The sequence below is a fragment of the Urocitellus parryii genome, chromosome 12, assembly GCF_045843805.1.
Source record: "Urocitellus parryii isolate mUroPar1 chromosome 12, mUroPar1.hap1, whole genome shotgun sequence".
NCBI lineage: Eukaryota > Metazoa > Chordata > Mammalia > Rodentia > Sciuridae > Urocitellus > Urocitellus parryii.
The window spans coordinates 50,759,555-50,820,502 of NC_135542.1; the positions used below are offsets into that span (position 1 = coordinate 50,759,555).

At 44.9% G+C, this 60,948-nt stretch overlaps 1 protein-coding gene across 1 annotated transcript; it reads right to left on the reverse strand.

The window, feature by feature from the left end:
* Positions 1-3,208: 3,208 nt before the first annotated feature.
* Positions 3,209-42,869, reverse strand: Kif3c (kinesin family member 3C). The gene is made up of 8 exons (XM_026392972.2): positions 40,829-42,869; positions 21,401-21,502; positions 20,592-20,714; positions 19,186-19,304; positions 18,419-18,535; positions 5,239-5,347; positions 4,901-5,073; positions 3,209-4,720 (listed from the first exon to the last, which is right to left on the reverse strand). Exons 1-8 carry the CDS (start codon positions 42,371-42,373, stop codon positions 4,627-4,629), a joined length of 2,382 nt encoding a protein of 793 aa, XP_026248757.2. The 5' UTR covers positions 42,374-42,869; the 3' UTR covers positions 3,209-4,626.
* Between the last annotated feature and the right edge of the window lie 18,079 nt (positions 42,870-60,948).

Sequence of the window (60,948 nt, forward strand, 5' to 3'; positions counted from 1 at the left end):
GCAAAAAATATGGACCCTGGGGTCCAGAAGTCTAGCTTCATCACTGTGTCTTTAGCCAAATTTGTTAGTTTCCTTAATTCTTTGCTGGTAACTAGTGACTTTAATTCCCACCTGGGAGGATTAAATAAGCTGTGTATGTCAAGTACCAAACACAAAATACCTGGCAGATGCCTCCTAAGCAGCAGAATTGCCCCAGTCCTGGAACTGTTGCAGCTTGGGCTCCCGCCTGGGCAGAGGCAGGAAGTCCCTCCAAGAAAGCATCAGAGCAAAACAACTGGCTCACTGTTTTGTGTTTTGCACCAGGTGAACCTCCATGCTCCCCTGGAAGTCAGGGATCAAGGCTTTGGGTTTGTTTTCTAGCGGCAACTATTTTTTCATTTCCTATAAGACCAAACTATTACAGGGAGCCACTTATTTTAGTTTTTTGTTTTACAGGCTACAGGTGGAACTCAGGGTCTCACACATGGAAAGTAAGGGCTCTACCACTGAGCTACACCCTCAACCTGGACTTTTAAGTTATTTGAATTCAGCATCTACCATAATAAACCAGGCAAAGCTGTGTATTTCCTGCTTTAATCCCTCTTGGCTGATAAACAGAGGAGCAGGGGGAGATGACATTAACAGCTAAACTGGACAAAACCTAGGTAGTTCTGAAATCTGCTAATAGTTCAAAATTAACTGGTTAGGGACTGCTAGAACGTGAATGGCTGCTGCCACAGCCCTGGTACAGACTTCCCATGAGAGCCTGGCATCCCCTCAGCTCTACTTGGCAGAAAGGTATCTTTTTTTTTTTTTTTTTTTTGATACTGGGGATTGAACCCAGGAGTGCTTTATCACTGAGTTACATCCCCAGTATCTTTTATTTTGGGGAATAGGGTCTCACTAAGTTGTTGAGGCTGGCCTCAAACTTGTGATCCTCCTGCATGCGTCACCTTCCAAGTCACTGGGATTACAGATGTGCCAATGCACCAGGCCAGATGTCCCCTCATTTAGTAGTCAGTGCTTTTCCAAGATGCTGATAACTGCAGCTGGGTTCCAAATACTCTTCAACACTCACAGGAAGAGAGGGAAGGAAGGAAATGAACAAGGATTAAAAGAAAAAAAAAAAACAAACAAACAAAGGAAAGAGAAGCAGGCAGGCATCTCCGCAACGATACTCATTCCTTTATTGTCAACTGTTGATTTGAACAGGGCTGGGACCTGCAGGCTGCTGGCAGCACCAAGCTGCAGTGCATTTCTGCTCAACCAAGAGGCCTCCATCCTGAGCCAAGGGGACAGAGGGTAATGTTTTATATATATATTTATATATTACATATGTCCCATATAGTCATATGTATAGAGTGACAGAATTGGTCACTGCATTAACTGTTGTCCTAAATAAAGACCATAGCAACAGACATGGAAATTTGGTCCTAATCAAGTCCCTTACTTTGTCAATCAAATATTTGATACATCAAAAGGAAAAGGAGAAAGAGAGACAGAGACTGAGATATAGCCACCCCAGTGGCCCTGTTCCCAGCGTATCTTACGTTGAGTGTAGTCTCCTGTACAACACACACACACACACATACACACACAAACACACACATACACATGTACACAAAACTGCAGGCAGGAGCTCCTCCTCCAACTACACCTTGGGCCCAGCCCACAGACTGGGGGTGGTGAGTGGGTAAATTGTGCTATAAGACTGTGAGGGACAAGTGACCAGACAATGCAGAGTCAGTGTGTCCAAGTGATGAATGGGGTGACACGTGCTGTTTCATCCACAAACAAGAAAGAGGTCAGTGGGGGAGGTCCCCTGGAAGTCCCTCGTTGCGCAGGCCACCTGGGGATATCTACACATAGCTTCTGTCCCAGCCATAGCCAGATCTCTGATCTGAATCCTGAGTCTCAAATCATCTTGGGCTCTGATGAAACTGTGATTTCCTTGAAGGACAGGAACAAATGGTAATTGAGTGGCTCAACTATCTAGTCCAGTAAATACAGCAGAAAAGACAACAATTGAGTTAAATTAAACCAAATCATCATTCAGAGAACTTGAATGGCACAAGAAGGGCTTACTTCCTGAAGGGAAGAGAATAGACCCCACTGCCACCTGCCGCAGCACATCTGTCAGCCTCATGCTTGACTCCAGTGATGGAACTGCTCATGGTTAAGAGACAGGAGACTCGCACTGCAAGACTGCCTGAAATCCTAAGTTACTTGTCTGCTCTCATGATTTCCTCGTCACCCTTCCACCAATATACCAACTTCAAAGATAAATCAATGGTAGCCAGGCGTGGCAGTGCATGCCTGTAATCCCAGCAGCTAGGGAGGCTGAGACAGGAGGATCATGAGTTCAAAGCCAGCCTCAGCAAAGGCAAGGCAATGGCAAGTAACTCAGTGAGACCCTGTCTATTAAAAAAAGTCAATGTACGTGTGTTATGATCCTTAGTATTAGAGAATTTTCTATTTTTTAAACCAACATATAATTAAATAGTAAACTATTAAATGTTTACAGAAAAATTACAATTTCTTCTGTAAGAAATCTTTGCATTTATCAGCATCTTTTGAGTAGATCCAAGGCTTGGAAAAAGATAGACATAGGATCATGGACATATTCCTAGAGGCATATCAGGGAAGCATAGGGAATCCAGTGACCTTTATGGAGTAGAACTTTGCAATTTTAACTCAAATGTAATTTCTCATGTAAAGTAACTTTATGCAAGCAGGGCATGGTGGCAAATGCCTTTAATCCCAGCAGCTGGGGAGGCTGAGACAGGAGGAATTCAAAGCCAGCCTCAGCAAAATCGAGGTCTAAGCAACTCAGTGAGAACCTGTCTTTAAATAAAATACAAAATAGGGCTGGGTATGTGGCTCAGTGGTCGAGTGCCCCTGAGTTCAATCCCCAGTACCAAAACAAAAAGAAAAGAAAAGAAAAAAAAAAAAAGTAACTCTATACAATTTTGTGGCATTGAGTATGTGCAAGGACTTTTTAAAAAATAATGAAAGTTTTATATGATTAAAAAAAGTCAATAAAAATTAACTCTTGGGCTGGGGATGTGGCTCAAGCGGTAGGGCGCTTGCCTGGCGTGCGTGCAGCCCGGGTTCAATCCTCAGCACCACATACCAACAAAGATGTTGTGTCCGCCGAGAACTAAAAAATAAATATTAAAAATTCTCTCTCTCTCTCTCTCTCTCTCCTCTCTCACTGTCTCTAAAAAAAAAAAAAAAAAAAAAATTAACTCTTTTTTTGGGGGGTGGGGGTAGAAATTTAGTTATGACTTGTGATACTTGGGGTCATTTTGGGCTGTCACAATGGAAGATTCCTGAGGAGGGACCAACTTGCACACACGGTAATGGACAGATCAGTTTTCAACAAAATCGTGCCATCAAAATATGATTGAGAAACAGAAGTATTAAGCAAGGCTAGCAATGATTGTGCCTGGGTCTCCATCTCCTGGGCCAAATACAGGAGGAAAACCACAGATTTGGATAACCTTCATTTAGCCAGGAGCAGATCCCTCCCACTAAGAACTGAGATGTGGCAGGGAAAAATGATGGAAGCAGGAAGAAGCCATGGTAGTTGCACCAGGCACAATGGTGCACACCTATAATCCAGTGATTCCAGAGGGTGAGGCAGGATTGCAAGATCGAGGTCAGCCCAGGCAAATTAGATCCTGTCTTAAAATAAAAATAAATAAATAAATAAACGGACTGGGTGTGTGGCACACTGGTGGAGTGTCCCTGGGCTCAATCCCCAGTACTGACTACAAACAAGAAAAAGGCAGGGAGTTGGTTGGAGAGTTCCTCAATCATAGGAACTTCTAGAGGGAAAGAAACAAAGGGACTCAGAGGAGGAACTTCCCTTGATGACAGTCCACGATGTCTCAATACTATTCCATTTCCAGCAGGTCCTGAGTTGGCTACAACTGGTTGGTTCATAATTCCCATCCAAGGGCTGGGAAGGTGGTCAGGAAGCAGAGTTTGGGAAGCTGTGAGTTCTTGACAAAGCCGAAGAGCACAGGCTAAGTTTTGGTGAAGTCGTTTAAGTCTTTGAAAAAGAGACCAAGAGGCCAGAAGAGGTTGTCAGAGGCCCAGAAAGTGGAGAGCAGGCTCTGTCCACCAGGAACACAGGCCCAACACTGTCAGGATGTCTCTTGTCCTCAGTGGACACCCTGTAGTTTTCTAGTCCCAGAAAGTGCTTAGGGACTGCTCACCATCAGGGTAGGAGGAGATGGAGATTATGGAATGAGGTGGATAGAAAAAGTACTGTCTTCTCAGGCACTAGCCATCTTCCTCTCTGAGGGTGGGAGACACAGGGAGGAGCTTGAGGTCTGACCAGGGGTCTCCAGGCAGAAGAAAAGGAGACTATGCAGTGATGGCCACAGGCCCAAGATGCTCAGGTGAGGGCACCTCCCCCACATAACTGAACTCCACGAATAAATAACATGAATTAAATAAAGGAGGCGCAGAATAGCAGGCAGAGGCAGCATCTGCCAGATCCTCACCCCTTCACACATACACACACGCACATGCACGCACACCTTACACGCACACGCACCAAGCGGCAGATGAGATGAGCCCAGGTTGGCTGCCCCATCCTAAAAGTCTGTTGGATGGGCAGTCTGACTGTGAAGGCTGTCACTCATGGTCCACCACTGTTGCAGGGTGCAGAGAAGCAGAGGCCAGGGAGGCATGTGTGGTGGAAGGTGGAGGCCGCTGAGGACTCTGGCACCTGCAGGGGTGGGAATGAGACAGGCAGAGTGGGAGGTTAGGGACACAGGAGACGGAACAGCAAGGCCTTTCCTTTCCTTCCCTCAACCCATTAGAGTGCAAACAAAACCCTCTTCAGCCTCAACCAGCCCATGCTGTTCCCCTGCCTCCCAGTGCTCAGTCTGACCATGGTGGTACTGACCAGGATCGGGACTTTCGGACTTTAGATGTGGAAGGTCTTTCTAGAAAGCTGTCCAGCCTCATGAGCCGCTCCATGTGTAGTGCACGAGGGTCTTGTTCTTGGTCATGAGAGAATTCCATCTCAAAGACAGCTGGAGGGGACACGTCCAACTCCAAAAACATGATGTTTTCAGCCTGTGGTGAATCATGTCAGATGAGAACAGCAGCCTCAGTGACCAGCACTTAGTCAATCTTGAGAATTGCAAGAGTGATGGGTACTTTGAGGGAGTAGAGGTGGTCAGTGTCCCCTCTCCTTGGGTTCTCCCCCACATCCCCCATTTCTATTTCCCAGCTTCTTACCCTATACCTGGGGTGGGACCCCATTGCCATGGCAACCCGAGCATACTGGCTGATAGGCCTCTTGTAGCCCACTGCAGATGTTGGCCGCTTCTTCATTTGGCTGTTATTCCTGCAGGGAAGAGGCGATATCAGAATGAATTTCCTTTTAACACAAAGGGCAAATATAATGAGGAACTAATTATCATTCTTGGTAGCCAGGAGACCCTGCAATTGCAGGTTTTGGAATATTCTGCTCCTACTTCTATTACAACCTGATAACTTACAATTATTATAATTTTTTTTTGGTGGGGTGGGCGGGTGAGTGGGATACTGTGGTTAGAACCCAGAGGCATTTACCACTGAACCACATCCTCAGGCCATTTCATTTTTTATTTTGAGACAGGTTCTCACTAAGTTGCTGAGGCTAGCTACGCACTGTGATCCTCCTGCTTCAGCCTCCTGAGTAAGTGGAAATACAGGAGTGTGCCACCATACCTGGTATACACAAGCACATATTTCTTCAATATTGTTGCTCTAATTTTTTTTCCACAGTAAAAAGGGCCATCCAGGTGCAGTGGTACAAGCCTTGGCAACTTTGCAAGACCCTGTCTCAAAATAAAAAATAAGAAGGGACTGAGGAGCTGGGTTGTAGCTCAGTGGTAGAGAGCTTGCCTTGTACATGTGAGGCACTGGGTTCGATCCTCAGCACCACATAAAACTAAATAAGTAAAATAAAGTATTCTGTCCATCTACAACTAAAAATATTCTTTATTTTATTTTTTTTAATATTTATTTTTTAGTTTTCGGCGGACACAACATCTTTGTTTGTATGTGGTGCTGAGGATCGAACCCGGGCCGCATGCATGCTAGCATGCTAGCATGCTAGGCGAGAGCGCTAGCGCTTGAGCCACATCCCCAGCCCCTAAAAATATTCTTTAAAAAAAGAAGGAACTGGGGATGTAGCTCAGTGGGAGAACACCCCTGAGTTCAATCCCCAGTACTGCAGCAAAAAAAAAAAAAAAAAAAAGGTTGAGGGCTGGAATGAAGAGGAAAATCCAGTCTCATTTTAGTTTTCAGATTTATACACTAATTTCATACACTACACAAAATTGTTGATGACTGATAGCTCTGCTTTCATTTTCCTTCACAGGATATACATAATAAAATGGTTAAAAACTAGCCAGCTGGGTAGTACACACCTATAATCCCAGCTACTTGGGAGGCTGAGGCAGGAGAATGCGCACTCACGGCCAGACTGGGCAATTTAGTGAAACCCTGCCTCAAAATAAAATAAAAAAGGGCTGGGGTGTGGCTTGGTGGGTAGAACACTTGCCTAGCATGTTGGAGGCCCTGGGTTCAAGTCCTAGTACCACCACCAAAACACACACACACACACACACACAAATATATGATGAGTACATGAAAAGAAGTTCAACATCATTAGTCACTAGCAAAATGTAAATCAAAACCAAATGAGATGCCATGAGGATGACTATAATTTAAAAAGAGGCAATAACATGTGTTGGTGGAAATTTAACAGTTTGGTAGTTTCTCAAAAAGTTAAAACATGTGCTGGGTGCAGTAGCACAAATAATCCCAGTGATGTGGGAGGAGCAAAAATTTGAGGCCAGCCTCAGCAATTTAGCAAGGCCCTAAGCAACTTAGTGAGGTTGTGTCTCAAATTTAAAAAGGGCTGGGGAGGTAGCTCAGTGGTTTAGCACTCTTGGGTTTAATCCCAATACCAAAAAAAAAAAAAAAAAAGTTAAACACATAATCTAGAACTTCCACTACTAAGCATATACTCCAAAGAACTGAAAACATGTAGTCGGGCACGGTGCCACACGCCTATAATCCCAGCAGCTCAGGAGGCTGAGATAGGAGGATGGTGGGTTCAAAGCCAGCTTCAGCAATGGTGAGATACTAAGCAACTCGGTGAGACCCTGTCTCCAAATAAAATACAAAACAGGGTTTAGTGGTTGAGTGCCCCTGAGAGTTCAATCCCCAGCCCTCCCCCTCCCCAAAAAAACATGAACACAAATGATCATAGCAGCATTATTTCTAATAGTCCAAAAGTAAGTTTGGCACAGTGGTGCATACCTGTAATCCCAGTGACTTGGGAGGCTGATGCAGGAGACCTAGCAAGTTTGAGGCCAGCCTGGGCAACTTAGTGAGACCATGTCTTAAGTAAATAAAAAGGGTCGGGAGTGTCGTTCAGTGATAGAGCATGCCTGCGTTCAGTCCCCAGGACAACAAACATAAATACGCAAAGCAGAAATAACCCAAATACACATCAACTAATGAATGGACAAACAAAATATGGCATGCCCATAGAATGCTATATTACTCATTGGTAAAAAAGGAACAAAGTACCGACACATGGTAGGACATGGACAAAACTTGAAGAAAACACTTTGCCAAGTGAAAGACACCAGTCAAAGACCACCTATCATACAGTTCCACATCTGGAATAGGCATATCCATAGAGACAGAAGGTGGATTAGAAGTTTACTAGGACTGGGAAGGCTACATAGAATGAGTGACAGCTAATGGGTCTGGGGTTTCTTTTTGGAGTGATGAAAATGTTCTATAATTAGATAGTGGTGAGAATTGTACAATTCTGAATATACAAAAATCCACTCAATTGCATTTTTATTTATTTATTTGATATTGGTAATTGAACCCAGGGGTGCTCTAACACTGAGTTAAATCCCCAGCCCTTTAAAAATTTTTGTTTTTAATTTTGAGACAGGGTCTTGCTAAGTTGCTCGGGCTGGCCTTGAACCTCCTACTTTAGTCTTCTGAATTTCCAGGATTATAGGCATGTGCCACTATAGGCATGTGCCACTACACTGGGATCAAATGTATACTTTACTTATTATTATTATTTTGTGATGCTGGGGACTGAACCCAGGGCCTTGTGCATGAGAGACGAGCACTCTACCAACTAAGCTACATTCCTAACCTAACCATATACTTTAAAATGGTTATTTTTATTTTTTTATTTTTTTAAGAGAGAGTGAGAGAGAGAGAGAGAGAGAGAGAGAGAGAGAGAGAGAGAGAGAGAGAGAGAGAGAATTTTTTAATATTTATTTTTTAGTTCTCAGCGGACACAACATCTTTGTTGGTATGTGGTGCTGAGGATCAAACCTGGGCTGCACGCATGCCAGGCGAGCGCGCTACCGCTTGAGCCACATCCCCAGCCCCTAAAATGGTTATTTTTATGATGCATGAACTATACAAAGCATTTGTTTAAAAGCAAAACAAAACAGACTTACAGTTTTTAAGCTTTTATACTTTTAAAAAGTATACTTTCTTCGACCAAAATTCCCACTCCTAGGAATCTCCCTAAGGAAATAATCAGGAATAGGGGCAAAAATTTGTATGTAGGGTTTATTATTCATCTATATTAAGGAATATTATATAGTCTTTAAATTTTGTGTGTGTAGCCTGGTGTGGTGGTATATGCCTGTAATGTCATGCGTCAGGTGGCTGAGGCAGGATGGAGAGTCCAAGGCCAGCCTGGACAATTTATTGAGACCTATTGCAAAGCAGGAAAAAAAAAATAGCTCAATTTACCTAACATATGCAGGGCCCTGAGTTCAAACCCCAATACTACACACACTCAAAAAAAAATTTCTACAATATGTTAAGTAAAAAAGATTAAGTTTTTGTTTTATGTTTAGGGAATATTTAGTAGAATGTTAATGTACATTATCTTTGGATTGTGTTGTTATGGGTGATATTTATTTTCTTCATGGCTTTTTTTCCTTTGCTGTTCTGGGATCAAACTCAGAGCTACTAGTGAGCTATACTGCTAACACCTTCGTTATGCCCTTTGGCATACTTAAAAACCTTTGCAATGAATATGTATAACTTTATATCAATTAAATTATTTCAAACATTTAGAAAAATATAGGAAATAGTAGATATCTGTATGCCTACTATCCAGCTTTGTCCAATCTTAACATTCATTATATCAAATCTCTTTTAGAGAAATAAAATACAGCTATTTATTTATTTTGGTACTAAGGATTGAACCCAGGGTACTTAACCACTGAGCCACATCCCCAGCCCCCCCCCCCCCACTTTTTAATATATTTAGAGACAGGGTCTCACTGAGTTGCTTGGGGCCTCACTAAATTGGTGAGGCTGGATTTAAATTCAGAATCCTCCCTAGCTACTGAAATCACAGATATGAGCCACTGCACCCAGCTTAAAATACAGTTTTTAAGCTTCCCATTTCCCCGCCTCTCCCAGAGTTATCACTCTCTTGAGCTGGGTGCTTATCAATGTCATGCATGGTTTTACACTTATTTTTATATGTAAGTATTCATACACAATGTGTGTTACTTGTACACCTATTTCTAAATCTTGAGCTGTCTGGTGTATGAACTGCACCTTATTTGTTCTCAGTGTGCAGCTCTAGATTATCACTTTAACCACAATGCTATATTGTGCATTAAAGTTTCAGTATAGCATCTTGTGTGGGCACATATGTGTGTGTGCACCAACTCTTGTTGATGGGTATTGAGGTTGATTTTTTTTTCATCTATTAAATATGGCTTAAACACTATGCTCCATGTACACAGTCAACATCTTCCCTGGGACATATACCCAGGAATGGAGTTGTTGCATTGTAGAATATGTGCATTTTCAATTTTACTAGATATTGCCAAATTGCTTTTCAAGTTGTTATACCTATAAAACTTTCCATTACTCTATATTCTAACCAAGTTAGGGTATGTCAGGTATTTTACTTTCAGCAATATGATGAGTATAATGTATTACTTTTTGGGGGTTGGGGGGGTGCTAGGGATTGAACCAGGAGTGCTCTACCCCTTTTCAGGCAGGGTCTTGTTAAGTTGCCCAGGTTGGCCTTGAATTTGTAACCCTCCTGCCTCAGTGTCCTAAGTAACTGGAATTAAAGGTGTATACCACCATGCTACACCCAAGGCTCATGTATTACTTTTAATTATCCCAAGCAAACAAACACAAAAAGAAAACAAGAAAGTCATTTATTTCCTTTTTTAAAAAGAAAAGGAGCCAAGTGCAGTGGCACACGCCTATAATCCCAGCTACTTAGAAAGCTGAGGCAGGGAATCTCGAGTCTGAGGTCAGTCTGGGCAATAAAGCAAGACCCTGTCTCAAAAATAAAATAGATAGCCAGTGCATGCCTGTAACCCCAAGCAGCTCAGGAAGCTGAGACAGGAGGATTGTGAGTTCAAAGCCAGCTTCAGCAACAGAGAGGCACTAAGCAACTCTGTGAGACCGTGTCTCTAAATAAAATACAAAATAGGGCTAGCAGGGCTGGGGATATAGCTCAGTGGGTAGAATGCTCACCCTGAAGAAGGCCCAGGGTTCAATGCCCCCAGCACCACACACACACACACACAAAAAAATAGGGCTGGGAATGGGATGTGGCTCAGCAGCTGAGTGCCCAAGTTCAATACCTGGTACCAAAAAAAAAAAAAATAATAATAATAATAACAATAAATAAATAAATAAATTTTAAAACACAGGTTTTGGAATAAGACAGACACGGGTTTAAATGCTGGCTCTGCCAAATAAAGCTCTGTCACCATGGAAAGTGTGGAAAGGGGCTTATGATCTTTGAGTCTCTGATATGTCATCCTCATCATATAGAATTGCTGAGATTAAACAAGCACTTAGCACAGTTTAAGGGCAACACACACATGGTGTCTGTGACTGTTATTAATTCTCAATTCCACTTGCTAATTTCAAGTAGGGATACAAATGAAATGAAATGAGTAATAAAAAAATTCAAAAGGCAGCTGGGTGTGGTGGCACACATCTATAATCCCAGCAGTTCAGGAGGCTGAGACAGGTGGATGGCAAGTTCAAAGCCAGCGTCAGCAAAAGCGAGGCGCTAAGCAATTCAGTGAGACCCTGTCCCTAAATAAAATACAACATAGGGCTGTGGATGGGGCTCAGTGGTCGTGAGCCCCCGAGTTCAACATTCAGTACCAAAAAAAAAAAAAAAAATTCAAGACTACCAATTGGGAGGCAGGAGAGCAGATGGGCAGAGCAATTTAGATAGGACATTCTGTCCTTGCATAAAACAAGCTGTGCAGAGAGGCTACAGAACAGTGCCTCCCTTCTGCGCAGGGGCAAAAAGCAGCATCCTTCTTCTTTTTTTTTTTTCAGTAATAGATGGAAACATATATTTATTTTTATGTGGTGCTGAGGATCGAACCCAATGCCTCACACATGCTGGGCAAGTGCTCCACCGCTGAGCCACAACCCCAGCCCAAGAAGCAGCATTCTTGTGGTTCCATTTATAAGAGTGCTGGACCCCACTTAGGGTCCCTGCTGACCTTCTTTATAGATAAAAACAGGTAAGGGGGCTGGGGTTGTGGCTCAGTGGTAGAGCACTTGGCTGGCACGTGGGAGGCCCTGGGTTCGATCCTCAGCACCATATAAAAATAAATAAATAAGATGAAGGTATTGTGTCCATCTACAACCTCCAAAAAAATTAAAAAAAAAAAAAAAAGGTAAGGCAAGGTTCTAGAAGCCCCACTGCACTTTGCTGCTGGGATGCTACAGGATGTGCAGAGGCTAGGCATGTGGACAGAGGCAGCATCAGTGACAGTGGCAGCAAGAAGACAGTTTTGTGATGGGTGCAGGTGGTAAGTAAGCAGCACTGACTCCATGAGGAAGAGAGTGGGAAAGTCTGGAAAATAATTTTGTCTGTCTCAAAATAAAATTTAAAAAGGGCTAGAGGTATTAGCTTAGTGATAGGGTGCTTGCCTAGCATGTACTAAGCCCTGAATTCAATCTCCAGTATCTCTCTCTCTCTCTCTCTCTCTCTCTCTCTCTCTCTCTCTCTCTCACACACACACACACACACACACACACAAAGTTTTTTTTTAAATATTATTTTTAGTTGTAGTTGGACACAATACCTTTATTTTATTTATTTATTTTTATGTGGTGCTGAGGATCAAACCCAGGGCTTCACATGTGCTAGGTGAACACTCTACTGCTGAACCACAACCCCAGGTGTGTCTACTCATCTCATCTGAGCTTTACAACAAGTTCCTCGGTGTGCGTAGGGCAGGCAGTGAGACAGGCTCAAAAAGATAGTGTTTTGTGTCCAAGGTCATATAATTAAGGACCCTAGGAATCTGAACCTGCTGAAGTACCCTTTTTATGATGGTGTACTGTCTTTCCGGAGTGCATTCAGGACAGTCTGGGGCCAAAGAGGGCCTTTGCAAGCCCAGGCTCTGGGAACAGGACAGAGGCGCAGAGCTGGGCAAACATTGGGTCAGTGGGAATTGGCAGCCTGACCTAATAAACATGCCAGGGCTATTCTGGGTGGCACGCAAGGAAGGAAGAGTTGGGGGAAGGGATTCCGTAATTGGGACACCAAATTTCCCATCTACTCCCTCTTCTGCCCCAGGCCTGCTTTCATGATTGATCCCTCTAGTAGGAGGGTTGTGGCTGACAGCCCAGAGCTAGGGGCATTTATCCACCTTTCCCAACAGAGACCCACAACAGTTATCACCTGCTTGGCTGATCCCAAGAGTTCTCATAGGACCCCTCTTCATAGCCCTGCGATCACAATTTTTTTCCTTTAATATTAAAAAAAAAAAAAAAAAACCATCAAATCTCAGCTCCATTTCGTTTTGCTGACTCTGTCTGATCACCTTTTCTCCCCTGTTCAGAAAACAAGCGTCCAACATCATTGGGTGTTTTCTCTTGTAGGTCCTCCATGTGTACCCAACACAGCAAATTTGGTTTTCTGTGATCTGGTCACTCCGTCCCTGCAGCTTACCTTTCCACCTTGCTGCAGTGCCCTGTGAGTCTGAACTCTCAGTCTCCTCTTTCCCTTCTGCTCACTGTGCCAGCCCTGCCAGGGACAGGTGACTTCCCCTGTTTCAGATTCCTTTCAGTTCTCCCAGAAGTCTAGGAGACTCCACACAGAGCTAAGAATGTTCTTACTAGGGCAAATGTTGCCTCTATGATGAAACCAGTTTGACTTTCTTCCCTTCTAGAACAAGGACTGTTCTCTCTTTAACCCATTAAGTTCCAAGTTTTCAAGTCTGTGAATATGTCAATGAAATGTGACACAGGTGCATCAAAATAGGTTGGGAATCATAATTATTATATAACTTAAGATCATCAGTATTATTAATGACATCATTAATAATAGCATCAGTCATCATTCGATCATCACTTTAAAAAAAAAAAATAGAATCCTGTGGGCTAGGATTGTGGTTGAACAGTAGAGTGCTCACCTAGCACATGAGAAGCCCTGGGTTTGATCCTCAGCACCACATAAAAATAAAATAAAAGATGTTGTGTCTGCTGAAAACTAAAAAATAAATATTAAAAAATTCTCTATTTAAAAAAATATAAATAAATAAATAAAATAAAGGTATTGTGTCCAACTACAACTAAAAATAATATTTAAAAAAAAAACCTTTGTGTATGTATGTGTGTGTGATACTGGGGATTGAATTCAGGGCTTAGTACATGCTAGGCAAGCACCCTATCACTAAGCTAATACCTCCAGCCCTTTTTAAATTTTGAGACAGTTTCAATATATTGCCCAGACTGGCCTCATACTGGATATCCTCCTGTCTCAGTCTCCTGAGTTGTTGGGATTACAGGCAGGTGTCACATACTCAGCCTTAAACACTTTCTTAAGGCCATAAGTGGCAGAGCAGGGACTAGAATTCAGAATGTTCCAAATCCAAAGTCCAGTCCCATCCTGTACCATGGTGGATTTGTAAAGAACCTAGGCTGGGGGCTGGGGGTGCAGCTCAGTGGTAGAGTGCTTGTCTGTCATGCATGAGGCCCTGGGTTCAGCCCCCAGCACAAAAACAAAAACAAAACCCAGAATCTCGGGTGGATTTGGATACAGTGGCCAAAATACTCAAGTTACAATAAAATTTTGTGAACCCTAAATCATGGGCTATGGACATTATCAATTAAATATATAACTCTTAGAGGAGAACTTTATATAAATTCAATTCAAAATAAAGGCAATTATGAGAAAATAAAAATAAAAGATCATATTTGTAAAATAGCTATTGCTGGAGTTGGTTGCAAAAATGCTTTTTGAAAGCAACTTTAATACAAAATTGTGATTGTGCAAGGTACCTCACCTGTGATTATGTTATCAACCAATGGCTACAGAGAGATAGTGGAGAAAAAGGAGAAATGGATTAACTTCCAAAATAAATAGACTCGGGCGTGTCTCAAGGGTTGCCTAACACTGACTCCCTGTTCCCAAGTCATGGGTGGAGTCCATGCTTGTGGCTCCAGGAGGAGGAGGGAAAATGCTTTTCCAACAAAAGCTTTCTAAAGGGACAATACAACCTTAGGTAATTTCTTTCAAACAATGTCTTTTCTTCTCAGTTCAAGCAGATTTGGTGTTCTCATCCCTGGAATAGCACAGGCCCCAGGAAAGCAAAATATCCCACACTTATTGAGCAAATGGAACAATGCCCTGATTAGTTAAATATGCTTGGGGAGAAAGAGCTTTTCTGTTAGTTTTTTTTTTTTTTTTTTTTTTTTCTTGAGCCCTGATTTAGTTATGTTACAAATGGTGGGAGCCAACACTGAAGGAAAGCATCTTTTTCTCTGGAAGGGGATGTACTCAGATCCCAGAGCTCCCAGAAATGAGGAAAGCCATATTCAAGGACCTTCTCTACCTTCAACTTTCCACTGGGAAATGAGGGACTTGAGGCAGATATTTAGAGATCCAGGCTACCAACTCCCTGCTCCATCCCAGGCTGCCCCTCCGCCCCTCTGCTGAGTCACAATCTCAGTGGGATTGCAATTATGATGAATTGTTTTTACTTTATTCTAACCACCACTGCTTTAAAAAAAAGAGTAATTTAAAAAACTTGTTTCATATAAAAATCCCTAGCTCCATTTTTATTTGCCTTTTGATTTCATATTTTTGGTACTGGGGAATGAACCCAAGGGCACTTTACCACTGAGCCACATCCCCAGGTCTTTTTTTTTTTTTTTTTTTTTTTGAGAAAGGGTCTAAGTCGCTGAGGCTGGCTTCAAACTTGTGATCTTCCTGTCTCAGCCTCCTAATTCACTAGGATTATAGGCATGCATCACCAAGCCCAGCTTGATAAATGTTTTCAAAGTAATTTATTTCTTGAAGTTCTTTTTTAAAGTAATCTGTAATAACTATTCATATAATCTGTATTTAGCTGCAGTAGAGAACACTGCTTTATATATTTTATCCTTACCCAGATATATTTTGTATGTTTTCTGTACAAAACATATACTGTCTATTCTGAGCAAGTATATATTTGTTCTATATAAAATAGCATGGTTAGATTGTGAATATACTTATCCAGAATTATAAAAATTGTATAATTATATCTTTAAATTATCAATACAAAATTTTTCAGGAACACAGTCCAATTGGAATTCATCTAGAAGAGTTGCCAGCACAAACCTGTAAATATAGACAGGGGAGATATGCAGATTTAAATTAAAGGGCATCTGTTTGGTACTGGAAAACACTGTAGAGGTGAACTAAAGAAAGAAGTTTTTGAGGAATGACCAGAATTTGCAGGTTTCCCAATAGCAAAGAAAACTCCTTTCTTGCCAGGTGCTGGGTGCACACCTATAATTCCAGCAACTTGGGAGCATTGCAAGTTCAAGGCCAGCTTCAGCAACTTATCAAGGTCCTAATCAATATAGTAAGACCCTGTCTCAAAATAAAAAATAAAAAAGGCTGGGATGTAGAGCTGGGGATATGGCTCAAGCGGTAATGCGCTCGCCTGGCATGCTCGGGGCACTGGGTTTGATCCTCAGCACCACATAAAAATAAAATAAAGATGTTGTGTCCACCGAAAACTGAAAAATAAATATTAAAAAAAAATTCTCTCCTCTCTCTCTCTCTCTCTCTCTCTTAAGAAAAAAAAAAAAAGGCTGGGATGTAGCTCTGTGGTTAAGCACCCTGGGGGGCGGGGGAGGAAGAGGAGGAGGAGGAACAACTCCTCTGAAGCAAGAAACCAGAAAACAAAAATCAAGGGGCTGGGGATGTGGCTCAAGCGGTATCGCGCTCGCCTGGCATTCATGCAGCCCGGGTTCAATCCTCAGCACCACATACAGACAAAGATGTGTCCGCTGAAAAACTAAAAAATAAATAAATATTAAAAATTCTCTCTCTCTCTCTCTCTCTCTCTCTCTCTCTCTCGCTTTAAAAAAAAAAAAACTCAAATCAAAACCCTCAGTTCCAGATTAAAAGAAACTAACAAGGCATAATAATTAAACAAAATACATAACCTCAGGTGGAGATGGAGGAAAACCTGAAATTGGTGATTGTACTTTGGTTATGTAAGAGAATGTCCTTGTTCTTAGAAAATACAAGTAAAGGGTTAGAATGTTTGCAACTAAATCACAAATGACTAGGGTCCGGGGAGACAGAGGGAATTAAAATAAGATATGTCAAAGCGTTAAAAATTTGGTGCACAGTATAAGGGAATTCTTGGCACTCTTTTTCCAATTCTTATGTTCCAGAATAAGAAGTTAAAAAATATGCCTTCTAGGGCTTGGGTTGTGGCCTAGTGGTAGAGCACTTGCCCCTCACAGGTGAGGTACTGGGTTTGATCTTCAGCACTACATAAAAATAAATAAATAAAGATATTGTGTCCATCTACAACTAGAAAAAAAATATACATTTAAAAAAATTGTGTTCTCAAAGCTTCTCTCACCCCATCTGTAGTTGAGAACTTTGATAACATGACTACATCAAAATATTAAGAAATTCTTGCTGGACATGATGGTACAATTTGTAATCCCAGTGACTTGAGGGGCTGAGGCAAGAGGATTACAAATTTAAGGCCAGCTCAGCAACTTAGCAAGTTGCCTAAGCAACTTAGTGAGACCCTGTCTGAAAAAATCAAAAGGGCTGGGGCTGTGGCTCAGTGGTTAAATGCCCTTGGGTTGAATCCCTGATACCAGAACAAAAACAAAAACAAAAAAAACCTTCCATCTGCAAACCTTCGACTCAAGAACTTCTCTAAGTACAAAATAACCTTATAAAGCAGAAGCCTCATCAGCATCTGCCTCCAGAAAATAGTCCTAGAGTAATGATTTTTGAACCTGGCTTCATTGCAGAATCACCTGGAAACTTTAAAGGAGGGGGGCGGGAGGTGTCCTGTGATCTACCATGATCCTTTAAATTAAACTCTTTGGAGCCCAACTCACACATAATTCTATCTGTGGCCAGGGTGGAGAGCCTCTGTATTAGAGGGGTACATGATCTACTTAGCAACCCACTCATGACTTTGGCATTTACAACTGCACAAGTTGGACCAGCCCTTCAGAAAGCAGAGAAATCAAGTAGACATCAGATGCTCCAGTGTGAAGCTACAGACATTTGCTAACTTCCCACCAGCTCTAGGGAGATTCCTGCCCTTCCTGGAAGTAATATTCCTAGGATAGAGAGAGCAAATACAGGGAAGTGCTGTCCCTTCATTGCTTTACACAGATTTGCAAGGAAGGGAGGGCAGTCCAGCTTGGTCACCCTGTTAGGCTTTGATATTCAGCCTTGTTCTTCCCGGATACCAGCAGAGGGCGCTACATACCCAGCTAATGGACGCAGCTGCACCTAAGCACTAGGAGACGGAAACAGGTGGAAATGCTGAATCACCCAGCTGAGTGAGGCTGTGAAGACTGAATCATGCCTCTATCATGTCATGATCTGATTACTTCTCTATATTTCCCACTGGACTATGAGCTCAGACTGTGTCTGATTTATCTTCTGTCTGCAGTCTTGCAGGTGCAGGACACAGCAGGGATGGGCAAATATTAACTGTTGTTGCTATTTCTGGCACCTGACAAATGAGTATTCACCATAAGTGAACAGATGTTAGTTAGCCTCACTGGGACTCTCAAGAAGCCAGAGGTCCCTCTGCCCTCCCTGCCAGGCCTCTTGCAGGTGGCTTTTGCATTTTTGCATCTTGGGCCAGGCTCATGGCTAATAAGACTTTTTTTTTTTTTTTTTTAATACACTTCCTTCATGGAGGGAGACCCCAATAAATCAGGTTGTAAGAAATTCATGGTCCCTCTGCATCCCACTTATCCCTTCCCAAGTCCTAGAACATCTGTCACCAGCAGGTGGGGCCTCAAGCCTCTCACCACCCACAACCTAGAAGGAGCTTGCAAGGCCTTGGGCCCAGACAAAGGGCAGGAGACTCACACTCCAGCTGGCACCAGCGGCTGGAACTTCCACTGTTCCTCCTCACAGTCCAGGAAGAGCCGGTTCATGATCTTGTTCTTCTCCTCAGGGGGAATGAAGTTCTCGATTATTAGGTACCTGGGAGTGGGAGTAAGGAAGAGATGAGAAATGGGGTCAGGGAGAGTGCCCGGGGTACTGGAAAGGCTGAAGGATTAGAAGCAATGAATCAAGAGGCAGAGGGAACTGCGGTGTGTGTGCGCGCGTGTGTGCACACGCGCAAAACCCAAGGTGGGGGAATAGGAATCCCTCCAATCCCCCCAGAATAAAATGAAGCTTGAAAACTACCGCTTCTAATACAAAGACTGTGGGCCCAGAGACTTTAGGGTTACTCTTGACCAGCACTAGCATGCCACACTGCTGCGGGGTGGGGGGGGGGTGTCCTCAAATTCAAACTTGAGTCCTGGCATGCACGCCTGTAACCCCAACTAAGAGGGAGATGGAGGCAGGAAGATCACAAGTTCAAGGTTAACCTGGGACATTCAGGGCTGGGGATATAGCTCAATGGTAACAGGGCTCCCCACCCCCACCTCCCAAAAAATCAAACTGAGGAAGTAGAAGAAAACTCCAGAATTATTAGGCTTGTCCTGCGTCAAACACGGTCTATTCCTGAGACATGGAATCATGGTTAAGCAGACGGTCAGACTAGGCCTTAGGGAAGAAGGGTCAGGGAGACCCTGAGGATGAGGGTGGCTGTGGAGACCTGGGGGCAGAAAAGGACCCGGCCCTACTTGAGCTTGAGTTCCCGGGTCTGCTCGTTCTGCGCCTCCTCCAGGTCCTGCCGCACGCGGATGTACTCGTCATGTTGGTCCTGGATCTCCGCCTTCACCGCCTGCAGCTTGGCGTAGAGCTGGTTGGGGACAGTTACAGCTCAGAAGCTGCCCAATGTGGCAGTGACGCCCCAGTCACCCAGCCTGGCCCTCAGGGCTGCTGGCTCAGGACCCACCTGCTCACTTCCCGGTGCTGCCTCATTCCCGTGAATCAGATGGGCTATTTAAAGGGCCTTTGTGTGTCCCTTTGCTGAGGCCTGCCGTGATTCCCTGCTCTTTCTTAGCTGCTTTAAGCATCATGGAATGTTCACACTGGAAACCTGAGGGACCTTTTGGTCTAACAACCTCTTTTGAATTGAGGAGGAAGCTGAGGCACAGACTAGCAAAAAGGTCACACAATTAATCAATACAAGAGCTAGGACCCCATCTCTTTGGAGAACCAGGGTTGGGTTGGAAGCTGAGCAAGTTGTGAAGGTGACTGGTTCCCACTTTCCAGGGATTCCCAAAAGTGGCAGCAGGATGTGGAGGTTGGCATTGGCCCTCATGTTCCATTCCTAAGCCACTGAGCATGTCCATGACAACTTCCCAGGTAGTGGTGTGGCTAGGACTCTCCTGGCCAGCTCTGGGACAGCCACATCAAAAACTCTGGGAGCTCCCAAGTGCTTCCCAGAATCCAAGCAGGAGTTTGCTACTTCTTGCCCTAGACCTCCATCTTATGTGCACATCTTTCCCCTGCCATGAACTTTGAAAGATCCTGGTGACCAGAGATTCTTATCACTTGACATGGTATGAAGGGCCTTGGCTCCCTTTCTAGGCTTCCACAGGCTTAATTCTTTCTCAGGTCTCTTTACGCTCTCTAGTCCTTCTCCAGATCCAGCTATCCAAACTGATTCTCTGATGACATTGTAAGGGAGGATGTTACCAAGGACTCTGAGTATGGCACACTGGAGACTAAAAGTGACAGCTTACAGCCTATGAACCCTCCCCAACAACTTGGTCCAGGAGAAAAGTATCTATTCCACCCCACGCCAGACTCCTGTCTCCTCCCTGCTCCTCACTCCACTGGCCCAGGCTATACAGCTCAGGGTTCAGTAGTTCATGTAAAAGTGGGAGGACTCCTTGAAGCACCACCCCTTGGGCAGGTGACTGTCTTGGGCAGAGGCTCTTGGGCCCTCAGCACATCTTTTTTTTTTTTTTAATAGTTTTTTAGTTGTAGATGGACACAATATCTTTATTTATTTACTTACTGTTATTTGGTGCTGAGAATCGAACCCAGTTCCTCACATGTGCAAGGCAGGCACTCTACCACTGAGCTACAGTCCCAGCCCTCTCAGCACATCTTGATCCATCCTGCTACAGCATCTCACCTTCTTGAGTTTCTTGGTTTTGACCTCCACCTCCTGCTGCAGGGAGGTGTAAGTACCCCGGAGCTCCATGGTCTCCTCATCTCGGAGCATCATCTCCTGCTGCATTTCGCGTTCACGACGTTTCTAGGCCAAGGAAGGGCAAGGGGACTTCAGTGGGACAGCATGTCCTGGGCAAGGGCCAAGGAAGCTCAGGGGACTGGCTCATTCTGTCATGGAACCTGACTTCACCATAACCCCGAGTGCCAGGAGGGAAAAGGGGACATTCTACGACCCATGTCCACTGTTCCCACCCATGGAGCAGTGGACATCGAGGTCTCCTCAGCTGCCATGGCCATCCCTTTGCAGGTACTGCCCCCTGTGGATGGAGACCCCAGCCCTAATAGCTGGCCTACTCCAGGGGTATTACCCACATACACAGATGCCAATCACACTGACTTCCAAGCCATCTCTCACTTGTCCTACATAGTGTCACTATTGATTGGTAACCAACAAATTGTGCTTCTTGAGGATTTAGGAAATGGTACACAGTTGGCAATGAACTCACAGCCTTGTGGAAGGTCCAGGAGTTCCTTCCAAGTTCCTTGTGGAGGCTGACATCATAGAGTCCTCCACTTCTCATCTACCAGCTAGCAGTGCCCCGAAGACCTCTGGCTGGCAGACCCATGAGACCCGGAGTGGCATGTCTTAGATTCTCAGCACTCTATTTTCCAGGGACCTTAGAGCATTACAGTGTATGAACTCACCTCCAAACCCTAGGCATTACCTCAAGGACATGTACCCCAAAGGGCCCTGAAGACGGGTCACCCTACCTGTTCGGCAATCTCCTGCCTCTTCAGTTCCAACATCTTCTGCTGCTCATTGGTGTGATCCATAATGTTTCTGCCACCGATAAGCAGCTTGCTCTCCATGGCCTGAGGACACACAGAGGTTCAGAGATAGGCTTTGCAAGGGGCCACAGCATCCTCAGCTCAGACATTATTCTTCCCTGCTATGTAATCCTTCTAGGAGTGAACACAAGATGTGTCCAAGACAGGGCCTTGTGGACCTCAATGAGAATAGAGTTTTCCCCTCCAGCTTCTTGAGCCCCAGCACAAGGCTCCCATTGTTGACAAGACCATTAGGGAGGCAAAGAGAGGGAGCCCCTCAGGGAATACAGGGCACCTGATCTATTTGCTTTGGATACAGAATGAAGGTTGGTTCACAGAGCCTGCAAGGAGGGTGGGTGGCAACCAGGCCCCACATGGTATTCAGGAAGGGGAGATAAAAGCGAGTCACTGGGCAGCCCAGCCCTTGCACTAAGTGGCTCCTGACTCAGGAAGACAGCTCTCTCCATGGACAGGAAGAAAGGGTCTCATCTTTGATGTGGAAAGTAGAAGCAAGATCCCAGGGAGAGATTCTGCAGCAACAGGCAGCACAATGGGGCCCCAGAGGCAGGGAGCGCTTTGGAGACAGCTTGAAAGACTTGGGCTCTACCCACGAGGCTGGAAGCCGTGGGCGAGTTACTCTACTGAGCTCCTGTCTATAGTGTTGCAACCACGCCACGTTCATTCCAGAATGGCTCCGATGGAAGGAAAGCACTATGGTAGTTGCTCAACTAAGCCCTTAACAGCCGTGATCTCCATCATCTTCTAAGGGGACTGACTATTCCTCTACTTATTTAACAAGTGAAGATGTTGAGAACAACCCGCCTGAGGTAACGCAGGTGAGATTTGAACCCACATCCCAGCCTCGCTGAGAGCAAAAGGTCCCAACGAATGCTTGGCACAGGCCGACAGGAGGTATTTCTGGAACTGGAAGCTGAATTAATAATGGATTTGTATGAATCATGACTCCATAAAATGCACTGTCACTACTGCCAATAAGAGGGTGCTGTCCCAGGGCAGCCAGCTGTCCTCTGATTTCATCGCAGACTTCCCGGAAGGTTGAAATCACCTTGAGCCACCAGAAGAAATTGGCTGTCTACCCACTGGAATTTTTCCCAGTGGAACCAGCTGACCTCCTGAGGGCTCTCAAAGCAGAGGTTGCTGTCAGACTGAGGAAGTAGGCAGCCACCTGTGAGAGCCCCATCCCTGAGGACAGAGCAGAAGACGGGTTAAGGGATGCTTTGGGAAGGTCAGACACTTGAACTGGGCCAGTCAGAGAAGCACGAGGACACCAGCCTGCAGATTCTCTGAGGCCAAGGAGAAAGGAAGGGGCTCTTGAATGCCAGCTGTCCTTACTGCCACACCACAGCCACCTGTGCCCCTGGTTAATGGTCTCACCATCTACCCATCACCACATCACTGACATAACTCACCTTGATGCCTTATTTATTTATTTATTATTATTTACTTATTTATTTATTAGTTATAGGTGGACACGATGTCTTCATTTTACTTTATGTGGTGCTGAGGATTGAACCCAGGGCTTCACGCATGCTAGGCAAGTGCTCTACCTCTAAGCCACAACCCTTCTTTTTGTTTGTTTGTAGTACTAGGAACTTGAACCCAGGAATGCTGTACTACTGAGCTATATTCCCAGTCCTCTTTTTTTATAATTTTTTATTTTAGTTATAGATGGACATAATACCTGTATTTATTTATTTTTATGCAGTGTTGAGGATCAAATCAAATGTGTCACACATGCTAGGCAAGCACTCTACCACTGAGCTACAACCCCAGCCTCCCAGTCCTTTTTTATTTTATTTTTATTTTTTGGCTTTTTTTTTATTGTTGGTTGTTCAAAACATTACATACTTCTTGATATATTATTTTTTTGAGACAGGGTCTAAGTTTTGAGGCTGGCCTGAAACTTGGCAATCCTCCTGGCTCAGCCTCCTAAGTCTCTAGGATTACAGTCATGCACCACCAATGACTGGTTTCTTGACTCCTTCTTGTTCAGGGTTGCATTTACACAACCCTGAGAGTGACTCCTGAAATTCAGCACCTTTGGCAGTTTACTTCCCTCACCTCGTCCCCACTGTGCATCTCACCCCCATCATCTGGCCAGTCGTTAAACACCATCAGATCTGTTTCTTGGTGTAGCCTATGCGACTCCTTCCTTTTGTCTTCATAACACCTGCTGACTTCCTTGCAACCCTTCTGACTCACCTGGACCACTGCTATGGGCTCCCCACTGCCTCAGTTTCCCTTTCCATCCAGCCTCACATGATACCCTATGGAATCCTCCAAAAACACAAGTCTGAACGGATGCTCTTCTGCTTCAAACGACTCCGTGGGTCTTCATTCCCTAGAGGAGGGCATCAAGGTCTGTAGCTGTTACAGGCCCCAGGTATTGGCTCAGCTTCCTACTCTCCGCTGACCACGGAGGCTCTGCACTCCAGTTTGCCGAAGAATTCTAGCTCCTGCGATATGCTGTGGCTTCCACAAATTTCACAAGGTTCTTCCTCCCACTCCATATCCACCTGGAAAACTGCCACCTGTCCTGCAAGACTCAGCTTGAGCATCCTGGGAAACTTTCCTTGATCCCCTCAAAGCTGTTCCTTTAAGGCCTCCTCAATAACCGGGACATGTTCCTACTATTTTCCCACAAGAGAACCATTATTTGTCTACATTCTGCCTCTGCTGTGATTCCTTCAAGACAGGAATCATGTATCACTCATTCCTCAAGGTCCCTGGGTCTTATCACAGATTGGCACATGGCAAGTACTCAATAGGCATTTGATGAACTGAATGGAATCCTCAATGGGGACTCAGATGATGGGTTCCTTTTTTTCTCTTTCTTCTTTTGACTTATTGACAACAAATAGGGCCTATATCCCAGCTGCTCCTTTGATTGATCAACCTATATTCTCTATCACAGGCTCTGAGCATCCGGGAAACCTGGCAGGAGGGGTGGGGTTGTGTAGGGGTGAGATAAAGGAGAGGAACTACACAGAGTAAGTCCCCTACCACTGAGGACCATGGATAACTGCTCTAACTACAGGGAAATGGATTTCTTAGGGGCCTGGTTTGTGGTCTGGTCTCCAAATCGGGGACACATGTGTCCAGTTTAGCCTGGGTTCTTGCACTTTCCTCAGCATTTTATGTGACTCTATCATTCTTTACTCTTTGCTAACTAATAAAAAGACCTGGGGCTGGGGATGTGGCTCAAGCGGTAGCGCGCTCGCCTGGCATGTGTGCGGCCCGGGTTCGATCCTCAGCACCACATACCAACAAAGATGTTGTGTCCGCCGAGAACTAAAAAATAAATATTAAAAATTCTCTCTCTCTCGTCTCTCACTCTCTCTAAAAAAAAAAAAAAAAAAAAGACCTTAGCCAGTGGCTTGGGAGGCTGAGATAGGAGGATTGCAAGTTCAAAGCCAGCCTCAGCAATGGGGAGATGCTAAGCAACTCAATAAGACCCTGTCTCTGTATAAAACTACAAAATAGGTCTGGGGATGTGACTCATTGATTGACTGCCCCTAGTTCAATTCCTGGTACCAAAAAAAAAAAAAAAAGACATTAGTTTTCAAATTTTGCTGCATAGTGTAATCACCTGGGAAGCTTTTAAACCATCCAGACCTAGAGAATCAGAACATGCCTTATACCTAGATCACCAGGTGACTGTTAGTACATTAATGTTTGGCAAGGTCTACTTTAAGGGGCATACTATTTTGTGGGAGGAGGATACTGGAGGTTGAACCCAGGAATGGTCTACCACTGAGCTACATCCCCAGTTCTTCTTATTTTATTTTGAGACTGTCCCACAAAGTTGCCCAGACTGATCTTAAACTTGCAATCCTCTTGCCTCAGACTCCCAGTTGCTGGGATTACAGGCAGGAATGCCCCACAGCACCCAGCAAGAGGCATACTATTACATTATTATTTTTCCAATGAAAGCTCAAAGAAGTTAAGTATCCCATCCAAGGTCACATCATGCCATTAACCTTGAACAGAGAATCCAGTCACAGGCCCGCCTGACTCCAAAGCCCAAGTCCTTCCTATGACAGTCATTTGTCGAGTGCCTGAAGAAGCAGGACCAGCTGAAGGAAAATCAACATGCTTCTAGCAAAGAGAAAAATCACATCTGACTAATGATCTCGGAAAACTGTTCTTTCAAACTGGGACAAAATAGGTTATTACAGCACATAGAAAGCCAGTGACCAGAACTCTGGATGTTAAAATGCTCCTGGCAAGGTTGTACTCAGAGGCTAAGTTACATAGGGAGTGAGGAGACCGATAAAGGAAAGTGCTTCTTCATATAGGGACCGTGGATCAGAGAAAATAAAAAGAAATAAACAAGCATTTCTCTAGACGGAAAAATGCTCAAGTGTTAGTGGATAGGACAGATCTGTCAGAAATTGTGCAAGAGAGTGCACCCAACACCACAGATGATTTGGTAAACTACCAGAGAATTTCCAGACCACGTGAGCTGACCTAAATAAATAAATAAATATAAATAAAAAGGACAGGTGAGCTTCAGTTACAGTTTTACATTTTTTTTGGGAAAATGATCCTAACTGTACTCATTAAATGATAACTGTGCACAATGAGACAGAAAAAAGGGGGGGGCAGGGTGAGAAGGAGGGAGTGATTCTCTGCTGTTCCCAGCCCCTGGCTTAATATGCTGCCACAGTGAAGACCCAGTAGCACCAGGCCAGGTGTCATCATGAAGGCTTTTCTGTGACAAGACAAAAAACATTATTCCCTTGTAGAGAACAATGATACAGCTGAATCTGGAGCACTGTGTATAGTCCCTTACTGCCTCTCTAGAGAGAAGATCCAGAGAAGGGCAGCGAAGGTTCTCCCAGGGCTATTATAAGAGACTAAAAAACAGGACTCTGCAGCCCGCAAAGACAAAGAAAGGTTAAGAGGACAGGCCTGGAAACTCACACGTCAAAATGGGTGTGAGAAGGAAAGTTCCAGAGTTTTCCAATCAATTTTAGTGCACAGAATAAAAACTTATACTTTGAGTTTTGAAAGCAGCAGTTATTAGAAGAAATAAAAGGAAGTTTTACTGTTTGTTGAAGGCAATGAATGTACAAAATTTGTTATCTCAGGAGTTGGTACTGGAATAAATACTCAACAGTTTATTCAGAGGTTCTAGGGTCATATTTTTAATCATTTATTGTTTTGCTCTCCTTTCAGAAAAAAAAAATTACACAAACATCAAAATAACCCCAGAAATAAAACAAAATGAAAAACTGTTTTTTTTCCTACCATGGCTATTCAGTTACTTTCATTTTTCTTGTTTTTGTTCCCCCCAGATTTTTCCTTATCCACAGATCATTTTTTTCACTCCTGTAGACATGCTAAAAATACGAGCTAGGAATATGCCAAGCATTTTCTTACTTCTATAACATTTCTGATTATAATTTTATTATTACATACTAATATATAAATTAGAATATGTTTAATTATAAACACCTTTTTACATATAATTCTTTTTTTTTCTTTTGTACCGAGGGATTGAACTCAGGGGTACTTTACCACTGAGCTATGTCCCCAGTCCTTTTTTTTTTTTTGGTACCAGGAATTGAACTCGGGGCACTTGACCACTAAGCCACATCCCCAGCCGTATTTTATTTAGAGACAGGGTCTCTCTGAGTTGCTTAGCACCTCGATTTTTGCTGAGGCTGGCTTTGAACTTACCATCCTCCTGCCTCTGCCTCCTGAGCTGCTGGGATTACAGGCGTGCACCACCGCACGTGGCCATCCCCAGTCCTTTATATTTTTTATTTTGAGACAGTCTTGCTATGTTGCTGCCTTGAACTTGTGATTCCCCTGCCTCAGCCTCCCAAATCACTGGGGCTACAAGCAAGTACCCTGGAGCCAGCTTTACCCAGTTCTCTAATCCATCTGGGCATCACTGGGCAGAATTTGAGGGGCCCATGGGCCTGCCATCTTATGCATCAGCCAAGACTGCAGGGACCCAACATCCCAGCAGTCCTTCAACCTTCATTCCCATGACATGATTCTCAGTGCTGGTTCCTGATGACCTGCTTCTGCTTCCTATTAAACGTCCTTGGATCTAGAACTCTGCTTCGAGACCTTTCCTGCTGTCTGGCCCAGAGCTCCATGAAGAAAACTCCTGGATGATGACTAACTGCCCATTATCCCCCATTCCATTTGTGCAGTGCCCCTCTGCTTCTCTGCCAATCTCGCCAGGCCCAGCACAGATGTGAACTGAATGAAAACTGATTTTGCCTTATTGCTTCCTCGCCAAGTCTGGCCCACTTACCCAAGCCCACGCTATCATCAAAGCCAGGAGGACAGGACCAGTCTTATGCTGTGAGAGGGGGCTGGCTCTGGCATGAAATCTGTGGCGAGGGCCTCAGTCCAGGTGCAAGGTCTCAGTCCCCTTCTTCTCCCCAGTCTCAACCCATGCTTTTTCATCCCACACTTTGCAATATATCACATACCAGCTTCCTTTATTTGTTTGGAAACAGGTTTGGGTTGTTTTGCTTTTTATTTCCCCCATCTTTCTGAGGATAGTAGGGGTCATCTCTTCCTTTGCCTCAGAGGTTTATATCCTTAACCATCACTTACAGGGGGCTGTGAAAGACAGGGATACCTACACTCTCAGCCCAATTCAGGTTGGGGTGCATAAAGCCGAGGGCCTGGGAATGTGGAGTTCTGCCCCCGAGGAAAAGTTCCCTGGAGCTCTCAGCCTCTCGAGTCAATGCTTCCTTTGTGATCTTTCAGGGCAAAAGAGTATAGGTGGGTGGTGCCTGTGGACAGGACTGCATTTGGTCCTACTGGTTCTAAATAAGTCCAGTGTGACTAAAAGGCCAGCAGAGGCTGTGGGGGGTGGAGGAGACCAGACTGGGTGCTCCAGGACACCAGCACTGACTCTCAGAGTAGCCAATGGGACCTTGGGAATTATCAACCCCAAACCCTAAGCTTTATAGATGAGGAACCAGGCCCCGAAATGGAGTCCTCTAAGCCTAGAGTCTCCCATGAAGGATTTATTTGTGTGTATCTTCTTTGATTGACTCTATATTTTCCAAATAATTTACCAGTTTGATCAGGGCCCTGGTTGCAGGTATCAGGCAGGTCAGCTGCTGTCACAATTAATAGCCAGGACCAACACAGTGACTGTGTCAGCTTGTGCCCACAGCTGAAAGCCTCAGAGGCTCATCTTTCCCTATCCCAGGAGTAGATAGAACACAAAACCAGAGGGAGGAGAAAGGAGGCCCCAGAAGTCGTTAAGTGCTGACCTGGAAAGCCAGGATGGAGACAGCAGACGGTGCCAGCCATTCTTTGGGGAAAATACCCGCCATCAAGTGTGATTTTCCAATGACAGGGAAGCTGAACAGGCTCTGCCGTGCCTCTGCTAGCCTCTCTGTGACATTCTGCAGGCAACAGGAGTCTCAGGTATAAACTGCCATATACCTGTGTCTGGGCAAGTTTCTTCGTACCTTAACCATCTTATTTAATGAGCACAAGAGCCTTATGTAATAAGGATTTTAATTTACATTGGACATAAAACTAAGGCAAGAAAAAAAAATTTAAAGAAAACTAAAGGTCAGACAGGTAAAGTGACTTGCTCAAGGTTGTGGAGCCAGTAAGAGCCAGGGTAATGTGTGTGTGTGTTGGGGGGAGTGCAGAGCAGGGGCTGAATCCAGTGGTGCTCTACCACAAAGCTACATCCCCAGTCCTCTTTATTTTATTTTTGAGACAGAAGCTCTTTAAGTTGTCAAGGTTGGCCTCGAACTTGCAGTCCTCCTGCTTTATTCTCCCTGAGTGGCTGGGATTCCAGTTGTGCACCACCAGGCCCATTGACCAGGATACTATTTGAACACCAGCCCCCTAACCCTAGGTCCAGTGTTCTTTGGCTGTTCCACAGCTTTCTACAGGTAGAAATGTGCCTTAGAGAGAAGCAGCGTTTGGTATTTGTACCTTTCCCAAGTTGGGAAAGCTCAGAGCACCATGCTTTCTCTTCCATAAGGAACAGACAGGGCTCTGCTGAAGATGCCTCTGCCCATGTGTGGCTCTCATGGGGGCCTCTGTAATAAGTCAGTTAGAGCTCTTAACCATGTGCTGGAGGAAGGTTGTCAGTATCTAGAGTCCCAGAGAGGCCAAAACCTGCAATGCTCATGGGAAAGGCCACCAAGAATGCTGGGTACGTGAATCAGAGCACCCCAGTCCTCCTATGTTCTGCCACCCTCTTATAATATCTAAGGTATTGGCTCTCTGGACTTCAGCGTTCTCATCTATAAAATGGGGAGAATTCTGATTCCTTGCAGGCTTTGGGTAAGAAGGGCAAGTTCAATGATGGAGGCAAAGGTGCTTGGTAAATGGGCAGGTACAACCAAAAGTCAGTGGTTACCCACAAATTCAGTGCCTCATTGGTAGGTGTCCCCTACTCACCATAAAGAGCAAAATACGACAGCTAGCTCAACAGATCCTGCTTTTACCTCTTGGAAAATACAGCTACACAGTCTACTGTCAGTCTCAGGCCTTTTTCTCCTTTTCTAGTTCCCTGACTGCAGGTCTTCAGGAATCAGCAGTGAAGGAAGAAGAAATGAGAGACCAAGGGGAGGGGACGAATAGGACTATTTTCAGATGAATAGTGCTATTTTCAGTGATTCTCTACCCTGGGGATGTAAATCAGGACATTGCTCTGAGTTTCCTCCTTGGATGGCTCAAAACATAACAAAAATATCTGATGTTTCAAGTGCTAGGAATTCTCTCATCAGAAAAAAGAACAATTAAGAGATCAGGAGAAATATTGGCCAGAAAGTGAGGTAAGCTAGTCCCAGCTTCACAGGGGGACAAGGTCAGAGTCCACAGACCACCTTGGAGGAATGCAGAAGGAAAAATAAGCCCTTCTACTGCATAAGTAACTGTGAACACCTGGCTCACCTCATTGTGTGTTTTCTCCACTCTTCCTCATGTATTTGTGTTTTCTAGAAGGTTTCTCTTCAGCATCCAGGATACAATCCCAGATAGCAACATGCTACAGTGTCAGAACCAGATGAGACCTTCAGTGTATGACACATGAGGTTCAGGGCCCAGAGAGGTTAGGTGGTTCACCCTGGGTCATGTAGCCTCCAGGATCTCAGTCAAATCTCAGTCACTCCTCTCCATCCCTTGCTGCCACTCATTCACACTGTCTCTGTTCCTGGGCTCCTCATCTTCTGCTTCCAAGGGGAATCTGCAAATGGCGCATGAAGCAAGCATTTCTTAAAACCCCTGGAAGCAGAAGTGACTTGTCTTTAAGTTGCAGGATTATCAATAACTGGGTACAACTTAATACTGTTATCAACCCGAGATCTCTCTCAATTATTGACTCACGTTAAGCCAGTCTTCCAAATGGATATTAATACGTCTTCTATTTTTTCCCTTTTCATTTTTAAATTGGTATAGTACAGTTGTAATGATGGGATTTGTTGTTACATATCCCATACATGCATACAATATAACAAAATAAGTTGGCCAATATCACTCTTGAGCATTTTTCTTTTTTTGGCGGCGGGGGGGGGGGGGGCAGGTGGTGGTGGTGGTGGTGGAGTACGGTGAATTAAATCCAGAGGCACTTTATTAATGAGTGACATTCCCACCCTTTGTATTTTTTGAAATAAGATCTTACTAAATTGCTGAGGCTGGCCTTGAATTTGTGATCCTCCTGCCTCAGCCTCTTGATTATACCTCAGCTGGGATTATAGGCGTGCACCACAGTTGGCTTGCTCCTGCTTTTTTTTAAAAAAAAATTATTTTGGTAGTTATAGATGGACAATATGCCTTTATTTTTATTATTTTTTTAATGTGGTGCCTGACACATATGAGGCAAGCACTCCTCCACTGAGCTATATAGCCCCAGTCCTGGGGATTGACCTTTTATTTGTTTATTTTTTAAATCACAGAACCCCAACAAAGTTTTTTTCCTTTAAAAATTTTACATTAGGACTGGGGATATAGTTCAGTTAGTACAGTGCTTGCCTTGCATGCATAAAGCCCTGGGTTCAATCCCCAGAACCACACACACACACACACACACACACACACACACACACAAATTACATTAGTTTTTGTTTAAATAAAAAAATGCTTATTGTAAAAAAAAATTTAAAAAAGGTATGAACTAAAAAATAAAAGTCCTCTTCCATATTATGATCCCTAAGTATGATCCCAATACCAGTGACTTCTTTTGTGATTCCTTCTGGAAATTTAAAGAATTTAAAGATGAAGTTAACTATATCCACTGACCTATGTTCTTGGCCATGGTACATAAAAGATTTGTTGATTATATGAATGAGTGGTGCTGGGTTGAGGTCAGAGGCTGAATATTTGCATCATACGGAAGGACAGAGATGAGTTAAGTATCCCAGGAGATAAGAGTTCCCACTGGGGCCTATTAGCCAGGGATCTGGCACAAATCCTTCCTTTCTGATCTGGTGTTTCAATATGGAAGATCAGGAGCTTTGGAGTCAGGCAGATGAGGTTCATAATTCTGGCCCTACCACGTTCTAGGGGTATGACCTTGGGTTCTTCATTCCTTAATGTGCCTTAATATCATTATTTGTCACAGGGATTTTTTTTTTCTTACAGTACTGACAATTGAACCCAGGGGCACTCTACCACTGAGCTACATCCCCAGCCCTTTTTATTTTGAGTCAGCATATCGCTAAATTACCCAGGCAGGCCTCAAATTTGTGATCTGCCTGCTTCAGATCCTGCCTGCCTCCCAGTTGCTGGGATTACAGGCATGCACCACTACATTCAGCTGGTAGTCATTACCTGGGAGGAAAGAGAGACAGAAAGTAACTCTGAGGGGCTGCGATTGTGGGTCAGTGGTAGAGCATTTGCCTAGCATGTGTGAGGCACTGGTTCCAGACTCAGTGCCACATAAATATAAATAAATAAAATAAAGGTATTATGTCCATCTATATAAAAAGAAAGAAAGAAAGAAAGAAAGAAAGAAAGAAAGAAAGAAAGAAAGAAAGAAAGAAGAAAGAAGAAAACAAAGTAACTCTGAGTCTAATCAGGAGGTAATGCCTAGGAGTTTTCAAGATGTTAAAAATTCTAGGGGCCAGGAGTACAGCTGTGTGGTAGAGCATGTACTTAGCATGTGCAAGTCCCCTGGCTGAGCTCCAGTATCAAAAGATGAACAAAAAATGAATAAAAATTCAAGATATACCAAACAATAAGTGCAGGTAACCTAGAAGCTAGGCACAGAGGTCTGCCTTGTACAGTTTCCACAGCCACAGAGCTGGATCTGTGGGAAGAGGGACCATTTTCTTCTCCACTTAGACATGCCATTTGGTTCAGCAGCCTCTGGAAAGATGTCTTGCTCAGACTGGCTAGGTACAGGGCTAGCAAGCCCATAGGAAAAAGGTGTCCTTCTTGATCTGAAGTCCTGGCCTTTCTTCCTGGTCCTCAGGGCACAATGAGAACATTATGTCAGCCAGCCACTTCATCCAATCCTCTCCCAACCAGGGGCTGGGAATGACTAAGGGCAATATGATAACACAATCCTCTAGCTGATAAACAGCATGAGAAACCCAACACCGACAAAAAGGCCTGCTGAGCCTCACCAAAATCTGAAGCCCAGGACTCAGAAATGCATTAACCTTATATGCTTCCCACTGATCAAGTCTTTATGTTACAAATGCCCCTGGCACAGGACTATTCTGTTAACTGACCACAGCTATCAGGGATGGAAAGGAATATAGGAACATGGGTACTGCTCCCTCTGATACCAAGAGGCCATGGGCTTTGACCTAGATGCCAGACCCAGCCTGAAATGTGTGTCACATGTCATCTCCAGTCTTCTCTCAAGGGTTTGATAGTGGAGGACTCATCTGTGATGGAGGTGGGGGTGCCCAAAGTCCCTTGGTCACCCAGACCAAAAATCTCCAAGTATATGCATGGGGCTGGTGCCCTTGGGGACATGCAGATGAAACAAGATCAGCTTTGGGAAAGAAGATGCTCCCTAGGTTATTGGGCAGTCCTTAAAGAAGGTGACCACCCCTATTTGTCCAAGGTCAGGACAGTGGAATGATACCGAGGATTCAACTGTCTACAGAACTTCATCTCCCAGTTGAAGTTGCTTTTCCCCAAAAAACCTGTTGTCCACTCCACCACCCACTTTCTTCTTTCTCCTTGCCTCTGTGACCCTATTTCTCTCTCCCCTCTTCATTTTCCCCCTCTAGTTCTCTCTTGCCTCCCCCATTTTCTTTCTTCCTCTCTTCTTCTCATTGTCCTTGATTCTTTAACTCATCGTGATAGAGAACTGAAAATGATCTTTTATTATTAGTTGAATCCATGCAATTTAAACTTTAAGCCCTCTTTTAATTTTCAAAAAAAAATGAAAAAAATGAAAAAAAAAGATGCTATTTGAGGACAGATGTAAGCAGGTCCTGTGACCCCACTTCCTCACTATCACACCTTGTGTAACCCCTCCCCTTGTTCCTGAGCAAGACCTGTGCCTTACTTCTGACCAAGAGAGGATTGCATGTACAGGATCAAATGGAGTATGACACCTCTCTTGCCAGAGCCTCTGCCTCTGTCACAGCCTTTGAAGAAGCAGGCTGCCATGAGTTATATACTGCAAGGGCATGAGTGCTGTCAACAACCAAAGAGTTTGGAAGTAGAGTCTTCCCCACTCAAGTCTCCAGATGAGAACCCAGCACTGGCCAGCATCTTGATTATCAACTTAGAAAGGTCCTCAAGAAGCCATGAGTGGACTCCTGATCCATGACAACTGAATAATAATAAATATGTGTTGTTTAAAAAAAAAGATGCTATTTCAAACAATTAAGAACTCTTAAGAGATGGGGATTTATTTATTTACTTATTTGGAACCAGGGGCACTCAACTACTGAGCCACATCCCCAGCCTTATCACCTTCTTTTTTTAAAATTTTGAGACAGGGTCTGGCTAAATTGCTGAGGGTCTCTCTAAGTGGCTGAGGATGGCTTTGAACTTGTGATCCTCCTGCCTCAGCCTCCCGAGGCACTGGATTATAGACAAGAAGGACATTTTAAAGATCATGTAGTTCTATGGCTTTTCTGATCCATCAGTTCCTTAGAGCACTACATCTAATCCCTTAGACTGACATTCAGTCTCTCCATGAACATTCACAGGAATGGAGACCCACAGTTGATTGAAGCATGATTGACATGTAAAAAGTTGTACATGTTGTACATATTTAATGAATTCAGCTCCAGGAGTTTGGCGATAATTATACACCCATGAAATCTTCACCACTACCAAGGCTGCTCATTACTTCTTAAAGCAACCCAATGGACACAATACCTTTACTTTATTTATTTATTTTTATGTGATGCTAAGGATTGAACCCTGTGCATTACACATGCCAGACAAGTACTCTACCTCTGCCTCAACCCCAGCCCATTAAAGCAACCCAATTTTAACTATTAAAAAATTCTTTTTTTTTTTTTAAAGAGAGAGTGAGAGAGGAGAGAGAGAGAGAGAGAATTTTTAATATTTATTTTTTAGTTCTCGGCGGACACAACATCTTGTTGGTATGTGGTGCTGAGGATCGAACCCGGGCCGCACGCATGCCAGGCGAGCGCGCTACCGCTTGAGCCACATCCCCAGCCCAAAAAATTCTTTATATTGAGCTTAATGTGATTCCATACTTCCCTCTCCCTGGTTTCCAGGGACAATCCAGATTACAAAAACAGTGTAACCAGCAGGACAGGGAGGACATGTTGGGGTGAAAGGATGGGGCAGACCAGCCAGTTGTGAAGTCTCCTATTGGATAACTTGCATAGGCAGCAAGATCGAAAAGAAACATTACAGTTAGACTGTTCGGCTTTGCTATTGCTAAAACATGATATGCTTGATATGTCAGGAAGTTGGCCAAGTGAAAACCTCCATTCAGCTGTTGGAGATAATTACTTACATTTATGTGCCAGGAATTGTTCAAAGAGCTTTGCACGGATTATCTCATTTAATTCTATTAGTAGCACTATAACATAGCTATTATTATTATTACCCCGTTTTAAAGATGAGGAAACTGGACCTCAGAGGTCTCAGAACTAGTAAGTCACTAAACCCAGAATTGTCTGATTCTGATGCCCAGATCCTGAACCCAGCAATCTGTAGCATCAGAACAGCAGAGAGACCAAATCAGGAGACCTCAGTCTGGGAGGGTCAAGAACATAGAGTTGGGGGTCTCATCTGAGTCTTCTTCTAAAGATGAGCCCCCCAATCTCCATTCCTAGACTTGTGCTAGCTTCTAACCATCCCCAGCAGCCCACCTGTTTCTGCCACCTCAAATCTGAAACATCTACAATAGCTACTATCATTTTTAACACCTTCCCTGCAACCAATATAAATACTAATACCTGATAAATACTAATTCTTTAAACAGAAAAGGGCATCACATTTTATGTCAAGCTGGGTGCAGTGGCTATAATCCAGTGTCTGTAATCCCAGTGGCTCAGGAGGCTGAGGCAGGAGGCTTCTGAGTTCAAAGCCAGCCTCAGTAATAGCAAGGCACTAAGCAACTCAGTGAGACCCTGTCTCTAAATAAAATACAAAAAAAAAAAAAAAGGCTGCAAATGTGGTTCAGTGGTGAGTGTCCCTGAGTTCAATCTCTGGTACCAAAAAAAAAAAAAAAAAAATTATGTCAAACAAACTTGAGTTTGAATAATTCTGCTCCATACAACATTTTTCTTGGAGGATGCTTGCATAGATTAAGTAAGATGATTTGTATACGATACAGCAATTGGCAGAAGTGAAGTGTTCGGTAAACTTCATTATCATTGCCATTACTGTTATTTCTCAGGCCTAAAACTCCCTCTCTTATACCCCCACCTATGGTTACCCCCATGCATAAAGGTAGGAGGAAGAAAAGCAATCCACAAAGGGATAGTAAAATTTCAGTGTAGTTTGTGCTCCCTGTGGTGATAGCATCCCTTTGGCTTTGGGGTCTCCTTCTGCAGGGTTTCTTCTTTACATTCGCCATGACAGAGCTGGGTTCTGGCCAAGACCCCAGCTTTCTCCCTGCAGACCTTCTTACTGTGATCACATCCTAATGCTGTTGTTTCAACCTCTCTTCAATTTGAGCCTGTGTTTGGTGTCCTCTGCAGCCTATGTCTCCCCCCAAACACTCTTCTTTTCCTCTGAGTAGCTAGAATCAAAGTTTTAGAAATCACCTCGTCCAGCCCCTCAAAAATTTTAATTTCAAAATTAAAGCAGTCATTTAAAAAAAAAAAAAATCTTGGGCTGGGGATGTAGCTCAGTGATACAGCACTTGCCTAGCATGTGAGAGGCCCTGGGCTTGATCTCAAGCACTATAAATACATACATAAATAAATAAATATGCATAACTAAATTGAGTAAAGTGGGACTTTTCCCAACCAATCTACACAAATTCATCAGTCATCATGTCAGTATGTACATTGTGCAAAAACATTTGAGTTTTCTCTGCATTGTGGGTCTGTGATGTTACTTATTTCTATTTCATAAGCCTCGACTGCTATCAAGTCTCCCAACTCCGGAGATCCACAATCTAAGTATGGATCACTATTGATTAATGGGAAACAGAACACTGATAGCAATCACAAACTCTCACACCTCTGTCCACACTAACATCCCCCTGAGGCCCACAGGATAAACATAGTAAATATGGTAAATGCAAAAAGAGCTTATAGTAAATATAGTAAATAAGAGAGATGAAAGGAGATTCCAAGGAGACAGCCCTGGTGTTTGTACACACCAAGGGGAGAACAAAGAGAACTGGGAGCCTTGGAGGTGGCAGGCAGGGAAGCAGGCGAGACAGACGATGAAATGAGTCAGAGAGTGAATGAGGGCACTGGGTCGCCTCAACTGTGGCTTAGCTGCCCCCAGAGAGTGGTATGAACTGGAGGAAGGGACTGGGGGGTGATGAGAACTGGAGATAATGCCATAACTCAGAACATGGGGCCAGGAGTGAGTTGAAGATGGGAAGCAAAAGCTTGGCTAATTTCTAGGCGGGACCCTTGCTCCTGAGATCTCTTCTGCTTGGCTCTGCTCCCTGCCTTGGCAGGGTTATGGCAAGGCAGCTGGGATGGCAGGGTAAGGAAAGAGTTAAGCAGACAACAAAGATGTCAGTGCTTGAGATCACTGGACCCCTGCTTGGCAGCCAGAAGCCACCCTGTGGCTGCTAATGCCCTCCATTTATTTGGTGCTTGATCTCATTTAATCTTCAGCACAACCATCTCCACTGCGTTCCCTTAGGAACCCTCAAACTGTTTCCACCATCCCAGAATCATACCATGCTGGACCAGCTGGTGCCTTAGGGGCTGCCACCAGGGAGGCTGGGCCCATTCTGGGCTTGCTCCCTACTGATTTTCCTGGACTGGATGTGACAAGAAGTCACAGGATGTGGAATCATTCTCCTCCTGGAATTTCCCCTTGCTTAGATCTGAAAGCCAGCACATAATGACCATTTCACCCACTCCCCAGGGAGCCATGTCAGCCTTCTCCTCCTCATTAGGCAAATGAAAATCCAAGGCCTAGAGAGGCAGAGTCCTTTGCCCTGAGTCACACCATGAACAAACAAGGAGGAATCTGACTGGAGCAAGTGCAGATTTGGGGGCATCAGAAAACCTGGGTTCCACTACTGGCTTTGGCACTAACAGCCAAGGTCACTGACCAGGCTCCACTTCCACAGCCTTGCTTTTCATAACTGTCAAGTGGAAACAGCAACACCCATCTCTTGTGCTTGTTAGGAGGATTAAATGAGATTAAGATGGCAAAGCGTTATGTAAAAACAAATTACTGATTATCAAGGAACACAGGTAACCTGATGACCTTGGAACAATGGAAAGTTCTGGACCAAGTATGAAAATTCTGGGCTCTGCTCAGTTCACCTGTGTGGCCCTGGGCAAGTTCCAGGCCTCAAGTTTCTCAAGGGTCCCGCCAGCTATAATTTATGGTATTACATGAGCTATATCTCTAGTGAAAGAATTCCAGCACTGGCCACCCTGATAGCATGCTCTCTGTCTCTGTTTCTTTTTTTTTTTTTTTTCCTCTTTCTCTCTGTCTCTCTCTTTCTCCCACTCCCCCTTCCCCTCCATCCCCTCTGTTTACTAAGACAAGGCTGACTTACTAAGACAAGCGATCCTCCTGCCTCAGCCTTTCAAATAGCTGGGACTACAGGTATATGCCATCCTGCCCAGCTACACCCTGATCTCTTAACCGTTCTTTTATTTGTAGCTCACAAACGTTCTTTTATTTGTTGCCTTAGATCCAAGAATTTTATTGAGGGAAGGGAGTCAGTTCTCTGTAATAAGAACCTTTGCTCTATCCCTTCTACCTACTTCCTCAGGCAACTTGAGTGTCTGCACTCTCCTCCCTTCTTAGACTTTGTTCCTCCCATTGCCTCCCAATTTTGATGGGGTAGGAGATTTCTTGGTAGTGTAACAGATAACAAACGGACCAGGGGCTGAGGTTATGGCTCAGCGCTAGAGCACTTGCCTGGCATGTGTGAGGCACTGGGTTCGATTCTCAGCATATAAATACATATAAATATATAAAATACATAAAATAAGGGCTGGGTATATAGCTCAGTTGGTAGAGTGCTTGCCTTGCATGCACAAGACCCTGGGTTCTATCCCCAATACCTAAAATAAAAATAAATAAATGAAATAAAAGGTCTATCAACAACTAGAAAAAAAAAATGGACCAGGTAAGATTTCCCAGTTGAAAACGCCAACCTGCCTAGATTCCCTCCCTGTTATGGAGGACTTGGCTAACTGCCCCAACTTAATATTCTGCTTTTCCCAGGATAGCCCAAAGGGTGCAAAGGCTCTGATCCTTCTTCTGAGGAAGCAGCTCAGCATAACCCTGGCTGAGCTCTCAGAGGTGAATTAAATATTAAACACATAAGGCCAGAGCCCCTGGAGCAGCAGCACATTTCCAGCACACAGACAATGCCTATAGCTTGGCTATCATTCTTCCAGTGGCTGTGGGCTGGCCTTTCCTGCTCCCAGCCCACACTCCTAAGAAGGAAGAAGAAATGGCAATGTTTTGCTCTTCTCAGCAAGCTCAATGTTCCCTGTGTCCTTCCTCCAACCCCCAGTACTGAAAGCTTCAAGGAACTAGAGATGCCTGGAACACTGAGTTGCGGCATCTGCAGCATTGAAATTTAACAGGTTTGTGACTGGCTAGGCAGGGGCCTCATAGCTCAGCCTCACTTAGGAGCTGGAGGCTCCCATGGGAAGGGAATAGCTCAGGAAAGACACTGAGGTCCTGATATCTCTCAGGGCAATGGGAAATTGGAGGCTACTAAGATGAAGCCTGGGTGTGCAGGCCATTTGGTTTTTTTCTTTAGATTAATATAGGTCACAGAATTGTCAGATTGGTAGAACCTCAGAGATCACCAGGCTAATGTTATATTTTACAAAAAAAGAGAAACTGAGGCATGAAGAAAGGGGAAAACAATGTACACAAGGTTATTCAGTGGGCTGGAGAAGAGCTAGGCCTAGACTCTAGGGGTCTGGTATACAGCCTACCACACATCCTGCTTGATTCCCTGAATCTTCTTCTTAATGACACCAAACAAGGGGCCTGGCACTAAATGGATCTAGCACTGCATGGCCTAATAGACAATTTTCACAGGGAACAGAATCCACTCAGTTTCCTGCCTTGACATTGAAGAAATAAAAAGCATAAGGTCCATGGGTTCCAGCTTAGTTTTGCCACTTTGTTGGATAAACCTTGGTCCTTTCACTTCTCTGAGCCTGAGTTCCTCAACTAGAAAATGGAGATTTAAAGGTTAGGGGTGTAGCTCAATAGTAGAGCATTTGTCTAGCATGTGCAAGGCCCTAGGTTTGGTCCTCAGCACCATTAAAAAAAAAAAAAAAAAGGGAGGAGGGCTGGCTAGTGTTAAGGATCAAGTAAGATCATGTGTGAGGCATTTTGTAAATTGTGAATTACTATCTGAATGGTAGAGATAATATTTTGTGAGAGGTCTGAAGTTGCTGCACAGGGAAGAAGCATGGTATGGGAGAGGCTGTGCAGGAGCAAAAACCCACACTCCCATGGGGTGGGGCCCTGTCTGGCCATCCATAGACCTGACTGATCCTGGAGCCACCAGAAGAGACTGACACTCGCAGGTCAAACTGCCCCAAGTTCACTGTCTTGACAACCCCAGCCACTTTGCTTCGTGTGCATGCATGTGCCCAACTGTCAGTTGCAGCAATTTGCCTGGCTGCTCCAGGGGCAGTGGGTGGGGCATGGTGCTGAGGAAGGATACCCCACTTTGGGCCATCTCACAGACCCTCAGGGAAGAGCTGGGCAGCGAAGACCCTTGCAGGGACTTTTCTCATGCTGGGGCTCCTCTGGGGCCCTTACCTTGTACTTGGCTGCAAGCAGCTCTGTGGCCTGCTGCTCCCGCCGCAGGTCCTCCAGCATCTTCTCCTTCTCCTCCAGCAGCTTCTGCTTCTCCTCACTCACCAGGCTGCGGTCATCCTGAATGGCCGCCTTCTCTTCCTCCAGCCGTTCCTTCTGTTCCTGAAGGTAATTCTCCATGTTCTTCTCCAAGGCTGACTCCAGGATGGGCTGGGGCGGGCGGTGGTTGTTGTTGTTGTCATCCTCCTCTTCAGCCACCCAGGCCTCAATCACTGGCCCTTCAGGGTACCCAGCTGGGGCTGACACAGCCTTCTTCCTGCGGCTACTCTTCCTCCGGGGCCTCTTCCCCAGCATCCCCCTCTTCTCCAGCTGGGCCTTCAGGCGGGCAATTTCCTCCTGGAATTCCCGCAGCAGCGTATCCTTGGGATCTTCATTCACCCGTGGCTTGTTCTTGATGTTCTTGGCTCGATTGGCAAAGCGTAGGGTGGAGAGGCTCTCATCATAGCTGTGAGAAGCTGGCCCCAGTGTGGCCACCATGATGGTCTTGGCATTCCCGCCCAGAGAGTCCTGGAGCAGCCGGGTCAGCTTAGAGTCCCGGTAGGGGATATGGGTGCTCCTGTTACCCGCCAGAGCAGCAATCACGTTACCCAGGGCAGACAGAGAGAGGTTGATTTTGGAGGCTTCCTTAGGTCTCTCTCCACTGCTGCCACCACTACCTCCATTGCCACCGCCACCACCACCCGTGGACTGTGTGGCTGTCCCTCCAGCTGTGTTAGGGCCTGCCTTGTTCTGCCTCTCACTGCCAGCCAGGTCCACCAGGTTGAGCTTCCCCACACGGATGTGGTCCTGGCCATCAGAGCCACGCTCACTGCACTCCACAGTGATCACGAAGATTGCGTGGGAGCGGGAGCTGACCTCATTCATGTGGGTGCTGCCCACTGCACGAGTCTGGTTCCCCAGGTTCATCACATGTTCGATCTCTTTGACATTCTTGGTGACAAAGGAAGAAAGGTCCTTGATGTAGACCCCTGTCTCAGGATTTTCCTTCAGCTCTAGCCTCTTGCCTGGCTCCTTGGAGAGAAGGTCTCGAATCTCCTCCTGGTAGATCTCTAAGTAAGAGGCTCGGACTAGGTACTGCTGGTTCTGGGAGCGGGAGATGTGGGTGAAGATGTGTTCAAAGGCGTTGGGGATGACCCCGCGCAGCTCAGGCTCCACCCAGGTTCCCTGCATCGTGTAGGTCTTGCCAGTGCCCGTCTGGCCATAGGCAAACACTGTGCCATTGAAACCCTGAAGCACTGAGTCTATCAGGGGCCTCACGGTTTCATCATACAGGTCTGCCTGCTTGGAGCTGGCATCGTACACGGCGTCAAAAGTGAAGGTCTTGGGCAGCTCTCCAGGGGCTGCACGGGGGTTCCGCAGGGTCACCTGGCCCAGTTTCACGTCCATGGTCAGGATCTGCTCATGACCAGCTGCCTCCTCCTTCCTGCTGAGGGGGCGGCACCGGGCCACCACCTTCAGGGCCTCACTGGTCTTGGTCTTACTGGCCATCTTGCTGCTCTGTCCTTTCCTCTGCTCCCCTCGGCAGCCTGGGCGGTCCTGCTGTCCTGTTCCTTAGGTCGGGATCGGCGGGGCCGGCCCAGCCCCCAGGCGCCGCTCTTCAATCCGCATGCAGCCTCCTAGGGTGGGGATGCTGGGAAGTGGCCCCGCCGCTGCTGCAGTCCGGGCCTCCACTGCTTTCAGATCCTCGGTGCACCGGCCGGGGAGGTAGAATTAGGCAGAATCTCCAGGCAACAGCGGGAGCAGCGCCTGCCGAAGGGCAGTGCCGGGAGCCCGCCCCATGCTGGGGCAGAGGGAGCGCTGCTGTAAACAGCTCCGGCAACAATGAGATAAAGGAAGAGGAAAATGGGATGGGGGTGGGCGGCAGGGCTGTCTTCGCCTCCTCCTCCTCCTCCCTCTAGGGATCCATGGCGGGGGCTGCCGTGCAGGGCGGCCGGGGGTCCCGGCCCTCCCGAGGGCAGAGGCTCACCTGGAGTCCTGCCCCCCAGCTGGGGGATCATTCATTGCAGCCAGCGCGGCTGCTGCTGCCTCTGCCTCCGCCTTCCCCACCGCCGCCACCGGAGAATGAGAGAAAAACAGAAGGGGATGGGGCGGAGCAGCGGCGGCGAGAGTGATGTTGCCGCCGCCGCGCTGCGGCCCCAGCTAAGTCTCCCGGCTGGGGTGGGGCAAGGGGCGGGGCCGCGGGGCGGGGGCCGCAAGCTGGGCGCGGCCCGTAGGCGGGGGATCCGGGTGCATTGCCGCCTGCAACCCGACGACCCCTCCCGGATGACAGGCTCGGTGCCGAGCCAGGTCCTGAGCCCACCAGTCGGATGCAGCGCAGCCACCGCCCGCCGTCACCCCACCGAGCTGGAGCATGCTGGGAGATGTAGTCCTGCCTTTGTTAACCGGGTTCTGGCAGGTTGCTAATGTCTTCTCCAGTCCTCCAGTCTCGGAGCCCCTCCCTTTCCCGCGTGAAACCCACGAGTGACTGCTGAGGTTGCACCATCCACGCTTGTTCCCTCCACAGGCACCTTCCTGCGTCTCCCGCTGCTCCTGGCTTTCTGTCCGCAGATGGGTACATGTCACCAGTTTCCCTTCAGGGTGTCGCCAGGCCTCGAGGCGCCTAACTCCTAAATGTTTCTGGAAGTTATCCTTTCCGCTCCCTAACCTGGTTTACTTCTGGCCTTCCTTTTATCTCTGCTGAAACCAATGATTCCTCACCTCTTGTCCACGAAGGCACCCTAGCTCCTTCTGCAACTCCTCCAACGCTTTCCACATGCTACAAGAGCCTATCCCTCTTCTGACCTCCCAGCCTCACCTCCACTACTCTCCTATGGAGTATCTGCCTCCAAACATTTTATCTAGCACTTGCTGAGCACCGGCCCATTGGAAGAGCTGCGTTATTCTCATCCTCAAGGAGCACAGATTCTAGGAACCATGTTTTGTTTCCTTAACTGGCTCTTTGTTGCACCCTTGTACCTTTGCCCAGAGATCCAATCACTCTTCTGCACGTGGTTCCGTGCCACTTGGGTAGAAGGAGTACTTCCTCCTTCATGAAGCCTTCCCTAACCAGTTCCCCCCCTCCCCTGAAAGAGAGAATTTGCATAAAGCAAAACCTGATTCCAGTTCCAATCTGATCTCCACCCAACAGTGTGCCTTTGAGCAATTACTTACTTTGCTCAAAGTTTCCTGAGTTGCCTTCCTCATCTGCTCAAAAGAATTGGAGATGGATGGAGAGAAATAATCTGTATCACAGAGTGGTTGGAATACTCAAATGAAACAATGGATCATGAGGTATCTTACCAATGAGAAACCCTTAATATGGGAACATGGCCTGGCTTCAATTGTCTGACAGTATCTTCTTCCTTGAATCTCCTAGATAGACCAAGTGGGTGCTTGGTGTTCCTCTTTGAGGTCTTCATATTTTATGCCTCTAGAATACAAAAGAAGTGTAATTAGTGTAGTTTCACAAGTCCACGGATCAATGTTCCACTCTGCAAGGGGAGGTGAATCATGGACTGAGCTGTCCTTATTTTTCTCCTCATGAAATTCAGATGAAGGATAGGCTATTACCTGAAACTTCAAAGTCCTTCCATTTGCAATAATGATATTTTGTAGATGCCAAATTGTTGAGTTCTTCAAATCTGAAGAACTTAACTCCTCACTTCTTCCCCATTTCAAAGTCTCTAGGACTTGAATGTCAACTAGGAGAGAGGCTTGGTTTGCACACTTCTGAAGTTTCTGGGCCTTCCTCTCCCTTCTCATGATTAAGCTCCACTGCTTGTGATGATCTTGGCTTTGGGGTCAATTACTGGGTGAGATTTTGACCTTATAGACTAACATCTCTTGGCTCAAGCAACAGACTTTTGGATGCACCATTTGTTTCTTAAGCTATATTCTTGTTTAACTTGGCTTTGGTTTTTGAACACCCTTTCTCTATTTTGGCTAACACATCTGCCACTACAGTGCTGGATAAATGGATCTTTACCCTGTTCTCACCACCTGATGTTACCACCTGGCAAGGCACCAACCCAGATCCTTCTGTATGGAAGATTGAAATGCCTTTGCTTACAAGATGTGTGACCCCCCAGGAAATTATTTAACTTCTCTGAACAATTATTTTCTCAGTGGGATAAGTAAAGATAAGAATGCTTACCTTACTCACAGGGCTTACATAAAATTAAGTCAGATAACATATGTAAAAACTCAAAGGCTATAAAAAGAACTCAAGAAATCATAGTTTTCTTTCCTTTTGTCCTTTGCATTCAAAGCTGTTCATGTTATGTGTTTCCCTTTTAGTATTAGTTTCAACCATTCTTCCTCCCTTTTATATTCTTGAGTAACTAGCCACTCTGACTTGCGTGAGGTCCCCTAAACATGCCATGGTTTGGGTTTTTTTTTTTTTTTTGGTTGTTTTTTTTTTTTTGGGGGGGGGTGGATAAAATGGATCCTCACCCTGTTCTCACCACCTGATGTTACCACCTGGCAAGGCACCAGCCCATATCCTTCTGTAAGGAAGACTGAAACCAGTCCAGACTTCCCTTCTGAGTTCCAGACCTATATACCCAATTCTCTAATGGATATAGCCACTTGGATGGTTCTCCAAGAGCCTGAAATTCTATTGTTCACATTGAACTCATCATTTTCCCCTCTAAACTAGCTCCTCTAAATATGGTTGTTAGCCCTATAAACAGCACTTCCCTCACCCCTAATATATCCATTCAAACCCCAAATACTGTCAACTCAACTTCCAAATCCATCGACTTCTTCTTCAACTTCCATAGCCATTCCTATCATTTTCTCTGGTCTGGTCTCCCACAATATCTTCCAATCTGGTCTCCCTTGATCCCCACTCATCTATTCTCTACAAATTAATCTTTTACAGACATATGTCTGATCATGTCACTCTAAGTGGAAAACCTTCCAAAGCTTTTCATTGCTTTTTTTTTTTTTTTTTTTTTTTTTTTGGTATTGGGAATTGAACTCAGGGGTGCCACATCCCTAGCACTTTATTTATTTATTTATTTTTATTTGTAGACGGACACAATATCTTTATTTATTTATTTTTATATGGTGCTGAGGATCGAATCCAGTGCCTCACACGTACCAGGCAAGCGCTCAACCACTGAGCTATAGCCCCAGCTCTCCTAGCCCTTTATTTTGAGGCAGGGTATAGCTAATTGCTTATGGCCTCACTCAGTTGCTGAAACTGGTCTTGAACTTTCCATCCTCTTGCTTCAGTCTCCTGAGTAACTGGGATTACAAGCATGAACCACCATGCCTGTCCTCATAGCTCTTGAGGTAAGGTCCAAATCATTAATGCAGCCCACAGGGCCACCTACTTACTGCCTCAGGGCTTTCATATACTCTGTTTCTGCTACTGGGATACTTATCTTCACCATCTGTATCCAAATTCCTCCTCTTCGTGCTTCAGGTCTCCACCTGAATATCACTTTCTAAAGGAATTCTTATTCTCATCCTTCCCTGTTCTTTCCTTCGAAGAACTAAGCATAATTATCATTAATTACTTGTCCACCTTCCTGTTGCTCAATGAAAACAATAAAGACGTAGCATGTCTGTTTTGTTTTTTGGTACCAGGCATTGAACCAGAGCACTTAACCACTGAGCCACATCCCCACCCCCTTTTTTTATATTTTATTTAGATATAGGATCTCGCTAATTTTGTTCAGAGCTTGGCTAAATTGCTGAGAATAGCTTTGAACTTGCAATCCTCCTGCCCCAGCCTCCCAAGTTTCTGGGATTACAGATGTGCACCACCACACCTGGCTCAATGAGTATTTTTTTTTTAAAGTTGTAGATGGACACAAAATCTTTATTTTAATTATTTATTTTTTATGTGGTGCTGAGGATTGAACACAGTGCCTCATACATTTAAGGCAAGTTCTCTACATCTGAGCCACAACCCCAGTCCTCAATGAGTATTTTTAAAATAAATTAAAGCCTTGTATGACCATCACTCTTCTGAGAGATTCCTTTGACACTCCTGACTTTACCATCAGAATTAATCTTTCCTCCCCTTATGATTCTATAGCTTTGCCTTTTTTTCCAGTGCTAGAGACCAAACCCAGGTCTTCTAACTAGTATTACAGTCACTATAGTTAGACCTATACTGTGGTTAACTGATTCTGTCTCCATCACCATAATGTACACCCCCTGCAGACAGGGGCTGTGGATTTTGTATTTGTATCTTCTTTCCCCATACCCAACATGTAGTTACACACTGTTCATGATTGTATATACTTTAGGTAATCAATATTGGGTATTAAACAAGTGAACGGATGGTCAAAGAAATTTGGAGCAAGAAAATGATGAAATGAGACCAAACAGTGACAATAATAGGCCCTTATGTGTGCAGAATGATCTGTGGTTCATAAAGTATCATTGTTTTTATTATCTACTTGGCCCTCATATCAATCTCCAAAAAAGGGAAAATATGAATATTTCTTCAGATTGATGAAGTGACTAGGGAAGAAAACCCAGCTATTAGGACTCCAACTTGGTAGTCTTTCTATGGGGTAAACTCACTGAGGGGGCAAGTTGCAGTTCAATTGCTTCTTAGTCCTGGTTTGACTGATAGCTTCATGGGGCACAGGCCCATCCTTGACTTAGTGGGAGGAGGAAGAACCTTTGCTTCATTTTCTTTGATAACAAATTTCTTTTTCCTCCAATGGGATTCCCATACCAGCATCTCTTGGTCCCTGTGACAGCCAGAGTATGACTATACAATTCTACCAGGAAGACAGAACTCACTCTTTAATAATCCTGGGGCCCACAAATTGATGTTCAAATGCAATTAATAATTTAGGATTTGGGTTTACCCTGCAAAACTAAGTGATGCCAGCAGAGGGAGATATGACCATGTGACAAAATTACTGGATGAACTCTACACTGTCAATTGCTAAGAGGTTATCTAATAATAGATTTTCCAATGTGTCCAAGACTATATTTTAAAATTATGTGTGTATGTATGTATGTATATATGTGGTGCTAGGGATTTTTGTTTTGTTTTGGTTGCTTGTCTGTACCGAGAGTTAAACCTGGTCCTGGAGAATGAACAGTTTATTTTCTATGATCTCTATTGTAATATCTGGTGAATGGAATTTGTCAATCAAAAAAAATTTTTTTTTTAAATTCACGTAAAGGGCTGGGGATATAGCTTAGTTTGTACAGTGCTTGCCCTTGCATACACAAGGTCATGGGTTCAATCTCCAGCAACACACACACACACACACACACACACACACACACAGAGAAACCCGGTGAAGTGCACGTCTGTAATCCCAGTGACTCAGGAGACTGAGTCAGGAGGATTGCAAGTTTGAGGCCAGCCTTAGTAATTTAGCAAGACTCTGTTTCAAAATAAGAAAGGGTTGGGGATATAGCTCTGTGGTAGAGTGCCCTTGTGTTCAATCCCCAGTACGTCAATAAGTAAATAAATAACATAAAAGAATTTTAAACCTGAAAATTTTTTCTAAATCAAAATATTAAAAAGGAGTGGTTCAGGGCTGGGGTTGTGGCTTAGTGGTAGAGCGCTTGCCTAGCATGTGCGAGGCACCGGGTTCGATTCTCAGCACCACGTACTAATAAATAAATAAAGATCCATCAACATCTAAAAAATTTTTTAAAAAAATTTTAAGGGCTGGGGATGTGGCTCAAGCGGTAGTGCGCTTGCCTTGCATGCGCGGGGTGCTGGGTTCGATCCTTAGCACCACATAAAAATATAATAAAGATGTTGTGTCCACCAAAAACTAAAAAATAAATTAAAAAATAAAATAAAATAAAAGATTGGTTCATAGAAGCTACCCTTTATTGTGAATTAACAGGTGGGTTTCAGATGCTTTATTTGATCTTCACTTTCACTCAGCTGGTAAGTGGAGGCTCTGGAACTTGAGCTTAGTTTCTCCCACTCCAAAAGTCAGCAGCATTTTTTCCCCAGGATCCAGGACTGAGCCCTGAGGCTTGGTTCTCAATCTACCTGCTGCCTGGACTAACTCCCTCTTCTTCCTTCAACCATCCATTCCTACTCTTGCTTCCTCAGTAAAATGTGCTTGTCTCCTCTCCTTACCTTTATGGCAGATTGTGCCAGTGGTAGAGAGGTAGGCACGAAGCCCTGGGTTCCATCCCCAGCAGCACCCCCCCCCCCAAAAAAAAAAAAGAAAAAGATTTCTTTTACTTTGCCACATTTAAGTTTCTTATAACCAAAATAATTTAAGAACATTTTTTAAAAGCGTGCTGATCATACTACAAATAGATTTTTTTAAAAATTTGTAGTTTTTGGGTTAATGGTTCCAAACAAGGTAGAAAGCAGTGGCAATTGAGATTTCAGGTAGGGGGTGAAGAGGAGACAGCAGGCTTGGCCAGTTGGGCCACTGCCAAATGGGAACCCAGGGATGGAAGTGGCCTGGAGAGGAGGGGGACTAAGGCCAGCCTATAGAATTTTATTTTATTTTATTTGTTCTGGGTTTTGAACCCTGGATGCTTTATCACTGAGCTACATCACCAGACCTTTTAAAAAAAAAATTGAGGCAGAGTCTCACTAAGTTGCCAAGGAGGGCCTCAAACTTGTGATTCTCCTGAGTCACTGGGATCACAGGTGTGCTCCGCCACCCCTGGCCTATTTCTTTCTTTCTTTCTTTTTTAAAATTTTTTTAGCATGCTACACATTATTGACTTTCTTAGAACCCTACTGGGTTCTACCTACAAAATCTATTGATTTTGACTCCAAAGTATTTTTTATTTTTTATTTTTTTTTTAGTCGTAGATGGACACAGCATCTTTATTTATTTTTATATGGTGTTGAGGATCAAACCCAGTGCCTCACACATGCTAGGCGAGCGCTCTACCACTGAGCCACAACCCCAGCCCCTTGACTCCAAAGTATTTTGTGCCACCTACCTGCCTTAGTCCATGTCACCTTCATCTCTCACTTGGACACTGGAAGAAAATTCTAACAGGCATCCTCCTCACTCCCCTATTCTCCCTCTGCCACAGAACAGCCAGGGCCTTCTTTCAAAACTATAAGTCAGATCACCCCACTTCCTGCTCTCAGTCCTCCAGTGACATCTTATAACTCTCCAAATGAAGTCCAAAGTCCTTGCTGGGAGGGCACACAGGCCTTCTGTGATCCAGTCCCTGGTTACTTCTCCTATTTCACCTCTCCATGTTCTCTCCTTACCTCACCTTGCTCCAGTGACAGGAACCTTGTTTCTCAGTCCTGTGGAGTACATTCCAGAGCGGGGCCTGGGCTCTTGGTCTTATTTCGGCCGGTGAACTTTTCCTTCCTTACTATACATGGTGTCCTCCCCTCACTCCTTTCCACTCTGTTTCCAAATGTCACCTCCTCACAGAAACTCTTGTCACCACACTTGCTGTCACACTTTTATCTCTTTTTTTTTTTAACTTTTTAAAAAATATTTATTCAGTTGTTTTTTTTAGTTTTCTGCGGACACAACATCTTTGTTTGTGGTGCTGAGGATCGAACCTGGGCCGCACACATGCCAGGTGAGCGTGCTACCGCTTGAGCCACATCCCCAGCCCGCACGCTTACCTCTTCATCACACTATATCCTAAATCTGTTTTTGTTTTCTCTCACAACACTTGACCACAATATAACATTCTGGATATTTCTTTACCTGTTTGTCGGTTATCTACCCATTAGATTCCAAGCATCATGGGGACACACACCTGGAAACCCAGATACTCAGGAGGCTCAGGCAGGAGTATTCAAAGTTTGAGGGCAGATGGGGCACCTTAGAAGGGACTAGGTGTGTAGCTCAGTGATAGAGCACCTCTGGGTTCAACTAGAACCTCTAGCACTGGGAAAAAAAAAGGGGGGGTTGGGATTGTGGCTCAGCAGTAGAGCGCTGGCCTAGCATGGGTGGGACCCAAGTTCGATCTTCAGCACCACATAAAAATAAAGGCATTGTGCTGTGTCCATCTACATCTAAAAAATAAAAAACTAAAAATAATAATAATTTAAAAAATTATTGCAAACACCATGAGAGAATTTCAGTCTGTATCCCAGTGCCTAGAAATATGATTGGTTAATAAGCTCCCAGGAAATAGGAATGAATGGCAAATGAATAATGAATAAATGGAGGATGAAGCTATTAGCAGGCTTCACAACCCTCATTTTGAATGGCCACTTAACTTGATGTATTTTTTGTTATGAAACATCAAATTGAATCACATGAATTGATATTTTGTAGGGTCTCACTAAATTGCCCAAGCTAGCCCAGAACTTGTGATCCTCCTATCTCAGTCTCCCAAATGGCTGGGATTTTAATAGGTATGCACCACTGTAGCTGGCTTGCACCTGGCTATTTTTAAATTCTATATAAACTCAGTATGTATTCCTTTGTGCAGAATTTTCTTTCCTATTTATTTATTTATTTATTTATTTTATGGTGGTGCTGGGGATTGAACCCAGAGCTTTATGCATGCAAGGCAAGCACTCTACCAACTGAGCTACATCCCTAGCCCCCCTTCCTATTTCTTTTTAAATATTCTTCCATGCTGTTGTGTTGAGCTGCACTCCATCATTATTACTACATAAGATTTCTTCATATGAGTTTCCTGTACATGATGTACTCCTGCTAGACACATGAATGGTTTCCAGATTGGAAATCATGATGCTGTAAGCAATATTCTCTTGTACACATTGAAAACCTTTCTGTTGGGTATTGTTTTAGTCGGTCTGGGGCTGCTATAATAAAATGCCACAGGGCTGGGGATGTGGCTCAAGCGGTAGCGCGCTCGCCTGGCATGCGTGCGGCCCGGGTTCGATCCTCAGCACCACATACCAACAAAGATGTTGTGTCCGCCGAGAACTAAAAAATAAATATTCAATATTCTCTCTCTCTCTCTCTCTCTCTCTCTCTCTCTCTCTCTCTCTCTCCTCTCTCTCACTCTCTCTTTAAAAAAATAAAAAAATAAAATGCCACAGTCTGGGTAACTTATAAACAGTAGACATTTCCTCACATTCCACAGGCTGGAAAATTCAAGATCAAGATGTTGGCAGATTCTAGGGCTAATAAGGGCCAGCTACCCTTACAGACTACACTTTCTCATTGCATCCTTACATAATAGAGAGGACAAACAAGCTCCCTTGGACTCTCTTGTAAAGGACCCTAATACCATTCATGAAGACCCTGACCTCATGATGCAATCACCTTCCTAAAGCCCCCTTCCTTTTTCTCCTTTTTTTTCTTCATTTTGGTGCTGGGATCAAATCTAGGTCCTTGAACATGATAGCAAGTGCTCTTTACTGAGCTACATCCACAATTATCTTTTTTGTTTTTCCTTTTCTTTTTCTTTTTTTGAGACAGGGTATCACTATGTTACACATGCTGACCTCAAATTTCTGGGCTCAAGCCATCCTCTTCCCCAGTCTCCAGAGTAGCTGCATCTACAATCATGCAGCCAGACTAACTTTTTTTAATATTTGTTTTTTAGTTATAGGTGGAAACTATATCTTTATTTGTATGTGGTGCTGAGGATTGAACCCAGTGCCTCATGCATGCTAGGGGAGCGTTCTACGTCTGAGCCACAACTCCAGCCCCAGCCTGACTTCTTGGGGACTAGAATTTCTTTTCTTTCTTTCTTTCTTTCTTTCTTTCTTTCTTTCTTTCTTTCTTTCTTTATTTCTTCCTTCCTTCCTTCCTTTCTTTCTTTCTTTTCTTTTCTTTTTTTTTTTTTTTTTGTGTGATGTTGGGGACTGAACCCAGGGCCTTGTGCATTTGAAGCAAGCACTCTACCAACTGGGTTCTAGCCCCAGCCCTGGGGCTATAATTTTAATATTAATTGGGGGGGGGAGAGAAACATTCAAATAATACCAAATTTCAACCATGATTACCAACTTGAGAGAGAGAGCAGCTACAGCAGAAAGTCAGAAGACCGGGGTTGGCGCCAAACTCTGATCTCTGAAGCATTTGACCTTGACAAGAAAAGCACCTGCATCTCTGCTTCATTTGGCTCCTGTGCAGAAAAGGGCAGGGTCTTGCACCTCCTGACTGCCTGTGCAGTGCCCTGCCCCCTGACTCACCATCAATCAGCTGTCAGACCAATGTCTTGGTATGGCTTGGATATGAAGTGTCCCCCAAAGGCTCATGTGTTGAAGACTTAATCCTCAACGCAGCAATGTTCAAAAGTGGGAATTTAGGGGAGTGACTGGATCATGAGGGCTCTCATCTTATCAATGAATTCATCCACTCAGGGATTCATAGCTGAATGGATTTTTTGTTTTGTTTTGTTTTGTTTTGGGGGTTTTGTTTTGTTTTAGTGGGGATGGAGCCCAGGGTGCTTAACCATTAAGCAACACTTCCAGCTCTTCTTAGTTTTCATTTTAAGACTAACTTGCCCAGGCTGCTCTTATACTTGTACCCTCCTGCCTCAGCCTCCCAAGTAGCTGGGATTACAGGTGTGTGTTCTCAAGCCCAACCTTAAGAGAATTTTGAAGTGACAAAACTGTACAAGTGTGCCTTGGGGGCCACGTCTTGTCTCCAGCCCCTTCCTCTCTCTGCTTCCTGGCTGCCAAGAGGTAAGAAGCTTCTGCCATGATGTTCTGCATCACCACAGGCCCTAGCCGATGGAGCCAGCTGACCATGGGCTGAAACTTCTGAAACTGTGAACCAAAATAAAACTTTCCGCCTTTAAGTTGTTTTTCTCAGGTATTTCGTCTCAGTGACGAAAAATTGACTAACACATCCTGGATCTTGTATCTTGGTGTTTCAGGGATGGTTTCCTGGTGTGATTCACAAACAGCAAGAATGTTTCAGCCTGACACCGAAACGAAATTGGGAGGTTGGGGATACCCTCAGCCAGGAAGCTCCCTCAGAACCTCCCAGCCTGCAGAGATCTCTGCCTTTCTGAACCTAAAGTATCTCTCATTCCAAAAGCTTACTCACCATCTTTGCTGTTATTTTTAGGCTTGATACTATTTCTTCAACTCCGGGCCAGGGAACATGTGTGTTTCTTTGCCCAGCTCTAACCAGGAATTCTGGATACCAGATAACTTTCAGTGTTGTGACACCGAGCCAGCCATCCCTCCGTGTCTGTGGAGTGCTTAGGCCACACGATGTGATTAGAATCTACCTGGAAAGCTGGGCATGCTGGTGTGCACCTGTTCTCCCAGCTATTCGGGAGGCTGAGACAGAAGGATACCAAGTTTGAGGTCAGCCTGTGTCAATTAGCAAAACCCACTCTCAAAATAAAAATTAAAAAAGGGTCAAGGATCTAGCTCAGTGATAGAGTGCTTGCCTGGCATGTGTTAGGCCCTGGTTTTAATTCCCAGTACCACAAGAAAAAAAGAATCACACCTGGAGGGTGTCTTATTTCCATGTGATTCCTTACCTGGGTCTCTGCCAGCAAGATCAGCACTGGGTATGGCACCACATCACCAGAACCATGAGCCAAAATGTCTTTTCCTTATTGAAAGAAGAAAGTAAAGGAAAGAACAGAAGAGGAGGAAAGAGAGAGAGAAGAGAAGAGAAGAGAAGAGAAGAGAAGAGAAGAGAAGAGAAGAGAAGAGAAGAGAAGAGAAGAGAAGAGAAGAGAAGGGAAGGGAAGGGAAGGAGGAAGACTGGGTGTACTGGCACCCGCCTGTATTCCCAGTTACTCCAGAGGCTGAGGCAGGAGGATTGATTAAGCCTATGAAGTCAGAGACTAGCCTCGGTAACACAGCGGATTCCTGTCTCTCTCTCAAAAAAAAAAAAATTTTTTTTTTAACTTAACAACAAAGTTGGCTAGGCACAGTGGTTCACATCTATAATCTCAGTGACTAGATAGGCCGAAGCAGAAGAATCGAAAGTTCAAGGCCAGCCTCTCAGTAACTTAGTGAAGCCCTAAGCAACTCAGTGATACCTTGTCTCAAAATAAAATGTTAAAGGGTGGAGATGTGGCTCAGTGGTTAAGCACTGGTACCAAAATAAATAAATAAATAAATAAAGACTCATACTTGGAAGAAGTATGAGGGTCCGACATAAACACCTGAGTCCTGGCAATTCACTGAGCAGGATCACAAGAAGTGACAAAAAAGCCTGGGCACACTCCCACCCGCTTGGACAGGGTTGATTTTCAAAACCTAAGCTTGTCTCACTGGCAAAGGCTCAAGTACCTCCTGAGACATCAGCACCCAGGGCCACACTAACTGCTACAGGGAAGTTAAAATTCCCCTGAGAAGATCTCGTGTGGACACTGGGAAGGTTTAGAATCTAAACAGAACAGCAGCTGGTACGTGCTGGGAGGGAGCAGCCCCAGGAGCTGAGAGCAGGCCCCAAGTTGGAGTCCTGAAATCTGAGCTCAGATCTGGCTCTGCCACAATGTGACCCTGGGCCTCCTGGTGACTTCACCCTGCCTGAGCCTGTGCCCTTATATGCCCAGCAAGGGGCAGCCCTGCCCAGCCACCTGCGCAGAGATGGTCAGGAGCAAATGACACAATATATAAAAAAAGTCCTTTGTAAAGCTTAAAGTGCTCTAATGACGTGAAAGGTTATTAGAAAGAGAAGACCTGAGAGATGAAAGGAGCAGGTCTCTAACATTTTTCAAGGTAATTTACTAAGTAGTAGGAACAATCCCTATAGTATTTGTTCAGTACCTGATAAGAAAGGGTTCCTGGGTTCTTTATCTCACTGGAGCCTGGAACCTTGCAATAGCCCAGGAGATAGGCAGGGCAGGATGATTACTTAATTAATTTATTTATTTACGCCTGGGAATTGAACCCAGGAGCTCTCTACCACTGAGTCACATCCTCATTTTATTTTTAGATAGAATCTTGCTAAGTTGCTAAGGGCCTCACTAAGATGTTAAGGCTGGCCTCCAACTTGAGATACTCTTTCCTCAGCCTCCCAAGTTTCTGGGATTATAGGCATGTGGCACCATGCTTGTGTGTTTTTCTACAGGTGAGGGGAAGGAGGCTTAGAGAGGGGACATGATTCTCCATGGGTCTGTAGTCACAGATCTGTAAACAAAGTCCACATACCAACCCCTACACTCCACTTTTTCTTTTTCTTTTTTTCAAACCTGGAATTGAATCCAGGGACACTCCACCAGTGAGCTATATCACCAGTCCTTTTTTAAAAATTTTGAGACTGGGTCTAGCTAAGTTGCCCAGGCTAGCCTCGAACTTGTAATTCTCTTGCTCAGCCTGCTGAATAGCTGGTGTTACAGGCATGTACCACCACACCTAGCAAACCCCACCCCCTTTAAAATTTTTTTTGTAGTTGAAGATGGACACAATGCCTTTATGTTATGTATGTTTTATGTGGTGCTGAAGACCGAACTCAGGGCCTCACAGGAGCTAGGCAAACACTCTGCTGCTGAGCCACAACCCCAGCCCCCACACCCCCTTTTTGTAGTTCTCTATGGTCCTCATCATGAACTCACTGTGATGTTGCCTCTTTTTTAGTTTCTGCAACCCTCTGGGGCAATTTCCTACAAGACCTGTGGAAACATCCTAGCACACCCCAGAATCTCAGTATGGCTGGAACAGCAGGGAAGGAGGGAAAGACGAGTAAGAAGGGAGTGTGGTTATCTAATGAGCAACTGGAAGTCATTCAAAATTTGAAGCAGAGAAATAATACAATCAGGGCTGTGGTTTTGCTTAAATGTTCTCGTCCACCTCCTCGTTCCTTTTCTGTTCTCCTCTTGCCTTCTCCTTCTCCCCTATTCTTTCTCCTTCTCCTTTTTTTTTCTTAAATATTTTTTTAGTTGTTGATGGACACAATATCTTTATTAATTTATTTTATGTGGTGCTGAGGATCAAACGCAGTGCCTCATGCGTGCAAGGCAAGCGCTGTACCACCGAGCGACAGCCCCGGCCCATCTCCTTCTCCTCTTTATTCTTCATTTATGTTATATAATTCCCTAGGAAAGAGAAAGAAAGGAAACCTCTGGACTTTCTGTCACCAGAACCCTTGATGTTCAGTCAGCTGCAGCGCTGACCAGCTGGCTCCTTACACTGCTGGAAGCTAATGTCCTGCCCAGGATCCAGGACCCTTCCCAGGGACTCACCTCACCAGGGGAAGTTCTGGGAGCAGCAAGTTCCAGGGACAAAGCCAGGACTTGATAAAGGAGTATGAAGTGGCAGACACGTGCCTGGGGCTGCTTGTCTACAGAAGGGCTGAAGCCAGTCCCCTGGCCTCATTTTGAGAAGTGGCTTTTCTTAGGCACCGCCTCAGAGGCCCAGAGCCTGAGGTCCTGGCAGTGTGCCCTTCCCCACTGGGTGCTTGCCATTCACAGTTACACACTCCTGGGCCCAGGAGCAAATGGCCAGGCAGCTGATGAGCACAGCCTGGGGTGCCCCCTCCAGGCTGTCTGCCCCCTCTGACTCCCTAGCTTCTTTAGGCCACCTGCCCAACTTCCTTCCCATGTGTCAATGTCCCCACAGATTGCATGCCTAGCAGCTGGGTCCCAAGTCAGAGGTTTTGGGAAGGATGTCAACAGAAAACGCAAGGGCATCTGCCTGCCAGTGTGCATGTGCATGAGCGTGTGGTGGCTTGGAGGAAGAAGAACACACTGTCTCTGCCCACTGGTCTTGCTCAATATTGTATCACCAGCACGGGGCAAGCAGTTGGCTCCTAAAGCAAAGGGTAAGATAAATGACTGACTGAATGAAACAAGGCTGCAACTGAAGAGTATCTGTTGTCTGGATATAGCAACAAGAGAGTCCTTGACCACCTTTCTAGAACATGTCTAAGGAGTGCAGGCAGGGCTGGCCGGCTGTGTGTAGGAGGGGAGGCAGGGAGCCAGGGTTTGGCATGAAGGACAGGAGGCAGTGAGGGAGGAGAACAGGACAAGTGGGAGTGGGGTGGGGGGCCAGGCGGGATGGGGATTGGACAGCCTGCTTGAGACTGACAGGGACAGTCCCATAGAGAAATCACTGGCCAACAGGCCTCCTCACATCCTCGTCCACATGAGCATTGTCTTTCTCAGATCATGACCTTGCTGCTTCCCCTTCTCAAACTCAAGTCAATCTCTCTCTTGTTTCTTTTGACACTGAGACTACACCTTGCCCCAACCAGGACCTGTGGCGACGCAGGTCCTACCCACCCAGCTCATCACTTCTGGGCATTTGTGACACCTGTCCAGCTGGTACACCCTGCTCAGCAGCTTCACTAGTGACCTGCCCACCCTGTAGGACTCCCAGGGCACCCCAGTTTCTGCCAGCTCTGCCCTCCTGACCAGGAAGCCAAAGAAGCAGAAGGAGAGAAAGGAGGAAAGACGCAAGTGCCCTGAAGTTACAGGAGGAGGAGCCCCACGCCTGGTTTTCCATTTCCCCACCGCGAGCGAGTGAGCTTCAGTCCATTTCTCAACCCAACCAAATGACCCATGCTGCAGAAACAGAGCCTGCATGTTCCCACTTGAACAGAACTCAAAATGTAACCAGAGCCACCGGAAGAACCCTTAGCCATGTGTCCCTCTCATGTCCATTATTTGGAGAGTGGCCTTTTTCTCATAGCCTCTTACCTTCCATCCCCTGCACCCCAATTCCCACCGCCTACTCCATCCTTTCCTTAGCCCAGGCCCCCATCTGCCGCAAGCCAGCCAGGGGCTGTGTGTGAGCTATGCGCATTTGAGTACATGAGGGACCGGACTGTGCTGCTGCTCTGACTGGGCTGTGTGACTTGTGATGTGTATGTCCTTTTCTCTCACTCTGCTTATGATCCCCACACAGCACTTGAGATGGGTGTGGCTTTCCAAGATGTCAATCTGCTGACCACAGGATATTACCCCTGAAACCCAATCCCTTGCCTTATTTGGGTGGAACTTTCTCAAATGTCTTCCCCCCTAATAAATAGGGTTTCAGGCATGCTCTTTCTCTCTTTTGCCTGCCTTTCTGGCTTCCCTTGTGGGAGCTGAGGTCGAGGGGCTCACTGAACCCCCCAAAAGATATTTTCTGTCTCTGTGTGGTTATTTAGTAGCCAGCCCAATTCACCTGGAATGACCCTGACTGATTCAGTCGCATGTCGTGGCAGACCGGTCCCTGTACCAGTTGCCTTTCCATAACTGTCCTTCTAGGGTCTTTCTTCTCTCCCCTGTTCTGCAGATAACCATCATCATCTATGTTAACTATTTTCCATTTTTAAAAATTATGAATCATTTCATGAATCCAGGAAAGTATACAAAACACATAAGTATAACTTAGAATGAATGCAGGGTGGGTGCTATAAATATTTCTCCTGTTAAGAAGCAGAGTGCCCATGCTCCTTGACTTATGACCCAGTCATATTCCCAATAAGCTCACCCTAATTTGAAAAGATTGTGAATTGAAAATACATTTAATACCCTTAAGTTCTGAAACTTCTTAGATTAGCAACACAGCTTGCTGTAGAAGTCGTTTTCCTTGGTGAAGGTGAGGTTGATTAGGAGTGGCAGCTCACTGCTCCTGCCCAGCCTCAGGAGTCGGGATCATACCACCTATTGCCAGCCTGGGAAAAGATCAACATTCAAAATCGGAATTACTATTATTATCATTTGACCTGGGAATTGAATGCAGGGGCACTTTTACACTGAATTACACCCCCAATCCTTTTTATTATCTTGAGACAGGGTGTTGCTAACTGGCGGAGATTCTCACTAAATGGCAGAGGTTGGCTTTGAACTTACAATTCTGCCTCAGCTTACTGAATTCCTGAAATTCCAGGTGTGCACCACCACATTAGGTTCTCAAAATTGGAATTATGATACCTGTTAAATGCATGTTGCTTTTGCATCATCATAATAAAGTTGAAAAATTTTAATTTGAAACATTGTAAATTAGAATCATCTGATCTGCGTTACCAGAACTCATTGTGATCATCATCATCATCTTCTTTTTTTTTCTTTCTTTCTTTTTTTTTTGGTACTGGGGACTGAATCCAGGGGCACTTTACCACTAAGCTACATCCCAACCCCTTTTTAATTTTTTTTTTTTAATTTTGAAATTAGGTCTTGCTATGTTGCTGAGGGTAGCAATTCTGATCCTCCTGCCTCAGCCTCCTGAGTCGCTGGGATTAAAGGCATGCACCACCATGTCAGTCACCCATTATCTTCCTTAAATGCCTCTTCTAAATTGTCCAAGAGCAGGGCTTGGTGGAACTCACCTGTAATAAAAGAAACTCGGGAGCTAGCCTCTGAAACTTAGTGAGACTGTGTCTCAAAATAAAAAATAAAAAGGACTCCTCAAGATGTGGTTCAGTCATAGAGCACCCCTGGATTCAATCTCCAGTACCAGGAAAAAAGATGGTTCTAGAACCTTCTGAGAATCCCTATTTCCTGTTATAATTCCCCCACCACATCTTTCAGGCCAGCTTCACCATCTTCCACACTGCCTCACTCTGTCGTTATACTCCATTTAACAGCACAGGATCAAAAATATAAGGCCTATGTTCCAGTCCCCTCTCAATCACTTAACTAGATTATTTAAACTTTCTGAATTTGTCAAGACTCTTTTGGTGGCAAATAATGGAAAACAAATTCAAACTGGCTCAATAAAGAAAGAAATGTATGGGCTGGGGATGTGGCTCAAGTGGTAGCGCGCTCGCCTGGCATGCGTGCGACCCGGGTTCGATCCTCAGCACCACATACCAACAAAGATGTTGTGTCTGCCGAGAACTAAAAAAAAAAAAAAAAAAAAAAAAAAAGAAATGTAATGGCTCACCTTAGAAAATTCTGATAAATCCAGCTTCAAGTACAGCTGGATCTAATACCCAAACAATGTCACCAGGCATGGTCTCTCTCTCTCCCCCTGCTGCCCCCCATCTTTCTCTCTTTTTGTACTGGGGATTGAACCCAGGGGCACTGAGCCACATCCCCAGCCCTTTTTGTTTTTTTTTTTTTATTTTGAGACAGGTCCTGCTAAGTTGTTTAGGGCCTCACTGAATTGCTGAGCCTTGTCTTTGAACTTATGATCCTCCTGCCTTATCCTCCTTAGTTGCTGAGATCACTGCACTGGGCAAGAATGGTCTCTTGGCTCTGCTTTCTTTTCTTCTTCAACTATTCCAGTAAAGGTTCTGGGTGTGACTCTCACTGACCCACCTAGGTCATAGGTTCATCTCCAGATCCAGGGGTAAGCCAGGCCTGGTTCTGTC

Bases quoted from the DNA above. Each gene is read 5' to 3' on its own strand.
- Kif3c (XM_026392972.2), bottom strand. From the start codon at position 42,373: ATGGCCAGTAAGACCAAGACCAGTGAGGCCCTGAAGGTGGTGGCCCGG. The intron at 18,536-19,185 runs GTAGGGCCGGGT...TCCCACTCCCAG, and splicing joins ACCCGGGAACTCAAGCTCAA to GTACCTAATAATCGAGAACT. The intron at 5,348-18,418 runs GTGAGTCTCCTG...TCTTCCCTGCAG, and splicing joins CCGCTGGTGCCAGCTGGAGT to GAATAACAGCCAAATGAAGA.